At 31.0% G+C, this 72089-nt stretch overlaps 3 protein-coding genes across 3 annotated transcripts; 1 reads left to right on the plus strand and 2 right to left on the minus strand.

The window, feature by feature from the left end:
• Nucleotides 1-688: 688 nt before the first annotated feature.
• Nucleotides 689-21500, minus strand: LOC132756291 (exosome complex exonuclease RRP44-like). The gene is made up of 22 exons (XM_060747322.1): nt 21217-21500; nt 20278-20340; nt 19527-19621; nt 19027-19214; nt 18104-18177; nt 17303-17458; nt 15447-15599; nt 14997-15122; nt 14100-14237; nt 13132-13278; nt 12578-12694; nt 11902-12003; nt 11138-11202; nt 9913-9997; nt 8988-9115; nt 7952-8038; nt 7183-7339; nt 6380-6600; nt 5718-5886; nt 5078-5236; nt 2957-3091; nt 689-1217 (listed from the first exon to the last, which is right to left on the minus strand). The coding sequence occupies exons 1-22, from the start codon at nt 21439-21441 to the stop codon at nt 1137-1139; spliced, it is 2871 nt and encodes a 956-aa protein (XP_060603305.1). The 5' UTR covers nt 21442-21500; the 3' UTR covers nt 689-1136.
• Nucleotides 21501-27678: 6178 nt separating this feature from the next.
• On the minus strand, nt 27679-32655 carry LOC132756292 (large ribosomal subunit protein mL41-like). The gene is made up of 3 exons (XM_060747323.1): nt 32627-32655; nt 30572-30669; nt 27679-27933 (listed from the first exon to the last, which is right to left on the minus strand). Exons 2-3 carry the CDS (start codon nt 30611-30613, stop codon nt 27736-27738), a joined length of 240 nt encoding a protein of 79 aa, XP_060603306.1. The 5' UTR covers nt 30614-30669; nt 32627-32655; the 3' UTR covers nt 27679-27735.
• Nucleotides 32656-39823: 7168 nt separating this feature from the next.
• On the plus strand, nt 39824-42742 carry LOC132756293 (lysophosphatidic acid receptor 6-like). The gene is made up of 2 exons (XM_060747324.1): nt 39824-40068; nt 41275-42742. Exon 2 carries the CDS (start codon nt 41556-41558, stop codon nt 42678-42680), a length of 1125 nt encoding a protein of 374 aa, XP_060603307.1. The 5' UTR covers nt 39824-40068; nt 41275-41555; the 3' UTR covers nt 42681-42742.
• Nucleotides 42743-72089: the final 29347 nt, after the last annotated feature.

The raw sequence follows: 72089 nt of genomic DNA on the forward strand, positions 1-72089 counted from the left end.
TCAACATTTCAAATGTCATTAAAGAAGAGCGAACAGTATCACTTCAAATAAATATAACGTTTATATTCCCAGGCATACAAATACTATGAAGCTTCATTTAAAGTGATTTTATTCATTTGATGGGGGATTTCAATTCAACAAATTTGTTTACATTGCTTCCAGGACCAGACCTTGATCTTGCCCTTTTAAATCGAAAGGTGTTATCATTCCAATGAGCATGCCAACACAAATATTTTTCTATATGTTTACCTGTGTTGGGGTTTTCTTCTGCTGAATATAATTTATCATTAGTGAATTTTATAAGGTCTGAGGAATAGTGTCCTAGCAACAACCTTAAACTGCAACATAAATGTATATGCATTACATAAACTCTTAGGCGACTGACAGCCAGTGAATCTATCCATGTGACCAGTGCAGAGCAAGATCTGTGCCGTCTCATCATGGTCTGCATTGTTCACTGTTGAGTCAATACTACTTAATGATAAATGGTTTTGTCGGACAAGTCCATTTCAGATATTTAGCATGGTTAGGCTTAATATCGATGATATCATAGATAGTCAATTTTCTGCTTTGTATAAATTTTGCTTGTAATATAATACACCATTTAAAAGCCTTTGTACCTACTACCACTATCAAAACCAAGCCCTAAACAAAGTTTTATGTACCACTATCAAAACCAAGCACTGAACAAAGTTTTATTTGCCCTTTTTATTTACTCAAGTTTTATCCATTAACAGTATGATAGCTTATCAACAGAACTAGTTTTTCAAGGTCACCGCACTTCCGAAGTACTTTGTATCTATGTTACGATGTCACTAAAAGTGCTATCATTTCACACACAGGTCAAATAGGTAAATCTAAACCAAACAAAGTCATCTAGTTTGGGTCACAATTTTTACACTTCCTTGATATCCTTTTATCACTGATAATAGTGACACAGTCATTCAGTGCTTGTAAAATTCTACTTCCTGTTTCTATTTATGTCTTTACTCACATATCTAAAAGATGATAAAATCTAGTTCACAAAGGTAATTTTTGATAACAGTTCACTTTTACTTGACTTTTGATAACAATTTAAGGATATTTGGGACTCCACAACTTTGGGGCACCCAGTTTGGATGTCTTAATCCATCTTTTCAAGTTTTTATTTTCTTTGCAGGAGGCTCTTCTGACTTATCTTCTTCATTACTAGCAGCAGGAACACTGAATTCAGGAATCTGGAAAGAGATGTACAAATATGCATTAAAATTTCAAAAGCAGCAAATTGAATTCCTTTAGTAACTGTTAACAATGTTTATGCCAGCAATAAAGGACCAGGTCAGTCTGCACATCTGTGCAGATTATCTATCCTATGTAATGTAAATACCTATAGCTCAATTTTTGTGTATTTTGATAATGAAATCCCTTTAACTTTGAATAGATTGGTCCGAATTGAAAGTCGGACAAGTCTATTTCAAAAACACAGTAGGTTAAGAGTACATATATCGATACTGGCAATCTGCAATATTTCCAGTAAGCTATTATCTACCTTTACATTCTTGAGAACATGTCTAGATACATGTATATATATTTTTTAAAGCTTGTCTCTGAATAAAGTTTGGAGGTTTTTTTTACCCTACCTTAAGTCTACTTCCTAACCGGTGTCATAATACAAAACGTGGTTTAACCCATGATAGCCTACTGGTGGTGCATGCAACCATTGCAGACCAAGGTAAGTACGTACATCTGCACCATCTGATCATAGGTTGCAATGTCCTCTATTTAGTCAATACATATTTTAATTTTTTTCTTGAAAATGAATTCATTTAAAGATATTTAACATGGTAAGGGTTTAAACATAAGCAGGGCTCTAACCTGTCATCAGTCTTTAGGTGAGAGGCAGAGACCTTAACCACTAACATAAACTACAATGTCTTTGCCTCAGGTATATTGCTAGACCAGCTGACATTCTTTGGGTCATGATTTTTTGTTTGTTTTGGGTTTTACGTCACATCGACACAGTATAGGTCATTTGTGACGTTCCAGGTTTACTGGTGGACCACAGGTGCCCTTCTGTGCAAAATTCCAGGCACGAACGGGTACCTGAGTAGAAGCACCAAAGTTCTGTAAGCTAGCTGGATAGCTTCCTCACATGAAAGAATTCAAAGTTTTTGTCAGGATTCGTACACACAGAGGTGAGGGGAAGTAGTTTCCTTAGGTCATAAAAAGATCTATCATGCATTGGTTAAAGATCACGTAACATAATTTTTTTTATGGTTTCATGTCATAAATATGATGCTCAAATTAAGATTCATCAATTCTGTAAGTTCCAAAATGCATTATTTATAAAGATATTACCAAATTTAACAGTTCATGTAAATAAAGGGAGGTAATAAAAAACTTATTTTCTTTAAAGTTAAAGTCAATTTTTTCAATAAGAAATGAATGCATATATTTTAATGATTACATGTTAAATATGTTACAAATATTTGCCACGTTGATATTTTACATATTTCCTCCAATTTTGAATATTGTTTTAATAAATAAACATTGTAATATTCACCATATTATAAATTTCAACACTTAAGTGTGGTATACAATCTCACATCTCAGAAAAACATAAAGGATTTTTAAACATTGTTAAAGTTTTCCCTGAAACTTTTGTTTTGGAAATTTCAAGAATTTTCTTACTCCTTAAAAACTCTCTTTTTTCTATAGAAAGCTTAAGAAACAATGGTAATGAAAAATTTTGCTCTATTCCCCAGGGCTTTTCAGATGTTTTTAGACATTTTAAGTTTCACCCATGATTATAACTGTTAAACCCTACCTCCAAATTTTCTTATAAATACCCTGCTTAATAACAGGCCCTGTTCAAAACTGGAATTTGTGGAAACAAGTCCATTATGGGAAATTCCAGGAGGGTTAACGAGTGAAAAAAAAAGAAAGTTAGTATAGGATAATAATTGCTTTTACTTACGCTAGGCTCGACTAGTCTGATTTGAAGTTTTAAAAAATGGTTGGGACATCTAAGATCTATCTTAACTACTAATTTGGTATGACAACACGATCCAAACACGTGCAGTGTCACTGGCCCACAACTCTGTGTATTCTCCTACAATATAAAACACGTGTTATCATTATAACAAACAACACAATATTGCTACATAATGACAGTGTGTAAACCTTTTTGTGTATTCTTCTTCAGTACATAAATATATGCATGTTTATATACCTTGTGCTATCAGTACCCAAATCATACATGCATGCAAATGCATCAGCAAATGCATCTACAATTTTCAAACAAACACGCCCTTCATTAAAATGTCAAGCTATCAAAATGTAAAGGACTGAATTTTTTTTTATTATAATGATCAAACAAACAAGAACAAAGGATGCAGTGTTAACACTGGTCTGTTAAAAAATACAAAAATAACAAGCAATTATCATAGTATTGCAAGCAATCCATAAGTCCCCTACCCCCGGGAAGAGCCCCCCCAAACCCTTCTGAAGGGCCATTGGCCATTTTACTTTGGTTTCCTTTTTTTAACTAAATTTTTTTGAAAAAGGGCTTTAAAAAGGGGTCACAAGGAAAACCCGTTTTTTTTGTACAGACCAGACGGATCAAGGACCTCTAAAAAGGTTTATTTTTTAAAAATCCCGTATCAAAATATAACAAAAAAACCATCCCTATTAAAATTTGAGTAAAAAATTTCCAATTTCAAAAAAAACTAAGTTCACAAAGGGGCTAATTTTTAAAAATTTGCAGATTTTAAAACACAAAATGTTGAGTACAAAAAAACTTTTAATAAATTTTTGAAATAGATACTTTCAGAAAAAGAATTTATTAAAAAAAAAAAATTTTTTTTCATAAAATTTTTAAGTTAAGGGGAAACGAAAATTTTTGTGCTAGAAAAACCTTGTCACATATGATGTGGGATGCCAAACTTATATTTAAAGTTGAAGAAAATACCTTAAGAAATAAAGAACTTATAGTGAAAAAACTTAAAAACTAGAATCAGAAATCTTTGAAATTCAGTCTATTTGTTGCCATAGCAACCAGAATTTTTCAACATAGGAAAGATAAAAAAAGGATGTGCATAATTTCCAAAATACTGCCATCTACCCCCTTATCAAGTTTCATAAACATATTTTCAAGTATATTTTGTGTTAACACCTGGATCCAGGTTTGTGTAAAATTTCCATATTTTCAGTCTATTTTGTTGCCATAGCAACCAGAATTTTTTTCAACATAGGGAAGAAAGAAAAAGACGGTGCATAATCTCCATACTGCCATCTATCCATATATCAAGTTTTCATAAAAATTTTTCAGTACTTTTTGCCCGTTATCGCGGGAAAATCCAGGTTATGGGTAAAATTTTGCCATATTTTCAGTCTATTTGTTGCCATAGCAACCAGAATTTTCAACATAGGAAGAAAAGAAAAATACGTGCATAATCTCCATACTGCCATCTATCCATATATCAAGTTTCATTAAAATATTTTCAGTACTTTTTGCGTTATCGCGGGATCCAGTTTTGTGGACGGACGGACTGACGGACGGACAGACGGACGGACTGACGGACAGACGGACGGAGGGTAAACCTAAAGTCCCCTCCGGTAAACCGGTAGGGGACTAAAAAGGGGAGTAACTCCAATAATATTGCTTTTAGAATTATGCCCAATGCTTAACAACTGCATCTTGTCAAAGCAAGTATTCCAAGTTTTATGCATGTTGATAACTTTTAAAATGACTTTTTCTTCCAAACAGACAAGCTAAAATACCAAACACATTGTAAACTACATGTACATGCTTATACACTATTCAATTGTAACAAAAGCCCTTCCACTCCCATAGAATAGCAGCGACTTTTTTTATCTTATTTCCAATCCCCTAAAAAAACCTCGAGCTAAAAGCATGGCTCTAGGATTTTGACATATCCCTGGATATTTTGGTGCTTAAACAAATCCAGCGCATTGAACCAGTGAAGCAGGGATGCTTGAAACGTAAACATTTGACTTTCCCTGTCATTCCATTGGGGTGAGTGGACTGTGCCTGAGAATTATTGACAAAATACAAATATTCCTAATATATACATACATCTTCATTGAACACAAACGTGGGTCCTTTCTTACGGCCATCTACGTTAAGATATAGTGTCGCTTCCAGGCCGTACTTGGGTATTAGGACCTGTACAGCATTCTTCCTCACAAATAAAATGTATCCCTCCTCATCCACGACCCTCTTCTTGAAGAATAACTGCAAAAATACAAATAAATTAATCTATTATACACTTTCTTCTTTCTGACCAAGCTGTTTAAATATTAAAAAAATCATTTTTTTTTTTTAAATTTCTTCAGTTATGGGACAACTTGGGCAAAAAGGACATTTGAATTTATCAGCTCCTGCCAACAAAAATGATGCTCACAATAAGTATGTATACTGTATCAATTTTTTCATACGTCAATGTCCATTTCACTTTACTTAAATGACTACCATCCAACCAATATTTAGAAGGAACTGTCCAGATTACCAATATTTTCAAATGAACTGCCATATAGACAACACTGCCGTTAAATAACTTATATAACTTATATATATTTATATGTGTAACATGTTTGTGTTTTCCTAACATACATTTATACATATACTTATATATACACATTATCAAACGGGAACCAATAGCATCTGTTTGTAAAGATGATAATAATTTTCATGTTGTATTTCAAATATTACTCACATGTGTATGTAAATTGACGGAAGATCGACCTGCATACTGCGCCATCTTGTGTCTATAGTTAAGATTATTACATACAGACTGTGTCTTGTGCTTATCTAGAAGCTCTGGGTACGATGCGTCTGCTGCTATACACACAGCTAACAGTCTGTGAACCAGTATATCAGAGTACCTAGAAGATAAAGTATATTGATACTAAAAGCAACAAATTATTTATAAAGCAAACCATGATTTAAATGCAACACTCAACATAATGAATTCATCATAAATAATGTTTGGTGGTGGTCCAAGAATTTATTCTTGAAAAGAAGTCGTTTTAAAACCTTCTTACTCCGGTGGCCTCTTCCTTGACATTCATTTAACTTAGTGTGCTAGTGCACCAGTAAAATTCTATGGCCCATCACCATGTGGAATATAATAGTGGAAATGAATCAAATTGAATATTGAGTCTGTCGCTGCATTGCCCACACAGAGTAATTTGTACATTCTCTATTTTATTAAATATGCATGATTGTATTCATATTACATCAAGCATGAAATGTTGGACAGGTAGTATTTAGCAGTCAGTAGTCCATTCAGGACAGGTGGTTCTGGTACAAATTTTCAAATCATTACAATTTATTAAACAAATAAGTGTCAGAAAGGAGAAAGATATTATAACATACCTTCTTATAGGAGAAGTGAAATGTGTGTAGATTTCGGACGCCAGACCGTAGTGAAGAAACTCTGACTCAGGAAGCATTCCACTACAGAAATATACAGCCTGCATCATACATCTTGTAGTCATTATACGCAACATTGTATTAAAATATTTGTCATCCTCAAGAACGGCTGCATTCAGACTGTCAGCAAGTTCTTTACCTGATGATACATTCATTTTGAAGCCCTGAAAATAAAATTCAATTCAGCATAAGGTATCTTTTTGTCCTGGCATATTTGATATTGTACAACATCTGATATCCCTCAATGTTCTCTTCTTTTCCCCTTAACTAACATAATACACCAATAGTCTGAAATTACCCTTTAACCTGATGGAACTGACATCAATATGGAACAACAATTCCGTTGGTACCTTAATTTTCCTGATTTTCATATTAAAATATCTGATACTTGGAATAAACTGTTTGTTTAAAATTAAAACTACATGTAGGCAAATTCATTACACAATATGAGAAGGTTATTGGATAATTAAGTAAAACTAGAAATATATCCACAGGACACAGATTTTCCCACATTTCACTGTAGTGCCAGCCTACAGACAAAGGAATACTAAATTACTAATTATATTTTTATCTTCTTTTAAAAATAAATATTTTAGTACTTTAAACTGGCTTGCACATATTATAAGAAGATCTAATCGTTTTCTCTAATTTTGAGCTCTTTTTACACTACCTTTCTTTGGGCATCAAAGCAATTACTGAAGATTCTGCAGCTTTTATGAGTGAACAAAATATAATATGTTTTTTACCTTCGATTGGGCAGCTTTTATGAGAGGATCAAAATTAGATGCTGGTGGTGAGGGATGTCTTCTCAACACTGCACAGTTAGGGAACTCCTCGTGTATCTTCTGAGCTGTGGAAATGTTGGCTAACAACATAAACTCTTCAACCATCGAGTTTGTATCTCTGTATGTATAATAATAAAAATCTTAGCTTAATTTGGTTTATATAGAATTTATTTTAGATTGATTGTGTAGGAAGCTTTAAGCTTATAGAACCACTTTCGAGTCCGTTCCTGGAACCAACCAGTGCTGAGCAATCAGTGTAGAGTTTCTTCCTCAAGGAAACAACAACTTGCTGATGGATTGATTGGTTTTGGAACCATGTGGCTAGCTAGCTTAGACTACTAGTCAGATACATTATTCTTTCGTCCATGTCGCCTTATTTATATAACGATATTCAGTCAGCTTAGTCGTTAGTTTAAATTTTAACTTTATCTTCTTAAACCAGGTAGGAGATGTATAAAATCTGCTAGAATTGTGTCTGTCGTACATGACTGCTCGTACATATCATTGTTTTATCATTCTACAGACAAACGGTGACAGCAGGACAGTGTGAGTAATGGAAAAGGACAAATCTATATCCCCACACCTATGGAGTGAAGGCACTAAAAGGATTACTTTGATTTTTGAACATATGCAGACTCAAAAGTTATTGCAGGTCAAAAATATAGAGAAGGGCCAAGTGATTCAACTTATATACAAATAACCTTTGAAAAGCAAAAGTAGTTATACTTACAATAATTGTTTAGCTTGTACATCAATGGGGTCATGTGTCTCACTGTCTATATTAAACCTAATCTCTGGTGAGGCAAGTGTTAATGCCCTGAAACAGATACACATGTAAGAAAAAGATACACATGTAAGTTTCATTATACTGTTTAAACTTATCCATCCAAATCTAAATGTACTGCTTCTTCTATAAGGCTCCCCTTCAAAGTGATATATTCTGTTTTGGTCTCCCATTAAATAGTTTTGTTGGATTTTAACTGACATCAGCTTCCAGCTTTACCTGTGGAAGAAGACACCAGGTGCCCCTCTGTGCATTCTAATTGTTTCAGTGCTATACTTCATAGAACTAGCAATATTACTCTAGCAAGATTAATAGCAACCACACATGTAAGAATCTAAGTCCATAGCACATCATTTAAACCCAGTGAGGTGATTGGCAATTGATACCAAGGCAATGACTAAACATGTGGCCACGAAGGCCCTTTATGTTACATAAATGAAAAATATAACATCCGTAAATAAGTTGTTAATGATAAATCATCAGTATTTCATTATTTCTATAGGGACATAAAGACAATATGTCATCTTAGTGCAATAACTGGTTTACTCCTATTACATTTAGAAGGACTTAACCTATTACTGCAATAAGGTGATGAATAATCCTTTCCAAAGCTACTCAACTTATTTTAGAATCCTTGGAAGATAAAAATCTACCTATGTAATAATATTCATACAAATATTCTCAGAAATGTGTATAAAAATCAAGAATGAAAACTGATACTGTGAAATCACTTAATTTCATGGGCATGATCATTGTGGTTTTGTCAAAAAGGACATTTTTGAGGGTTCTTAAATTGTCTGTTAGATTGTCTTTTCTCGCAAAAAAGAATTTTTAAATATTATTTGCAAATAATGTTATAAAATAATTGTACAGCAAAAGAAAGAAAATTATAAATTTGTGGGTTGACCTATCCAAGAAAACCACAAAATTTAGTGTCCCGTGAAAAATAATAATTCTGCACTATCTTACAAAATGTACAAACCCTTTATCAGTCCTCCTTTGTTTTAGTATTTTAGCAAGTTTATTTAGCCCTCGTAGACTCTTGGCAATATCATCATTGCGAGCAGGGTCGTCTATAATCATCTGTGCTTCTCCATATGTTAGTGATGCCTTACAAAATATGATTATAAATTTACAGTAACTCAAAACAAAGTTGCAGAACTGAGAATGTCTAATTGGACAATGAACAAATATGAGCCGCGTCACGACAAAACCAACATAGTGGGTTTGCGACCAGCATGGATCCAGACCAGCCTGCGCATCCGCGCAGTCTGATCAGGATCCATGCTGTTCGCTTACCAACTCTATTACAAGTGGAGAAACTGACAGCGAACAGCATGGATCCTGATCAGACTGCGCGGATGCGCAGGCTGGTCTGGATCCATGCTGGTCGCAAACCCACTATGTTGGTTTTGTCGTGACTCGGCTCATATGTTTATACTCTGGTATACATGTGAATGTGCCACTTACAGGGTTAGCAGAGTTTTTCCTGTATTGAGTCAGAAATGTTTTTGAATTGTTTTTGTTTTCAAAGTATATCCTTTTAGTAACAGTAAATAAAAGCTAATTTGAGTTGAAGTGAAATGACCATTAAACTGTTAAGTAGCTACTGTTTAAATGTGATGCAGCCATTTTTGAACTGATAAGAACAATACTAGTAATGTTTTAAGCTGTGCCCATGTTTCAAATACAGTAGTAGTCTTTTTTAAATTGTGAAGTAACAATTTTTGAATTGAGGAAAATACATTCAGCATCTGTTTAGAATAAAGATGTAGCAATTGTGAAATTGCAAACATATCCATTTTTTATTTGAAGCAGTTATTCTTGAATTGTGAAGAAGCAATTTATGAATTTTTAATTAGAAAAAGTTGAGTTGAGAAGTAGCCAATTTCTAAGGTATTACTCACCCTTGATTCTATAACACTCTTCATAAATGTTGTTTTCACAATTTCAGCTTTGTGTGTCATTTCCCATATCACAGTGAAAGCAAATCTGGCAAAGAAAATACACAGGTACACATGTTGCTGATACACGTAGTTTCAATTTTTGCATTCTTCTTCCTATTTTTTGTTTCCAGTCATACCAGCGCTGTTATAGTTTATGACAAGTTTCCTGCTATAACTGTTGCCTTAAAAAAAGTTCATCATTTGTAGTGGGATAAAAACTCACAGCTGCTGAGTCACATGCAAGCAGCTGCCAGTAATGACCAAATATCTACATGTATGATAGATTTCTGGGGCCTGACTGGCTGAATTGATAATGTCACTAACTGCATTTATTGTTAGCTAATCATTTGACAGAGAAGTTATATTTTGATATTTTCACAGTGAAATCGTCAAAATATACTTTTCAAAGTTGCCTGACTATATTTGAACGCAGATAAAAAATATGTTATAGATTATTGTAAATATCATGGGAAATACACTACGCTGTATGAAATGTGTGCTTGATTACAAACAACACATACCAATTTGCACATATCATGTTAGAACTGAAACAAATTTCGTAAAAAAAAAATTCTCAAGTTTTTTTTTAACATGACTATTTTGACGTCATGAAGGTGGATGCACGAGGTTACAATGTCAAAAATAGTCAAAATGACTTAAAACCACTGTAAAGCATGAAATAGAAAATTTGTTTGTTTTGAATGACAGATTAAATTATACTTTTACTTGTGAACACCACTTGTTATAGTTTCACTTCGAGGCTATGGCACTCATGAAAATATGGACCTAGTGTTTACTCTGTTAAATATATTTCGATCTTGCATACAAAACGGGCATATATCTTTCATACCTCTAGCCAGTTACTTAAAACAGTACTTCCTTTTTTGTATATTTCATACAAAACAAAACTGTATTGTGGTATATATGTCAAATTTATTTCTATCTTCATCACTCTGTCTCTTTATCACTTTGACAGCCAAACCCAGATGTCACTCAGCACAGTAGAAGCAGATATCTGGGCAAAAGCACCTAGACCAATTAGCTTTCTTAAATGAAAACTAAACAGCTTCTTAAGTAGTTCCAAAGCAAAGAAAGACAGTGCCTCATTAAGCAACAACAAATACATAAAGGTATATAAGCAAAGTTTCTAAGAAATGAATCACTATTTAATGAATCAAATATTTACCTATCTACGTCACATCTTAGAGAACATAAATTTGAACTCAGCAATTCTGGTACCATGTCTATTCTCTGAGGAAAAAGAAACAAAAGGAAAGTAAATAATAACAATTTGTTACATTTACTATTGCAAAAAGACACGTTTGATATTAAATATGCTTACAGCAGTGTTATGTTATCCCAAACATTTCTAATCACAGACATTTCGTTTTTCCGTAACTGCCCATATTTAGTTGGGAACATTAAAGTGTCCATACGTAAATTTGGAAAATAAACCTATCAACATATTCATCTTTTATCTAAATAACAATACACATCTATGAATAGGGTTTTTCATAAAATACCAAATATACCCTTAAGCTAAGCAAATTTGGGAGATAGCATTGACATCATTTTTCTTTAAAATTTTCAAAATCAAATAATATGACCCATTCCACAAATTTTTACATATTTTTAAATCCACCTAACTGGTTTTACTGGATAAATAACCAGTAATTAACCATATTTTCACCAATGACAGACTACTCATTCCATATTATTTCTAAATCAGAAGTGTGAGACAAATAACCCTTATACTCAATTTTAAAGACTAATTGTCATGGAGAAATTATGCCTAGCCAAAGGATTGAACCAGTTACCCATTGATCAATGTGACCTGAACTATGAAATATTGAATATTAAATTAGCATTTATGCCTATCGCCCTTAGGCCAATACAACAGTTCATGGCCAAACAACAAAGCCGTAATCCAATAATCAAAATTAAATATACCTTGTCTACAAGATATACTGTAGTACCACGATTGGCAGCCTCCTTATCTAGAGCATTGCCGGGTCGTATAAAATGACTTACATCAGCTATATGTACACCAACCTACAAGACAACAAACAATTATTACAAGTACATTGTATCTCATAGTTATTTGGTTTGGGTTGAAGCTACAACACCTTTGACGAGGTCATATGGCCACTCACCAGCCACAATGGTGGAACACATGCTCTTCTAAATTATTTCTAAACCATAGAGGCATCTGCATAGATCCTAGACATATTTTTAACATATGTACAATGTATTAAAAATTTTAATAGATTTTGAAGTAACATACTGGTGGACAAAGACCCCAAAAATTATGTTACAGATGCAATAGTGGACCACTGACCTCCTATGATCTCTGACATGTACAGTTAACCTGTAGCAACTTCGACAAGTCATCTGTCACAAAAGCCTCAAAGTCATGGCATAGTCACTTTTTTATTGTGTAGTGTACAAGCAGTCACTTGGATAAAACAACTGACATCCTCTTTTTCTAGCCTCATGATTAAACTTCAGTAAAATCCAGTACATTCCTGTATCTAAATTTTTCTAATTTATTTTGTTCATTAATTGTTAAACATACACATTCAAAAATGACCAAAGATTAAAAAAATAGTAAAAATACTCTATGCACCTCAAGGTTACCGTTGTCAAGATCTCGGCAATGGAGAGCATCATCAATATCTGTACAGCCTGGTGGATCTACACTACAAACTGTTATATGTCTCAAATCTGTACGATGTTTCATATCCTGAAACAAAGTCAACAATTCAAGTCATTTTTTCTTTCCTTTAAAAGGTTGTCTCAAAATTTAACAAAGGTAGCTTCCTTTTACATGTATATAAAACTTTCTCCATTCTAATACTGCAAGTCTGAGCTTGAAATTTGTAGTGTTGAAGGACAACAGTTTAACCCTCACCCTGCCAATGGCAACAAATTCTACTCATGTGACCAGTGCAGACCAAGATCAGTCGGCACTTCCATGCTGAATGATCATCGTCTGCACTGTTTGCTAGTCAATACAAATTTTTAAAATTTCACCTAAAATTTATTAAATGGTTTTGTCCCGATTTAAAAATGGACAAGCCAATTTAAGATATTAAGTGTGGTAATGGTTAAAGTCAGCACTAAACAAATACATGTAGCTCCTTAAATATATAGTATATACAAAATACACATTTTACTCACCTCTTCTGTAATAACCCATGGCAGTTTTGGCAGGTAACTCAGCACTGCCTCGGAGAAGTTGTTGTGTGGAATATCATGTTCTAATAATAGCACCTCATTCTCTGTCTCCTTGTCTCCTACATTACCAAGCTTCCTCACAAAATGTCCCTGAAAAACAAGAGCTTTAAAAAATTGCCACAACCTACAAGGCCACTACTATAACATATTTACAAGCTAGTCCCAATCAAGATCTCTTTGCTAGGCAGCTGCATCCTTTCTACCATTTTTTACCCCTTTTTATCTCAGTCTTGTCAGTCTTGTAGTCTTTTTTTAACTTGCTTTTATTTTATGCCTATTAATTTGCACTTAACGCATTTGATTTAACAGCTATTCCCAGATGTAAACAAATTTGAAGCAGTAGGGTGTACATGTAACTGTATTTATCTGGGGACATAAAATTTAACACATATAGAGGATATTGAATGAGTTTGTTAAATACTGAATTTATTTCACGAGTTGAATCAAATTATATTATGCGAGCCTCTGGCGAGCATATTATTTTATTCAACGAGTTCAATAAATTCAGTAATGAACTTTCACAAATTAATATTCTATTTATCAGATACTCAAAATAAAGACAGTTTAAAGCGAAATAAGTCATTTTTCATTGACGCGCCTATAGTATAACCCTAACAATTAGGGCATCTTTACAGACGTGTTTGTATAACGCTAATGACGTCACGTCAAAATATATGCACGGCCGTGCAATATCATATTTACAGAGTCACAAAATCGGCATGGGTATGTGATAAATGAATGTATTACACCAACATAATCCTTAAATCAATCACATAACTATTGATCCATAAATTGATATCTAACCAAATCAAATCTGTTTATTTTTTCTATTAAATATTAGCATTATTTTGCAATCTCAACTTCAAGAGTAGGGGTACAATTAAAAGACAAAGCTATACAGACAAGCATACCTGTGGATAGCGTGAGTTTCTAGGCCAGCTGTCTATAGCCACAACTATTCTCTGTGTACACAAGTCTTTTGCCTGCCTTGTCTCTATGCGGATCTTTGGAATTCTTTTTTCTGCTGGTACAAAAAGATGCCTTGTTGCCTGAAATAAATAAAAACTTATAAAAGTTTTGTTGTGTTTTAATATCATTAGTTTATATAATAAAGGTCACATGTCAACTTTCCAGCATTTTTTGCTGGAGCAAGACATTGGGAGTCCCTCAGTATGCACAGGTGAGCCACCAATCGTTGGTAATACAGCAGGGTAGCTTCTTTATAGGAAGAATTAACATCCACAAGTATTCAAAAACCAGGGCAATACTGATTTAAGGTCTGTGACCTAATCACAAAAGTGGAGACTCAAGAGAGCAAAACAATCATTATAGGTCAGTGTAGATTCCACTACAGTTTGTCAAATTTTATGTTATTTGAAGAAATATTCAGTGAGATATAATTATGATCTCATTAATTCAGTATTTTTGTTGTTTTTCTTTGGGTTTTTTTTTGTTGAGTTTTATGTTGCACCAACACAGTATAGGCCATATGGTGACTTTCCAGCTGTTCTGGTTAAGGAAGGCCTCAGAAGCCCCGCTGTACATTATATCAAGCACAAACTGGTATCTGAGTGACTTTCTCATATGTCAAAATCTGAGGACACTTGTGCTGCTTGAACTTACAGCAATGAGAGGCAAGTGGCATGAAGATTCACATATTCTTGCTATAATAGTTGATAATACCCGTATAACATACCACATCATTATGCGTTCACTTCAATTTATCTTCATGTTCAGCTGTTTTTTTGTTAAGACAGAGACAAAAATAGTAGTTATATTGTTAGTAATTTTGATTGTTCATAAATTACCTCCGTTATAGCAGACTTCTGTAAAATGCCGCAGTATTGCCGCCAGTTTCTTTTTATTATTCCTACTACACGGCATGTAGGTTGTCGTAACTCCTTCGGTACTTTGTTCCGCTTAATCTGTTCATCCTAGAAATGAATAATTAAGAATCATACTTTAACCCTTATCCTGCAGGTAGCAACTGAATCTACCAATGTGGTCAGTGACGACCAAGACAGCTGGCACATGGTAGGGTTAACCAGTTTGTACTATAAAGTGATATATATACAAGATTTCAAAAGGCCATTTGAACTAGCTTGAGAAATATCAAAATAATTCATTTGCCTGTTTTTTTATGCCGCTTTCAAAACATTTTTGTTCATATCTCAGTGGCTGGTCAATAGAAAGCATTATACAAGTTGGAAATTCAGATTTTTTTGGCCGATACCAAAGGGTATGGTATGTTAATTCACCTCTTCATCTATATCTGCATCATCATTTTTCTCCTCCGTCTCCTCCAGTACTAGAGAGCTCGGACAGTTCCACTCCGACTCTGGTAACATCTCCACAGCAACAACATCACCATTTACAGCTCGGTTCAAATTCTTGTGACCTTGAACAAACAGCTGAAAATAGAAATCTGACAATTATACAATTATATATGCAATCATTTTAACCTGTTGACATTTTGCAGGTTGAAAATGCTTATTTTTATGGTTGCAAGGCACACTTTAATGTGTATATGAAATAAAGGTCACACAGCATATTTCAAACTTACTGGTTGTGAAAAAAACAACAACAAAACCCAGACAATAAAAATGCTGTTTCCAGTAAACCAATATTAAAAGTATGAAATCCGTCAAACTCCTCACAGTGATTACCTCCCTTGGCAGAATTGTAACCACTGCCTTCACAGACGTCACATGATGATGAAAGTCGCATGACATATCGTCGAAATTCAAATGTAATTTTGACCGTTACATAGAAAATCTAACATCATTCCTCTCTTTCTGTTTTATTTTTAACTTCAAGTACCCTCATTCGTTATAATTCATCAAAAAATTATTATAAGTACATGTGTATACATAATAATGAAAAATAATTTCAAAAGCTAAAAAATATAAAATAACAAAATATTGATAAAAATTTTTGTGATGGCAGAGATCTCTGTACTGATAAAGAGTCACGTGACATGAGATAGTGAAGCACAGTGAAATTTAGCTTGGTGAAAACTCGGTTATTTTTCCAATTCTAGTGATTATTTGGACCTTTATTCATATATACTGGTGCTTATATTATTTAATTTGGTAGTGACTAAACAGAAATGGAAAAACAGCTGAAGAATTCGACCTCTAAGAGTGATTTTGCACAGGGTTCAGCAAAAACACGCGGTAATAATGGCGGTAATCGTGAAGGTCATTATCATTGGAATACATGCAATCAAGGCAAGATTCGAATTACTGCTTTCTTTGCAAAATGTACTTAGAAAATGAACTTCCTCACCTGAAACCACGTGCTAAGTAAATCCATTCCTACTTCAATAATATTCCATTGAATAACAATTTATTTTTGTTCACCCTCAACATCCATCGTTAATTTAATTATTATTGAATTTTCAATACTATGTACAGTAGAATTTAAACTGTACACTATCATTCAATAACAACTTCCATTTTGTGTATTGATTGACCTAATTTGTGCACAAACTTTTTTTAACGGGACCTCGCAACAGGGCCCGTATGTAAACAATGACGTATTATTTACCACCTTCGCATTTCTATAGTTCGTTTCAAACTGGCATCGAGAAACGAATACTTTTTTCTGCGCATGTGTATCTACCCCCCTTCAGGCGGTAGCTGTTTGTTGTTTTTTTCTCTTTTTTTCATCTCTCATTCTCCCATGATAATGATAATCATTAATTTTCCTCTTACAAATACCTTAAAAATATTATTGAACTGTATTGAATAAAGCCATGTCATGTGTTAAATTAACAAATATTCACTACTGTTATGTATACTCATGTGTAATATTGTATGTAACTTGAGTTAATAAAGATATGTTCTGTTCTGTTCTGTTCTGATAAAGGGAGATCACTGTGTAGGATATTGAAAATCTGTGTGTAAATACATATATGACCTTGACCTTTGACCTCTTAGTTAATCTGGTGGATGAAGTCTTGAAAACTGTGTGTTATGGTCAAGGTTAAAGTTTTGTGACAAACAGACAGACAAACAGACAATCCAAAACAATATGCCATCCTGATCTATCAACCCAGGGGCATAAATAAGACTGTGGGGACATAATTTCATACAAAAACATTCAAATTTACCATCTCATCAGCTGTTTGTAGACTTATATTAGCTTCGAGGTAGTTCTCACGACTGGATACAAAGTTTCCCTGTAAGTATTTGCCCGACTTGATGCCTCGCTGTATCTCTACCATTGGTAAATGTTCCGGAAATTGTACTTTATCCCTCTCATATACCTGTAACAATTATCACAACACTGGGATAAAGTAAGCTAACAAATTATAGATTAATTCTTTAATAATTATTTTCTGTACAAAGATTTTGGGCAACAACAAAAAAAATAATACTTAAGTATTGCCTTCCCATGGCAAAGAAATTCAGCACCTTCTTGTTCTATACTACTGGTAGCTCTATTTTCATACTTTATAACTGAAAAGTCTCAAAAAATTGTTCCAAATTTTAAGCTGGAATAATCCATTTTATCACATAAACCGCGGCTAAGGAGTGTAATAAAGCCATTTAATAAAAACCATATTACACTATTGTAATAACACTTTGACGTGACCTCATTTGCGCTATATAGAAACATAGCGTTAAAGCGCGCTAATGTCAGCGTTACACTTTAAACCCGTCATTGAAAGATTACTCATTCTTACAGTTTACTGTTCTTATTTTATATATGTGACAAAAAGAATATCATATTCGTGTAGATTCAATGCTAAATTTATTGAACTTGTTGAATAAAACAATATTATGCTCACCAGAGGCTCGCATAATATGATTTTATTCAACTCATTCAATAAATTTTGTATTAAACTACACTCATTCAATATCCTCTATATTCAAATTAAGCAGGTGAAGAGTTTTACTGTAAATCTTACCAAGCCTGTTCCCACATGTGCCAGTTTGTCAAGCAAGGAACCATTATCTTTCAAACCTTTAATGTACTCCTGAACTGAAATAAAAATTTATAACATTATAATTTACATTAGATATTTAAATTTAATGCTTCTTAATTTTTACAGTTACCATACTTTCCTGAGTTAAGAAAAGTTGTCATAATTTATTACAAAAATTCACCCAAGTAGAACCACTAACCATTACCTGCAAGCTAGCTGGATGTATTTATCACAGATTAATCCAGTTTTTGGTATGATATAAACGTAGATGTGAGGGCCAGAGGATATAATTAACAAACATAGTCGCTTGGAAAACAATCTTAAAGGTCCATTATGCCTCAGAAATGCTTTCATTTTTATCACAAAAGCTGTTTTGGTGTCATGTTATAATTTCAAAACAGTTACTCATTGGCCAATTACCTTAGCCTCCTCTTGCTTCTATAGCATTTTGGCCATTAATACAGTTCAAGTGATTTAGTATTTTGTATGAAAGTCAAAATACTACTTTGTTTACATTTGCTACTTGTATGACAAATAATTCCACATTCAACGCTACTTTCTCCAGTGTCTAACATGGTACTAAAACCATTATTTAAACATTATAGAACTTAAGTTTTCTCTTTCTAAAGAATGAAATATTTATACATTTCTGAGGCATAATGTGATTTTCATGTCAGATTAGGAAACAGACATCCCTTAATGTGAATATTTGATGCTATTAAGTAAATAATAGTGCCATAACCTACAAGTCTATAAAAACTTATTAAATAACAGTCATGAAAATGCATTTTTAGGCAAAAAATGTTTCAATTCAAAAATACATCATGTACTCATTTTCTTAATGCAATATTTTAAGGGTTGAAAAAAAACACCCTCATACCATCAATTACAGCATTACAACTAACCTGTGAAAGCTATCAATCCCTTCTGTTTAGCTTTTGCTCTATTATCAGCATCATTAGTAATAAGGACAATTTGTACATCACTGTTCTGTCCACTCAGGTGATCCCTATACCATATCCCTGCCTCGCGTATAGCTCGATCATTACGATCATTGGCTGTCTCACCACGCTCTCTCTCTACATATGTTTCTCTAGTTAAATAAAAATTCCAAACATATTTCAACAATTAAACACATTTATCAACAAATTTCTGGCAAAACGTTGGGTAATGTTCGTAAAACTAAAAGCAAGTAACATACATGTAGTTCCTATGTAAAATAATCAATTTTAAAATGACACACCCAAACTTACACTAATACATGAAGTCACAACTTGTTTAGTCTCATAATATACAGAAAAGAAAAAAAAATATGATCGAGCAATTAAAATAATAATATTCATTAAAATTTTTTAAACCACAACTAATGATTTATTTCCTATCTCCTATTTCTAACAAAACTTACTTGTTGAATTCATTTGCAAATGAGTAAAAATGTTTTCCCGGATTGGCCAAGATATCTTTTAACCTTTTGTAGGCTGGTGCACTTCTGTGACGGACCTGAAATATATGGTAATATTGTACCAAGACTTTTTAATTGATTTCTTAAATGGCAAATAATTTATGATTACCGTAAGATTTTCTAGGATTCAACTTGAACTACAAAAAAACAAAAGCTGTCCAAGGGACAGTGTACTGGACTATTCTCAGCGCTTGTAAAACAAGAGCCTGGATAATGTAGAAGTTTCTATGCTCAAAAAGGGCTATAATTCTGACAACATCCATTTTAGAGTTATGGGCCTTGGACAATCACCTCCTATTGTGCTCTCAATTAAGGGTGCCATGAGGAGTTTAAACCCATTCCCTTTAGTAGCATGCAAAAACTTAGACAAAGTGTGATGCCAACGACAGACACCTGGTTGAGTACTACTTATTTTTGAATAGTTTAGCTAAAAATTAATGAAGTTAACTGAAAAGCTACACTGAATCCTAGATTTCTATCATTTCAGGATTAACAACAAACACAAAGTGGAATTCTGACAAATTTGTGGTAATTTGCCTTGATTGCCAATTTGGAAATCTTAGATTAAGTTCACCTGCTAAAAATTAATTGATAAGAGGAACTTAGACGGGACATTGTTATGATTTTCTTAAGTATACATTTCTGAACAGGATATATATAAAGTATTACAAAAATATACATGTCATACATGTACCTCTTCAGAAACTGTTTGCAAGATAATGACGTTCTGTAGCACTGTATCCTCTAGGACATCAATCTAAAAGAAAAATATTTCATACATAAAATTTCATATCATCAAAATTCTGATAAAAATATATATATGTAAAGTTGCAAATTTGTCAATTGCAAAAAATACCCAATAACCAAAAAGAAAGAGAAAAATAAGCCAAGTTTATACCAGGAATGATTGTTGTTCTTGATAGTTGAAGATCAATTATAATTTCACTGGAACTGATTAATCATTCAAGCTAAAAAGTATTCTGCTAAAAAAAAGGAAATAATTTAAGCTACATGTAGGATTTATAATGCTTTAACTGTATAAAGAGCAATATATTACTTAACTAAGTTCTAAGATGAAATAACAAAACCTTTAATTTAATAATATGCAGCAAAATGCAAGAAGTACATGTACTGCAAATTAAGAAGTAAATCTTGATGTTATTGAACTGTACAATGTGCATGGTCGATTATTATAGTAGATTCAAGTTCTGGTTGCACAATTGTTCTCACCCTGTGGCATATGGTTACCAACGAAGACCATAACATAATCTTTGCCATGTAACCATGAGAAATTCAAGGACGAATTTCAATATAGTCACGCATTTTTATAAATCCGTGGTGATATAGTGGGGGAGTAATATTGTCACGGAACTGAACTGTTTGCTAATTTGAGATGCTGTAGTGTGTAAGATGCCGGATAGCTCAGTTGGTATGACGAGAGTCCGGTCTGGCTTATGAGCTATAACTATTAGATATCAGGCTTGACCGACATTGACTATAACAAACCTGTAACGTCTGATATATTGGACTATGTCAGCAATTGTCAGGGAGATTGCTTACAACATTTCATACGCCCGACTAGCACATAATTTTTGCAAGATTATTTTCAGCATTTATCAATGTAAACATATACCTGATGAAGTACAACATTCGTATCCGGAATTATATAATGTTCTTTATCAAACTGACAGCTCGGATTTTCTGGTTTTTCTTTCAAAACTGGTCCTTTTTCGTCATGAACACAACTTTCGCAACATTCCGATCCGCATGAAATGTCATCTCGTAAATAATGCTCCCTTACAATCTTCAATATGCTTCCTTTCTTTGTTTTCTTTAAAAATATTTTGTTCGTAAGCATTTTGCTAAAAAACAATTAATGTTTATATTTTTATAAAACACGTGAAATTGAATCTCAGTGTAACAGACGCTTGGAATTTTTAGGTATCACTAAAACACTTACAAAAACACTTCTTCGTCGTTGTCGTCCAGACTGTTATGATCAATAACTTTCAACTCTCAAGATGTTCCTAAAAATTAAAAACATATAAAGAAAAAAAACATAAAATGAGATGTTAACTCGTAAATAAAAAACATTTAACTGTGAAATTATATCTTATATTAGCGAAACAAATCACTAAGATATGGAGCTTAATTTGTAATAAAAGCTTCTGTCACAATTTACAACTCGGGTCGTTGTAAACTGGTCTGCCTTTTCGTCAACTGTAGCCGAGATCAAATCGTCCCTTGGTTAGATTATTCCCTAATTCGTCACCTATTTCCTTTCATTTCAAAAAAGTTTATCTTTTATAACAAAAATCTTAGTAACAGCAAGTGTACATGTACGTGGGTTACCAGAAAATTCCTAAATTTGACACCAGGCCGAGATACTTACTATTTATAAGTTAATTACGGTAAAGTTTTATTAATTTAGGAGAAAGATGTCAAGTAAAAAAAGTGGAATACAATATGAATTTGTCAACATATTATTTTGTTATGGGAAGTAAAAAGGTGAACAAAATAAATTTAAAGCAATATCTAGCTAATGTATATTTCCCGTTATCATTATTGATCTGTACTTTATTGGATGTTTACAAATTAAATTACATGTTTTTGAAACATCATTATATCAAACCTATTCACGTGCACTTTGATGATCAGTTAACATGCTTGTCACCTAAAAATTCAAAATGTAATATTAATCTTTTTAACTTTCTTGCCATTTTTGACGCGCAGATACGTCTACGTCCCCGCGAGGGGTTTGACATTATCGGGAGGGAGGTAGGCAGAAAGGGAGGCAGGCAGGCAGAAAGATAGATAGACAGACAGACAAACAAAGTCAGCACTATATACATGTATATATCAAATCTATATACACATGTTACTTTATTAATAACCATATTTAATTCGATAACACATACTTTATTTCAGTTTAAATTTTGATTTAAACCATTTTCTTATATATAAAAGCGATTTAAAACCATTTAATTCCACCTACTATATACCTATTTATAAAAAAATGTGAGGAGTTGACCATTTAAGGTGAGAATCTGATCACAGGATGAGTTGACCTGACATCTTTTAGCCCCGATACTGAAGAATAAAGATATATTTACCAATAACAAGTCAGAATATATTTTACCTATGTATCTCCAAGCCTGTTTCTTTGCCATGGACAGGCAAATATTATCTTTTTTGTTGTTGCCCAAACTCTTCGATCAGTTATAGAGGTTGAGCTTTTACGATAAAAGATATAGAAATTGTATGCTTTATCTGGGACATAGTTTTAACATATCTTTTGTATGTCCCAGGCTTTATAATGATATTGTGTGCTCCAAAAAGTTTTTATCCTTTTTAAGTCTGCTTACCCAAACGTAATATACAATGCACCTATTATTGTTTTACTTAATACAGTACTTACCGCCAGGTAAGTTGATATTCTTACATTTGATGAAACTATCTAGCTAGTTTATTGATTTTCCAATGCTCACTTCGTCTGAAAATGCATTAATGGGCAGGTAAAATGGGGATAAGGTTTACGACATGTCACAGCCATTCTCCTATAATTGAAGCACTTTTTAATAATTCCTGTCTCCTCTTTTCAAATCGTAGTGAAATGTACAGACGAGCTTAATCATTTGTGACAAACATTGAAATAAGTACACTGGGATGTTCTCAGCAGCTTAACTTAATTTTGTAGCGTAGAAGCTCCTCGTTTTTCATTTATGTTAAACTGAAAAGCTATAGTATCTGCAAAAAATAGCTGTCGCTTGACCAATTAACGTTTAAGATTGGTGAAAAAAATAATCCATTTCCATGTTTTCCAACAAGTTTTTGCCTAAAATCAATACAGTATTGATAATAGATTCAGAATAACATAAGAAGTTCGAGAAAGAGACCCTTATTTTCCATGATTTTCTTTAAATGTTGCTGTCGCCGAAATGCAACTATGGTACCGTAACGATTTTAAACTGGAATGAAAATGATCTTGAGATGTGTTATATTCTTTCAAATTTGTACCCAAAACAATATCAAAAGACTATATTTGGAATAAAATTGATAAATTAGACTCCTGCGATGATACATTTTAACTCAAACCGTTTTTTTGCAAATAATTCAAATGTCGCGTTTAAAATGCTATGCCTCCGTAACGGGTGTATACTTTTAAATATACAATATACCAATCAAATAAAAAATTTGAAATATTGTTTTGTATTTCTTTAAATGAAAAACACCAAAATGAGATGTCGTTTGCACAAAAATGTGATAACTCTGACCCGTAGAAGTCTAATTTCACTATGTTTCCATAACGACTATTTTCCGTAACAAAACGATCATCCGAATTTCGGTACAGTATACGGTTCAACTGACGGTGTGACATTTTTGCCTATCACCGCTCCCAATGATACGTCACTAAGAGGTATGAATGCAACATCTTAATTGACTTTTATGATACAATTGGGCAAATGGAGGTAATTGGCAGTCACTGTACTTTATTTTGGCAACCAGTGGTTTTGATTTGATAACGATATTTTCACAATTATGTTACTTACATGAGAAATTTTACTGATTAAAATCGATTGCAAGCTCTTTTTTCAGCAAACCACAAAGTCAAAAGTAGCAAGTTGATGCTATTTAATTTTTTTTACCTGTTTAAAAGATTTGTTACGGAACATAGTTAATTATTTTGAGATCATAATCTGATGTCATATATGTACTTTATCCTTAGTTATTTAACAATTTGAAATGAATGATTGGTTTCAAACATGGAACACATATTTCGATGAAAAAGAAGTGCACAGTTTATCAAATAGTCAAAGGCAATTTCTTACGGAAGCATAGTCTTCTATCATCTTTTTTCAGCACCATAATACAAATATTCAGTTTGTTTATAAAAACTGTTCCAGTTAGTTTTTTCATTATAAAGATATACGAAAATGGTGTCCAATATTAACTGGAAGTCTTAGACATGATTTGTATTGTGTTGTAAGGAATGCAGCTTTCCGTTACAGAACATATCAAATTTGTTACGAAACATAGCATTTATAAATGTTTGAATATGATTTTTTATGTTTTTTACTATCTATAAAATACCAAAATGTATCATTATGTCACTTACATTATCTAAAAGTTTTAGAATTACAATTATCTATCAATAAAGATATTAATGTAATAAGGATAAAAATGATGATTATTATTTAATTGTTATATTAATAATTAAATCATGATAAAAATAATATTTTTAATGATGTTCATGTATCAAGGTTAATAAATTTATAATATAAAACGATTTTCTATTTTAGAATGGTGCTTTTAAATACAGAAATACAAAAGACAAAAGCAGAGAGGGGAAAACAACAAATCATTCAAAAGAGAAAGAAAGGAGAAAAAAGTATGTTCCCATTCAAAAAAGAAAAAGCACTGGAGAAGAAAATGTAGAGAGAACTACATGAAACATTATAACATCAAAACAAATTTGTGTAAATTAGGCAGAAATAAAGCAAATGAAAGTGACAGAAAAGAATGCTTGTTCATTTTAAGAAAAAAACATAAAATTTTATTTTCCATAACATATGTTCCGTAACATATATCTTTTCCTGCACTACTCACTAAATTAAACTGTTGATGTTATTTTTAATTGATACAGTGTTTTATGATTATTGTTGTTTGTGAAGATACCACATTTAAATTGTTAAAGTAATTTTAAAGAGTAAAAATATTGAGTTATAAATCCTATGTTTTATAATTTTTCACCTATGTTCCGTAACAGATCATAAGGACTGTTTGATGAACATTTGTGCAGCGAAGTTTTTTTGGGAACGTTACACCGATTAAAAGTTATGTTTGATTTGTTTTCTGCTTCTGTTTTAGATATAATTCGAGAACTTTTATGACAGTATTTGTTTGTGCATTGTATCGAAATAATGTCAATCTTTAGTTACGAAAATATTTGCTTATACAAGCTTTTCAAATACGAAGTATACAAGTTTCAGAATAAGATATGACATGAAATATTTTTGCTTAAGGTAACCATTGGTCTTCAACTTTACAATGCATATTCTTTCGGATTGTTTAATTTAAAATGTTAGTTAAACAATAATTCCAAAGTAATTCCTATGGTATATATATGTTCCGTAACAATGTAATTCAGTAACTCACTTCAAACGCTTTCAGTATACAAACGGAGCGAATGGTGTGTGTTCAACTTCCACACAATCTGTCCAAGGTATTGAACATTAAAAGCAAATCATAGAAAACGTTGTTTATGAAAGTCAGATTTTTCATTTTTTGTGAACCAAAAGTGCTTCAATTATGGGAGAATGGCTGCACAACATTATCATATCTCCCGCTTGTAGGCCTCTTACTCTAGCTGTCATGTCAAGAACTTCAAAGACATCGGTGCACAAACAGCGTTTGTAAAGATTGACATTTTGTTGAATTGTGCTTAAGCCGGTCGGTAGTTTCCACTTGACGGTACCGTCCATGAACAGGCTCAAACAAAGCGAGCATGAAACATTTTAAATTTTGTTGTTAAATTGGACTTTCTTTAGGAATTCTTATTTTCTCTAGTTTTTTTCTAAGTCCTTCCCTGATAATTGACGTGGTTGAACCGTTCATAATTTTATCTCAAATGTATTGATGGTCGCATATTCCATTCCTGTAGATGACCCTTATTGAATTCGGGGTTACCAGGTCAAGGTTACAGGTCCTTGAATGGTAATATTTCAGCTCATTATCTTGAAAGATAACTATCACAAAGTCTTCATATTTCACATAGTGATTGGTCATAACCTAAACCAGCAGATGACCCCTATTGATTATGGGGTCACTAGGTCAAGGTCACAGGGGCCTTAAATGTCAGAATGATTTCCGCTTATTATCTTGAAAAGTATTTATCTCAAAGTATTCATATTTCACATATTGATTGGCCATAACTAGTAGATGACCCCTATTGATTTTGTGGTCACTAGGTCAAAGCCACAGGGGCCTTGAATGGTAGTATGATTTCTGCTTATAATCTTGGTTACTATTTATCACAAAGTATTCATATTTCACATATTGATTGGTCATAACTAGTAGATGACCCCTATTGAATTTTGAGGTTACCAGGTCAAAGGTCACAGGTCCTTGAATGGTAGTATGATTTCAGCTCGTTATCTTGAAAGATAATTATCACAGTCTTCATATTTCACATATTGATTGGTCATAACCTAACCCAGCAGACGAACCATATTGCTTTTGGGGTCACCAGTTCAAAGGTCAAGGTCACAGGGGCCTTAAATGTCAGAATGGTTTCCGCTTATTATCTTGAAAACTATTTACCACAGTCATCATATTTCACATACTGATTGGTCATAACTAGTAAGTGACCCCTATTGATTTTGGGGTAGCTATTACAAAGGTCAAGGTCACAGAGTTCTTGAATGTTAGTATGGTTTCCGCTCATTATCTTGAAAGCTATTTAATTTATCACAAAGTCTTCATATTTCTAATATTGATTGGTCATATCTATTAGATGACCCCTATTGATTTTGGGTCATTAGTTCAAAGGTCAAGGTCATAGGGGCCTTAAATGTCAAAATGGTTTCTGCTCATTATCTTGAAAACATTTTGTCACAAAGTCTTCATTATTCTATTTTTTTCCATAATTGTTTTTATTGAACACTTCCATGTACCCATTTATGGCAAGTTTCTATAACAAAATTACCAATTATGCGAGTCAAGGGCTAGAAAGGGGGCATATGTGTTGTTCCACATTTCTTGTTTAATATGTTTTAAGTCTATATAAACTAAGTGACACTCGCAGCAAAATCAATTTTGACTACTGTAGCATAAGGTGATACTAAGTCTAAATATGACCAAAGGTCGGGAATGATATTGACTAAAGGGGCATGATTTATGTAACTTTTATAGAGGTCCACTTGAAGTCAAAACACTAAACCACATGGCCTCAGTTGCCAGAAATTTGTTTGTACATGTGACACAGAAGACCATAGCTGAAGCTGGGACCCCAAGCATCTTCACTGTATATATACATGACAAAGTTCACCCTTATTTTGCCATTCTGATAAGCTAAATAACATAACAGCAAAGAAAGTAAACAGTTGATTACTTTATTTATTATTTATCTTATTAATCTATCACTACAAAAGCATTATTTTTTCTTCACTTCATCTTTTTGTGTTAACATGTCTTTTAAGAATGATTCAGTGTCAATATTTTCTTGATCTGTTTCTTCAGCATAAAATTTTTGTTTAATTCTGTCAGCATACACAGCATCAAAATATTCTCGTGCAGTATGTTGACCTTTTGTTATATTGGCTACTTTATCATAGGGCACATATGGCTGCAGCTGAAATATGAGAAAAACAAGGAAAATTATTTTACAATGTATTTGCAATGGTACATTGTAAAATTATAACTTTTGTCATATTACATGTATACTTATCAACATTTGCTAGTTTCTCAATAGATTAAGAAGAATATAAACAAGAGGGCCATAATGGCCCTGAAATCGCTCAACTGTATATGGGCCCCCCAGGGCGGGGCCAATTTTAACCCAGGGGCTTTTATTTGAACAAACTTGGTAGACACCCATTTGAAGATGTTTCATGATAAATATCTAAGCTCTAGCTCTAAGAAGATTTTTTAAGTTTTTACTATACACATATAGGGAAAAACAATGACCCCCCCTCTGGGCGGGGCCAATTTTGTCCCCAGGGATTTTATTTGAACACACTTGATAGACACTCACTAGTTGATAATTCATGCTTAATATCTAAACTCTAGCTCTTTGGGTTTTTTAACAGAAGATTTTTTAAGTTTTTACTATATACATATAAGGAAAATCAATGATCCCCGGGGCTGGGCCAATTTTAACCCCAGGGCCCTTATTTGAACAAAAATGGTAGACACCTATTAGAAAATGTTTCATGCTAAATATGTTAGCTCTAGCTCTAAAAGTTTTTTTAAAGAAGATTTTTTCAAGTTTTTACTATATATGTATAAATTAAAGGGAAAAATAATGACCCCCTAGGGTGTGGCCAATTTTGACCCCAGGGCATTTATTTGAACAAACTTGGTAGACACTGACTAGATGATGTTTCATGCCAAATATATAAGCTCTAGCTCTAACGGTTCTCTAAAAGAAGATATTTTAAGTTTGTTCTTTCGGTTGTAATGGCAACCAGAAATCTGCTTGGGAACAATTTTTAAAGTTGACTACCAAAGGAACATTCCTGTGAAGTTTGGATATAATTGGGTTAGTGGTTTATGAGGATATCGTTTAAAGTAAAAATTTACGGACGCCGCACGAAAAGCGATCACAAAAGCGCACCATTACACTTTGTGACAGGTGAGCTAAAAATATTCATTTAGTACTTATTTTTCAAAGTTTGATTCTGTGATGTTTTGAGATGGCCCCCAACATAATTGCAAGATTTTTGTATTTTACCATAACCTAATGAGTTTGGCAAACCTATGACTCCTGTTATTGATATCATAAGCCTAAGGTCACTGTATAACCTAATGACCTCAATATCAAAATGGTAGGCTTTTTTCTACCAAGTTTGCAAAACCACAATTTACATAGTCATCAAAAAAAATTTTTTTTAATTAATAAGGCTGTCGGCCACAGTAGGGTTGTAGCATGTGGGATGGTGGGAGAGGGGAAGGGTGGTCATTATGGTCTTTGACACACGCCGAATACCTGTTCGTTAAACCGGTGCTTTTTTCCAAGTAAATGATCAGGCAAAGATTTTACACAGTATCAAAATCTTTTTGCCTTGGAAAGGTCCCAACCAAGTTACATAAGCACTGGCCTGTCATTAGGGCCTGATATTGATTTGACAAGGTTAAATGGATGTACATATAGAGGGATCACCCCATCACAGTATTTTTAAGTGGGGGTTTAATAGGCAAAGCATTGATTTCTTGCCCAAGTGACCTTAAACCCCAGCTGAAGCTAGAACACCAGTGAAATGGAAGAACTAAAGGGTGGAAAAAAGTCATTGTGAAAAAGGACAAACCAGGCATAGTAACTATGCTAATTGCTATCTTAAAATTTTACTGTACATCAGAACTGATGTTAACAAGAGCCACCGCTGGGCCTGGGCAACACTCAAGGTTCCACTTTTTATTTTTCTAAAAGCAAACAAATAAAAGGTTTAAACAAATTATTTTTTTGAAAATAAGGAAAACAATTAGTTTTTCTTTTATTATAAATTTTAATTGGTAGGTCTAGCCACACTTGTTGTTTTGTCCCAGTACCAATCATTTTCCATTATGTTCAATGTTCAGTTTTACACATGGTCCAAATTATATAGCTGTACATCAAGGACAAGAAAGCATGTCAATTCATCAAATTATCTGGGTCAGCTGATATCAAAGTTTAATTTACAAACGAAATAGCTTTCAACTGAAGCCCATTCAAATACAAACAACTTCCAAGGTTATACAAAGTGTTTTATAAAAAGGCTCATATACTGATGGAGATCCAATATTCTGTGGTAAGCTTATATTATATTATGAAGTAATACATTCTTTAATAACACAGTTATCGCTAGTTACAGCAAAAGAGAGAAAATTTCATAAGTTTGACCTTAAGGTCAAGGTCATTTATAAGTGAAGGGTAAAGTCTGCCTGATTAACTTGAATGCTTATCCTAAAAGATTGTTGTCTTCAAGTTTGAAGACAATCTATTCAAAAATAACCACTTTCATAATTAAGTTATACCCACCAATAGCAGAAATCAGCAAATATCAAGGAAAATTTAGACATTTGTCCTTGAAGGTCTAGATCACATATGAATGAAAGTCAAGTTTAGTCTTGTCTACTAGGTCTTGTCCCAAAGGATGTTGGGGCCAAGTATGATTGAACACCAATAATTATCAAGGCTAAAGCTTACAGATTGTAATGGGAATGCTGCCATGACTTTAACAATACCTCTATTTTTTTCTTTGAAAAAAAAAAGAGCTTAAAATGATTCTTACCTCAAAATCTTTGAGGTCAGGTACTATAAATTCAGTTTGCATTTCAGGAACCCTTTTAAACACACCACTTCTATTGACAAAACCAACGGCTGGAACTCCTGTAGATATAAAACAAGAAATACATATGAGCAGTACTGGTGAATTTATAATGATAGCTTATTTAATTGTACTTTCTATTGTTTATACCTCTTACCTAGTATCAACAGCTGTAACGTTCTGACCACCTTTTACCTGTATTCAAATCTCTAAATGAGTCTGTGAAGAAGAAAACTGTATTCTGGAATCCCCTTCAATTCAGATGTCCAGATAATAGTTTTAAGTGTACCCAAAACATAATTTCTACAAAGTATAATTAAAAGATGTGACAAATGTGTTATCTTTGTCTGCCAGCTACATAGTCCATTTAATTGTACTGCACGACAAGATATTGTGCTATTTTCGTGTCTGGGCAATATCTCGCCTCTAAAAGCAAGATTCTGCCCCACAACAAAAATATCTCAGAACCAAGGTTTGGCACGTCAATATATAGCTACATAAAAGAGACATGCCGGCAATCATACATTTGGGAGGCTGGGATTCTTTCTTATTTCCACATCAGCTGGTGTGAACAATAAACAATTGTTACAAGATTAATTAATTAATACATGTATAGAATGATAGTTAAAATGGAAATATGCAATGTTTTTGTTGCTTATTGATCAAAAGTAAAATATCACAAATACTTCAATAACTGACAAATATGGGCAATTCTTCAAAACATGAACAATTTTTTACAGTAGGCAATTGACTGATTTGTGCTTACATCAATACATGAAAGGGATTGGCTAGACTAGTGATATTTTACATTATATTTCCCTATAATGTATGTACAGTAACAATGCCGTATTGCTTTCAGTGCGTCTATAAATACAGGTTATTCGCATGAGACCTGCTTATCGATGGTGTCTGCAAAAACAACCATCTGACGGTCTCTGCAAGTCTGTAACGACTGTCAACCTGAGTAGATTATGAATATAATTTATAAATTAACGGTCTCGTGCTAAAGCCTTAACTGATTTGACTTTGGCAGTATATATATATTCAGCTTTCATCTTTCATACCTGCATGTAGAATTTTGTGCGTGACTTACGCATAATTGTACTTTGTAGAGCGTGAATGGGCATGCTGATAATTTTGTTGCCTCAAGTATAAATTGATACTTACTTACTGGCGTTCACAGTGTATAAATTGATGATTTGTGTATATTTTTTGACCAAAATCATCATTTTAGGTATATTTACATAAAGGACAAACTTAAAAGTATTGAATAATTTATAAAATTATGTAGAAATGGTTAGTATACTGTGCTCCTCTTAGCTCACGGTACTTAACACTTTAAAACAGTAAAGAACACAAACAATAAATTTACACTACAAAAACTGTCATAAACTGTATCATTTAGTCATTTTTCCGCTATATGGCACAAGGAAACAACAATATATTCAATCAAAATTAGTTTTAATTTGTCAGATGTAGACCGTGTGTCGGCCATTTTGAAAAAAGTATGTCATCATTAAACTCGCGGTAATGGTGTTTTATTTCAGTTTTTTCATGTTTCAGTTAAAATTTTTTAACGTTATTTGGCATAATTTTAAATATTAAAAGTATCTTTACATTGTAACTCAAAATTTATTTTTTCAACAAACAAGAACATTTAGAAAATGATGATTGTTTCAGACGTATGCACAAATTTAATGGACAATTGTTGTTTTTAGCAGAAGTTTGTACAAAGTTGTTCAGTTTTACGTAAAAATCTATAGATTTAGATTATTTTGCACAAAAACTTTGTTGTTAAGGTGTTTGAATAAAATATGTCAATTCTGACCAATTTTATCGTACGCTAACACTGGTCACATGATTTGCCATTACCGTGAGATAAGTGATGACGCGGAATTAGTGATGTTGAGTATCTAGTTACTATTCAAATTATAAATATTAACAAAAAAAAGGAGCAAACTCCGATATGTCAAAGCCTAGAAAATGTGGTTGGATTACTATAAAAATATAACAACTTACTGTGTTTTGCTGCTAAACGCTGAGCTAGGTCGCATGTCTTCTCTCCTTCTAATTCTCTTTCCTAGATCCTTGTATGTTGCCTGGTCATTCAGGATACATATTTGTTTGATTGTGCTTATGAATGTTGTTCGATCCTGTATTCATTAAGCCGTTTGCAATGGACTTTCGTACCTGATCGTGGGTGCTCTTCGTAGATGTTAGTATATCTGACATAGTCATTTCCGTACTTTTTATTTCTATTAAGCTGTTTTGTGCATGAAAAATTCCGATTTAGGGTCAGTAAGACTTGTTTTCCCGTCATTTCCAATTTTTTTAACATCAGTATCATACAGGCGCTTGGAATTGTATATTGAAGCCAAAGGAAACTTATTTAGCTACAAGGCAACAGAAATACAGGAAAGATGTAATGTATAATGAGACAAAGACTGCATACTCTGTATATGTTAGATATTAGGCTTTCTTTTGTTAAGGATACTTTGGACGAACTTGGTTTACCTAATTATTAAGTTAATCTGTACCTAGTCCGCTTAATTTCAAAAGTCTTGTTAAAGGGACTCCACTGATGTTTTTTAATTGAATTCGAAGATTATTTTAACATTATTTCCTTGGCAAGCCGCAACATTCTTCAGCTTTGTTATAATTTAGATGTATGAATGCCAATTGAGAAAGGTAGATTCCTATATATAGAGAGAAATTTACGTACATGTACTTTACATGTTTATGCGAGTCAAACCAACTTGGTGACGAATTTCACTATCTCTTTTGTTGTTCACATTTTGTTAATATTAGACGTTTTATTAAACCGTATTATTATAGGTATCCTAATGCATTGAAATTTGAAGATCTTATGAATAGCAAAAGCAAATCATATTTAAAAAACCTTGCTTTATTTTATAAAGAAATAATTACAACATGCACATAATAAGTATAATGTTGTATCATTAGTCTCATAGAAATTTTGTTAATGAAGAATAGATTTCGGTTATTATTAAGAATCTAGTCATAACTTTATATTCTATTTTATGGGTACAATATAATTGTCACACATTCTCCTGTTTTTATGTATAGTTTTATGTATATTTTTATGTATATTTTTTGTGTTCCGGATGTTACATTTTACAATAACCGCGACAGTATATACATCAGGAAAATAAAGCCTTGTATATAGATATACAATGTGTTTTTAGGACATATCTACGGTGGCACAAAGGTGCATGTGTGTGTTTTTATTTATCTCGTGCGCACGAGATACTATGTCGTGGCCACGAGTTACTAAGTCGTGGCCACGAGATAGCTAAGTCGTGGCCACAAAAAAACTATGTCGCGGCCACGAGTTACTAAGTCGTGGGAACGAGATAACTAAGTCGTGCGCACGAGATAATTAACCAATCAGAATACACTATATATATATAATGATTTTTTAAAACTTTACAACTTACTTTTACATGCAACATTAATCTTTGAAATTACTGAAGATATTCACTTTGAACTTGCCTTTAGGATCATATTAGAAAGTCACCTTCCAAGGCCCATCAGACATTAATTTTGACTATAGCCCTTTGTTGGGTCGAATTGGTCAGTTTGTACGTACTACGGCCTGTTAACCTTGTTTATACGATAACATGAGAAGGAATAAGTCCTGGTTTATTTTATTTGGAAGGGACATTGCCCATGGACAGTAGATAGCCTGTAAGGATGTTTCAGGTCAAGGTAACCATGGCACTTCATGTAAAATTCTTGTCTGATGAATAATTTAGAAGAGATAAGATGGTTTATATAACCCAGAAAGATCATTGCACCTGATCAGTAGATGACATCTAATAATTTCGAGGTCATTGGGTAAAAAATCAGGGTCACAGTGACGCTAAATGTAAAATTATTGACCAGTCAAAAAGTTGTATAAACGGCACTTTTACAGACTGGTGAAGTAAAGGCATTCTTGTACCAGAGCACATGTCTAGTTAATCAGGGAAATTCATATAAATGGTGTTATCTGATTGGTTATTTATCTCGTGGCCACGACTTAGTAACTCGTGGCCACGACATAGTATCTCGTGGCCACGACTTAGATATCTCGTGGCCACGACTTAGTAATTCGTGGCCAAGACATAGTATCTCGTGACCACGACTCAGCTATCTCGTAGCCACGACATAGTAACTCGTGGCCACGACATAGTATCTCGTGACCACGACTTAGCTATCTCGTGGTCACGACTTAATAACTCGTGGCCACGACATAGTATCTCGTGGCCACGACTTAATAACTCGTGACCATGACATAGTATCTCGTGCGCACGAGATAAATAAAAACACACACACATGTCACCTTAATTTGTGCCACCATACATATCTACTAAGACGTTTTTATCCATTGATTTCTTCCAATGATTTTGGTTTAAAACACGTTTGTGCTGACGTTTTGGGGATTTGAACTAATGAAAAAAAGGGGCCGATTTGGTAAAGGGCCAATATGAAAAATAAGAGACTAAGAATAAACGATAAAATCAATACTGACTTAAATTGTAGAAAGGATATAGTAAAAGCTCTAAGATAAATATTTATGTGTCGACATAGCCCATATATGTTTTGTAACACATGCACAATTAAATATCTAGTTTTTCCGATTTCTAGTCAACTCGTCCCTTAGAACTTATTTCATTTTATTTCAAATATATAATATATTGTGTTATCAGAAAATTTCACCTTATTAGTTGAGACGTGTAGCAAATGGGTTACTTGAAAATTGGCAAAATTGACACCGACCAAGATACAATAGACTTCAATGCCTTATAAATCTTTTCTAAGGTATGTATTTAAAAATAATTACTGCGTGATAAATGAATCTATAAGTTAAAACATTTAAGCCAAAATGATATAGTTTGTCATAATATTATAGTATTATGCTATGTCATTTAAGGCTACATTGTATGCATTTTTACATAAAATGTCACGTGGTAGAGCTACTTTCAATCCGTATTATCTCCTAGATGATTATGAATAATCGGAAAAAAGCGGCGCGGTTTAGGGGATCATTGGTTCTAAAGACGATATCTATATATTTGAATATCATAAGACCGCTTCAACCAATGAAACTTCGGGAACATTTTTGCGTTGTAATAAAAAAAAATTAAACCTATAAATTGTTAATTCGTTTATATTTTTATCGTTTCGAATAATAATTTACTTACCAGCTCTATTAAAATCTATTTTTTGGTACAAAGTGATACCTAGAAGTGTGGGAGTAAAATCAACGAAGAATAAAGCATCGTTTTATTCACATTTTATTCCAACTTAATTCTTTCTTCCCATTGTCAGAAAACGCCAATTTTATGATAGAATGTAGCTTTTGAAAAAAAGACATATCTAGTTATTGTTTCGCGGACTCAAGTTTTTAAGGATATATTTGTATATTTAGTGAGATATACTATCAGCAAGGGCCTACATTTCATATAATTATACATTACATAATTTTCAAAATCCGACAATAAATAAAAAAGTTATGCAATGCTAAATCTTTACATGTTTTTTTCCTCAAAAACAACAAATTGGCACTTAGAACAAAACGTTTTTCAAGCGACGATATGCAAAATGAAATGCGATAGCGGATTTCTCAATTATGTTTCTCCATTTTTAATATATTTAAATTGTAGATTTTATTTACTTGCAAAGTGGATTGCAATAATGGATTTTTCAATAATTGTGTTCTACTTACTCCAACAAGTTTAAATATTGATCTTTTTCTGTTTGATTCTTAAATATCATGCAAAAAAGAGAATATTCTTAAATATCATGCAAAAAATATGCATTGATGGAGAGTGGCTTTGTTGTAGCACTTTTTTGCGCGAGTGACAAGACTTCTTTAATTTTGTCAAGATTGGAAAAAATAACCATTGTATACTACATTCAATTTGGTATTCATGTTCTGAATTCATTTAGGCCTCGTGAGCATGTATTGGAGTATGCCTACAGATACTCATCAGTCAAACTTTTCTTTCCGTGGCGCCTTTTTATGATTCTTTTGAAAGGTCATAATTTTTTTTCTGCCGAATTCTGAATATTTTCTTTTACGTATAGTGGCTAGTTAGTGCCATGTCATATGAAAGGTTTTAAGGGCGACATGACGTTGATTATTTGTGTACTTTTATATTTTTTACGTTTTATCCGGCAAAACAAAAATGTAGCATATAATGCACACAGTGAAAAGTGTACCATATAATCTAATTTTTGCATTTTAGACTTTTATTTGTCCTGTCTACGAGTTGTTTGCCCTTATGTGACATGATGTTCAAAACACGAACAAAAACGGATGGTTTGTCGGTTGTTGCGTGTTTTGACGTCTCTGTGTTTTGCAACATTTTAAAAAAGAACTCACAGACTCCCCTATCGCAATTTTGACCCGCAAAAGAAAACGAGAAAGTGTCACCCTTTTTTGTTAGCGTGGCGAAAAAGCCGAAAACTGCAAGAGTACGAAAACACAACAGTAAGACTTTGTCATTATTTATCCTTTTTTATGTTGTCCAGTTTTTCACCGAAGGCATACTTTAAGGACATGGTATTATCCAGCCACCATAGTTTGATATATACAAGTCAAACACATTTAAATGTCACATGACTCGAGTTTTTTATTAATTTGGTTTACTAGTAACTTTGATTAACATATTTTTTTTAATCACAAAAGCAGATGTTAAGTGGTGTATAGCAGCAGCTGTAAAAATTTGCATCGTACTGTAATTCATCTTTGTGTCGTAATATTTCCTTGTCCTTTGGGACCATTTATTGGATTAAATAACGAATACCACTTAGGTCGGTGCTACGGGGCGTAAAGTACATTGTAAGAGCTCTCGGAATAGTTTGAATGTAACGATTTTAGCAACATGTTAAGATTACAGTGAAATATAGTTTAATTACAATTTTGTGTAGAGGAACCATCTCCATCTAAAATAAACTGTATAAGATTATTAATCAATGACCAGTAAACATTTCAATAACTTCCATTTAAAATCAACTGCGTCTCGACATTTTGATATTGTTTTTGTACATTTTGGTTACGAAAAGCTTCTTTTAAAACATACAAATAGAAAACCAAAATGCATAAGCAAAACAAATAAAAACACAAAACAAAAACCATAATGAAAAAATGAAAATAAAGAAAAACAGAAGCAACACAAAAGGAAACTCGGTGAACTGCTTTAAAAGGCATATGCTTGAAAACGAGGTCGGTGACCCACAATTATTATTTCGCTTAAAGTGTTTCTTTTATCGTATTCTTAGATGATATACGAAATTTAAATTAATTCATTTATGTAGCATTCATTTTGCTACATGTAACTCAAGCGTACACCTTTAAATGACCGATAACAGAAAATCTTTGTAATATATGCCAATATGTTTCGAATAGCAACAGAATATGAGCATATGAACACACCCAAAAACATGATATTTATCTTCTATATCTTTCTAACAAATTTGACAAATATGTCTTACACTAAATAAATAATGATGCTATTGAAACATTATATATCATATAATATCGTGTGATATCACTGTCACCAAATATATAATAATACCAGATATCAAATCAACAGTCCCATTTCTCAGCTTCCAACAAAAAAAAAGCATTTTATACGAGTGATAAATTGTAAAAATCCAACAAAAAGGGCAAAACACCAGAGCAATCAGTGTAATTGGCAGGGTTTGTTTGATGAAGTGAAAATTCATTTATTATTCAATATCTTGTTCAAATTTATTCACAAAACTAATTGAAGACATAAAACTAGTATGATTACAATATTGAAGAATTAGGATAAGGTTTGATAAATGTCTGTAGTTCATTATGACGAACATTGAACTATTTTGTAAACTAATGGACCGCCAACATTATATATTTATGATTTTTTTACTCCGGTACAAAACATCTGTTTAATACTGATTTGGATTTCTTTTATTTAAAAAAAGTGATGATGATAATATTGGTGATATTTACAGTAATGATGACAATGATGATGGCGATAATAACAATCACAATATGATGACGAAAAAGAATATGATGATGATACAAAATAAAAACAAAGAGAATTTACAAATATTTTTTCACAGGAGAATATACAAATGAATAAAATGAAAATGGAAGAGTCACATTGCACATTCCATGATAATCATCGTTTTTCAAGTATACAATAGCCTTTACGACCTATTTGTATTTGTTAGTTGAACAAACAACCCCTGGATCCCCAAGTTTGCCCCCAAAACAAAACATTAAAAATAAAGTAAAGCCAATTATTTCCGAAAAGAAAAAAATAGCAAAAAATATCTAGACTAGACTTCATTGAAATTTTACAGTTACAGAAAATAATAGCTTTTATGCAGGGCTTTATGCACTTTCTTTGAAGAAAATTCATTCAGTAAAATAATATCAGAATCGGGGTTATTTTTAGAATTTTTCCTCTTGCTCTTCGCAAAAAGTCAAATTAAGATAAACATTCTAGTTCGAATGAAAAACATAAAATTAACCGACAAACTGTTCGGTCTATTGAATTAAACAGTATACATATGTTTACCCACAAAACGTTCCGCTGAACCATTCCATAAGGAGTAAGAAATAAGGCTTTTTGCTTTAGTAAGACAATTTTGACATTTACCGGCAAATAACGTGGCATACTTTTAGGGGTATTATATTTGATCTCGCACGAGGGTTGCTTTTCATATAATATTTACATAAATAAAGCCATAGCAATGGTTTTGAAGTAATTTCCATGCATAAAAATTTGCTTAACAATGGAAATCTGATTGATATGCGACCAGCTACAATATGTTACCAGTATCTGAACGATCTGTATGATTTCCTTTGCAGCATACATTTATTGTGGCTCTTTGAATAAATTCCTTTCTAAGACATGTGTTAAAAAACTTGTGATGGAAGTAGAACAAATGACAAATTAAGAGGTGGAGTTTACTTGATGTTAATGTTTCAGGTATAATTTGTTTTCTATAGGAAAAGTGCTTAATTTGTACTCTTTGATTTAGATCTCTCTAATCTTTTAGGCGTTCATGTTTTAACACACTTGCTTGTACCAACTAACGTTTCATTGTAAATATTAGAATATTTATAGTTCAGTTTTACTATGTCAATATAAATGCAAAACATATTCATTCTTCTTCACTTTATCTATAATATGAAAAACGAATTTGTATGAACATGGGATATGATGACTTAGTATTTCATTGGCTTAATTTTTCCGATAGAAAAACCAAGTGAATGAATGAGCCGAAAAAAGTCGAGTTTACGCGCCTGTAGCCAGAAACCGATTCTGAAGTGGCATACAGATATATAACTGGTAATCGAAGCGCTTTCAGTTGCAATCTGTAGTAATGAAAATTTATTAGTACAGACACGCTACGATTTTGGCATGAACTGGTTCTACTCTGATAAAAGTTTGCATCAGGTAAGCGTTTATAATTATAGATATTGTATTTTGTTAAAGCTGCACTATTTTTCTACAGTATGTGACTTTTAAAATTAAAATTAAATTATTTCAAATTTAAAATCACTGACTATATGTGTGTAATAAGTCATCGACTATTTTTCTTCCAAATGAATTTTGAATGCAATTTATTTAATGATTTGCTTTGTTTATTTCAATGAATATCATTTTGTTTTGCTACGTAATTTCAATATATGTCATTTTGCTTTGTTTATTTTAATATATGCCTTGTTTTGTTTATTTCAATGTTTGTCGTTTTTTTGGTTTTCTTTCAATGTATGTTTTTTAATTATTTCAAAATATGTCACTTTATTTTTTTCTTTCAAAGTATGTTAAATTTCTCAAAATTATATATGATTGCTACTGTTAATCAATTTCGTCTACCATGCTGATTTAATCGTATTGCAATAAAGCCTATATAAAGAAAAATCTTGTGTAATCAAAGTCATATTGTTCCTATCATTTTAATAGGTACATTTGCTTTGATGTTTATTTTTACAAATGTAAATTGATTTCCATTTTCTAAAACTATTACCGTTTATAGTCATCGAATCCCTACCTACTTTCAGATGAACTATCATAAAATAATATTTTTTTATCTTACTTTTTATTGCATTAAACGAGTTCGAAATATTGCAACGTTAACATAGAAACAAAATTGTAAAAAAAGAAGAAGAAAAAAAACAAGAAAGAAGCAATCATACTTTAAATCAGTTAAATAATTAAATTTTCAGAATTGAGAAGAGTCGAAAAATATTGGTTCTACAACATTCTGATCTGATTTGACTTTCTAAGATTGCAAGCTTCTGATATTATATTTTTCTGTCAACTATTTCGTGGATGTAAAGTACTGCATTCGAAAATTTATCGAATAGTACTTTAATATTCATAGTCGTAGTGATAGACTTCGGATAAATACAATTTAATTTCAAATAAAGAGATATTTTGATTAAGAAGAAGGTCTAGTTGTTTCATTCGATCATTAAATATACAAATTAGGTATTGTTATTTTTCATCTTTTCAGCAATAAACTTTATTTTATTGCTCTTCTGTGAAAAATTTGTAACGTTAAATTGTAATGTTTGGTGATATTTAAAACAGTATACATTTCTGTAGGTATATATTCTTTTGTAATAATTTCATAACACGTGTTTAATTTATTTTCAGACAGGATTACGTGTCAACGGGTTGTGATGTGACCAAGAATGACAGCGTTTGTACAGAAAATAAGGGCTTAATAGATGCATATATACACTAAATGATAGTTGTTAACGAAATAAGAATACCTTAATGAGGGTAAAGGACTGTAATGAAATTATTAAGCAACAAAAACCATATTTGTGATCAAAACGCAAATGTTTACTTAATCTACCTGTGTTTAAGGCTGTGTATAAATTTTAACATATTAACTATTTGGAATAAATTAAACAGTAATTTAGATAACAAAGATGTATATGCGCCCATATGAAGAATTTTTAATGGAGTATGACGAGTATGTGGCGCATAGATACATATTACTCATAATACCACCAATTATACTTACGGTTGGTAGCATAGGAAACATACTTTCATTTGGTATACTATTTACAAATACAAACAAAGCATCAACGTACAGTTATCTCAGTGCTTTGGCATTGGCTGATTTGTTAGTGTTATATGTTGGATTATTAAGAATTTGGATAGGACAGTTTATGACCGATTTACTAGATACAAACAATATATTGTGTAAAGTTGGAATATTTATTGGTTACGTGTGCAGTGATATTTCTGTATGGCTTATTGTAGCAGTGACTGTAGAAAGATTTATAGTTGTTATGTTTCCACTGAAAGCACCAAGACTTTGTAACAAAAAGACCGCTCGGATTACAATTATAACTATCATATTCCTTTTTATAGCAGTCAATAGCCACTTTTTATGGACTGTGGAATTACATCATTATAATTTTGATATGGTTGTGATTTCTAAATGCCATGCTAAAGCATTATTTACAAATTTAGTGGAAGAGGTTTGGCCCTTGGTAGATGCAGGAATTTATTCTTTTGTGCCTTTTGTTGTGATAATAGTATTCAATGGTTTTATAATCAGGAATATCACGTCGGCTCGCCAAGCCCGCCTTGTTCTCAGACAAGAATCTTCGTTACAGAAAAGAAAAAGTGGCCCTGGCCAAAGCAGAAAACAAACTGAGTCTAGCAAAAGAATATCAGTTACTTTACTGGTTGTGTCATTTTCTTTTCTTATAACAACTTTGCCTATGAATTTAGTTCTGATCATCACGTCTCTGGCAGATGAAGTTGATAATGAAGACGATGCAGAATTTGCTAAACGCAAATTGACAAGTTCAATCGTTGAAATGTTAATGTATACAAATCATAGCATTAATTTCTTTTTATATTGTATAACCGGTAAAAAATTCAGAGACCAGTTTAGGAGGTTGATATTCCGTGTATGTAAATCACACTTTACACAAACTGTCGGAGGAAACTCGCAAATATTTTCTTCTAGTAGTATGAAAACGACAAGGTCTGATATAGCTGATAGAGATAACTTGCAAATTGACAACACTCGTGTTTGAGCTACAGTAGACAGCTTTTTTGTATCATACACAACATACAAGTATATGTGAAAATGACATTAAAAAAGTTTGGATTAATACTACATTCTGTATTAAATCTTAAAACTTTAAAGGTATGTTTTGCACGAAATTAGCCGAATTGTTTTGTTAAGATGGTCATGTACATGTACTGTAGGCAATAAACAAAATCATATGTCAATCATTCTATAATTATTGTTTAACATAGAACCGTTCTCATTGTTTGAGGATTTTCACATTCGACATATATACCTGATAGATTATATTCATAATCCTTCAAAATCAATGATACATTAACATACAACAACACCATCACAACAACAACAACAAAAACATCATCATCGGCATCAGCAGCAGCAATAACAACAATTATCTAAAACAGCAACAATTCTTCCCAAAACAAATAAAGAAAATTACAACAAAGCAAACGCTAAACAAAAACGATAACAACATAACACACATAAAATCAACAGCAACAAATCCCCAAACCATAGACAACAAACTATAAAAATATTATGTGTGTCTACTTTTGTTCGTGAGAACTAATGTCGGTTACGTCAATGAGATAATTCACATATGCTTTTCAGATGCAATTGCCTTCTTTTCTGGCTTATATCTGCATAGTTTAATAGTTTACAGACGGCCAGGATAGTTATGTGACCATGAATAATTTTCGGTACATGGCGTTTTATGTTTCTTCATAATCTGTGAATGAATTAGTTGAAACAATATACGACGACCAGAATTAGCTGAAACAATACACAACAAGACTTAGGAGTAACAACATACGATCAGAATTAGATGAAGCAATATATGATCAAAATAAAGTGAAAAAAAATGCACGGCAATAATTGGTGAAACAATATACGATCAGAATTAGGTGATACAATACACGACCAGAATTTTGTGAGACATTTCGAGACCAGAATAAGGTGAAACGACACCCGACTAGAATAAGTGAAGCAATACGCAACCAGAATTAGGTTAAACAATAGACAACAAGAATTAGGTGAAACAATATAAGATCAATTTAGGTGGAGGAATTTATGATCAGATTAAGGTGTGAAAATGCACATAAAAAGGTGTAAAACATTATACGTTCAAAATCAAGTGAAACATTATACGATCAGAATTAGGTGAAATAATATGCAATCAGAATAAGATGTAAGAATATACGATCAAAATTGTGTGAAATAAGTCATGATAAGAATCGAATGTAACAATATACGACCAGATGTAGGTGAAACAATATGCAATCAAAGCCAAAGGATTGTTCTCTAAGATGCCATTTATTTCTTATTTCAAAATAATATATTTTCATTATATTTTCCCAAAAGCCTTGATTAATAGATTGTATCTTCTCGTAATCAATCATTGTTATACTTTTCCATATTACATAAAAATAATATGATGCAAATATCTGATAAGAAATCATTCAGAAATAATAATACAATAGCTTGACACAAATAGCAAAATAAGTGAAACTATGTGGTTAAATTGTGGTCAAACAATTCGAGACGTTTACATACGATTTCTTTTGTCTGCTTTATGTGTCTGTTGGGAATATCCAACATCTAGAGCAATTGTATATTTATTTAACTTATATATAACTTTTAGGAAGTAAGTCAGAAATTATTTTACATGCCACGAATTCGCTAAAGTTGGTATAGACCATGGTACAATATGTCTGACAATACAAATGTTCTTTCCGTTTTCTAAAATAAGATAACAGGTTTTGGCAACTAACTTCACAATAGTTTTCTCTGACATGAAGTTTTTTTATATTAGCTTATTCTCCGTCTTAAAATAATGAAATCAATGATACTGAGTTTGTACACCGGGCAAAAGCTCTTGTCTCACTTCATAATACAAGGACGTTTTGTTGTTGTTTGTTTTACTAGGGGGCCATATGCCGCTTTTCATGGAATGGCACTTAGTGTCACATTGAAGGTTCCATGATAACCGCCATACGATCACATCTACGGATGTTTCAAAATTCAAAATTGTACCAGTTCATGTTAAATGTTGAATTCTGCTTAAGTCGGTGATAGGGGCGCGGGCAGTAGTTTACGGTACCGTCCATGAACAGGCTCAATCAAACCGAGCCTGCAACATTTTCAATCTTTCTTTATTAGGGATTCTTATTTTCTCTATTCTCGCAGTACATGTTTTACATTTTTTTAATAACATTTGCATAAACGATTATAATAGTAACATTTTCTTTACTCAAGAGGCCTAGCTGTTAATCTCCCTATTTCAATGTTGATAAATATGAAATGCCATATAAATTACAAACGAGAAGCGTAATTGTAACAGGTAACCTTTAACATATTTATGATTATGCACATCGTTTAACATTACCATTAAAATTACAAAATATGAGTATAAAATGATGAACGTCAAGTGAAATGTATATTTCCTCCTCATTCATTTATCTATTTGTTCAGTAGAAAAAATTCAGTTTTCGTTTAAATGAATTTAAAGAATCTTGACACATTTACAAAGTTGAATCAGCTTTTCAGGAACTCCACTGAGGTTTATAAGCACAAAAATCACAAAATTTTAATGTCTTACATAGCTCAGCCGGTGTATTTTAATTAGAAAGATATTATATATTAGATATTACGAGTAAAGATAATGGATGTACTAAGAAATGAGTTGAACATTATATTTTTGTGCTATTCTATCTAAGTAGCCCGAATTGAGTGAAAAGCGTTGCAACAACTATCTGGAAAAAACGGAGTACGACCATTTTTTAATTTTTTTTTAACTAATTGAATGTCATATTTCTAATTAAACGTCATATTTTTTATTTTTTGGAAGATGAGATTTAACCACTTAATTTCATTTCTCCTCTTTCGTCATAAATTCTTGAATAGCGAAATTACAATTATACGAAAATAGACCGTTTCAATAGTATGTGATAAAAATGCGTTAATAGCTACGAATATTTCTCAAATATCTTTTACATTAATAATCTCAACAATTTGTATTCTCTGACATATTTTTGTTCAAAGTATATTGTAGTGTAATGCAAACATTAAAATAAGAAATCTGTCAACAGATACCTTACTATGTTTTGCTTTTTGGTAAAAAAAAACGAGTAGATATTGTCAGTGTTTAAAAAGAATATAACTACTTTAACCAATTGGTTATTTAAGAGAACAGAAAATACAGACAACATTTAATACAAATAGATTAATGAAACGACAATTTATACAGAATGGATATATAGATGACATATATTTGTCATATTTGAATTAACTAATCATCCAATTAATATCTCATTTATGTAATATTTCTTACAAATTAGGCAAATAGGAATATGTCGTCTGTTTGCAATATGTAATGTCCAATGTAAATTCCAATATATTGTAACTAATGTTCTGAAAACAGCATTCTGGTGATCCTTAAATTATCCGTGATTGGTTTCTATCAAAAAGGATACTGTGAAATATAATAGAAGTGAATAATTGCAGCAGATTTGTGCCTTAGTTGGTGTTGCATATAGACATATAACTGATTGAAAAATACAAAATATTATACACATTTACATACTTTTTGCATGACAGAGAAAGATAATTATGTACAATTTTTCTCCATGTGCTAAACATTTTACAAAATGTAGAACCTCCCTTTACTTTCAAAGTTATCGTTTATTTAAATAGATGTTAAGTTGTATTCAATAATTTTTATCAAACATTAAAAACTGTTCCCTCCTTTAAGACACCTATCGGATACCTTTCATTAAGATAAATTTATCCAATATTTTCAAACTGTTTGGATTTATGAACAATAAAAGACAGTTTAATGACCGACAAATAATAAGAATGTACAAAAATGTATAAACTTTTATTGTTATTATCTTTATTATTACCAACGTAGAAACATTTAATAGCCGTTTTTGTTGAGTATACGCTATTGACGCAAGGTAAACAAACTGAACATATAAATAAAAAGAAAGTATCAAATAGACATTTTACTAAGAATAATCTGATATATTACTTGCAAAGCAATATACCAGATAAAACAAACATAAAAAAATACTTGCTGTCAGATATTATTACACTATATGCTTCACGTTTTATTATTTTTTTGCTCGAGAATAGGGAATGTTTCAGTTATGTAAAGATGTATAACATTAAAAGAAATTATTTATTATGATAAACAAAGAATCATAACTTATTATGTATTTAGAAAAATAATATTATATACATTACCTACATAATAACATTTATACAAATAAATGAAAATGTAAACAAAGTTCTTCATTACAAGATAAAAAATTGGAACATGTTGAATTTGCAGAGATAGTTCAATATCTCAGTTTGAATATATGTAACTTCATTTTAAGGTAGATGAATAACATATCACGAAAGCAATCTTTACGGTGAAAAAAAATTATTTGAAAAGATGTTGGGAATAAGAATACGAAATGACGAAATAAAGAACTGATTGATATTTCGTTGAAAAACCTTTCTGATACGTTTTAGTTGCTTCTATCAAGGCGGACTCAAAACCAGAATGGCCCCGTTCAATTGTTTATAATTTGATATCATTATGAAACAATTTGTATATCTTCCTCGCAGTGTAAAGTTTGTGTATATATTTCTTTTAAATGCTAGTTTTTCATATATATTTTTTACAAGATAGTTGTTTATTTTTTAGTATTTTGTTAAAAAAACAATCATGGCAGGCAAATGTATGTCATTTCCCACTTTTCGTCTCAAATAGTTCAGACATTAATTCATAAAATGTACTGTTTATCGGTATCAAATTATATATGTTTAAATGTTTTGTGATGTTTGCGCTAAAAGGCAATACTTAAATTCAATGGATATATTGTTGTTGTGCCTGTTTTGCATGTAAAACCGAAATATATCATTCAGAGTGAACATCAAATACAAGATTATCTTGGATGAAAGATTAATTTGTGATTATATACAATATTTGCCTAATCATTTTGTAATATTGCTTTATGCTTTTAAAATCAATCTTATTCAGGCATCGTTTTTATGATAGAAACGACTTCAATATTTAAAAATGACAGTTTCATTGTTTTAGACTTTCTCAAAAAATGTTATATTGAAAAATTGTTAATTTTGTATATTAATCACGACCATTTTATCGACATAAATTACTGAAGATGTGAATGAATTACCAATTGCATGAACTTTCCTTCAAATTGTTAGTGAACGGAACGCAAACCTCAGGTCAGCCGATTTATAGATCAAGCATTCAAGTATACAATTGCAGCAAATTGTCTATGCATTGACAAATAAAAAGATATTATTGTCAAACATGAAATAAACAAACACAAAACAAATAGATGTGTGCGTCAATCTAGAGAAACGAAACGGGGTATGATTTTTAACAGCACGTAAAGCTGAGCATAAAATATGATGAATTAATTAGTCGTATGTTGAACTTATGAATGCAGATAGACCCTTTTAAAATACTGGTTTATTGACAAGACATATAACAACGAATTAAACAGGAGCAGCCCTAAAATCAAGAAAACCCAAACCAACAAATAATTAATAAAACAAACAAAACGACGAAAAGAAATAAATAAACAAACAAAACGACGAAAAGAAACAAACAACAAAAGAATCCCTGCAACAAAATTTATTTAGCGAAAATATTTATGTTTGCTTTTAGATACATGCATTGTCATTTTGTTAAGCCGGCATAACAATTTTCTTGTTCTTCTTTGTCAAATACTTGGATATGAGAAATTGTTAAGCCGGCGTAACATTTCTCTTCATGTAATGAAAATGAATATAATTTTGTTTAGCCGGCATAACAATTGATCTGAATAGATACATTTAATCTGGCATAACAATTTACTTGATAGTTTTAAATTTTCTTTGTCAAATACTTGGATATGAGAAATTGTTTAGCCGGCGTAGCATTTCTCTTCACATAATGTAAGTGTGAATTTCAAATTTGTTAAGCCAGCATAACAATTGATCTGATAGTTTGAAATTTTCTTTGTCAATAGTTGGATATAAGAAATTGTAAAGCCGGCATAACATTATTCTTCATGTAATGAAAATGAATTTTAATTTTGTTAAGCTGACATAACAACTTATTTGAAATTTTCTTTGTCAAATACTGGGATATGAGAAATTGTTAAGCCGGCGTAACATTTTTCTTCATGTAATGTAAGTGAATTTCAAATTTGTTAAGCCGGCATAACAGTTGAACTGATAGTTTGAAATTTTTTTTGTCAAATACTTGGATATAAGAAATTGTTTAGCCCGCATAACATTTTTCTTTATGTAATGAAAATGAATTTTAATTTTATTAAGCTGGCATAACAATTTATTTGATAGTTTGAAATTTTCTTTGTCAAATACTTGGATATGAGAATTCGTTAAGCCTGCATAACATTTTTCTTCATGTTATGAAAGTGAATTTTAGTTTTGTTAAGCCGGCATAACATTTTTCTTGATCTTCTTTATCAAAAACTTGGATATGAGAAATTGTTAAGCCGGCGTAACATTTCTTCATACTAATATTGCTTGGGTCACGCTAAAATCGTGTTTGATTTTTGTTAAGCTGGCTTAACACAGCGTTATATCAATAAAATCACTGTTAGATAAAAGATTCAAATACATTCATATAGATTTTTTGCTTGTCTTTGTTGTTTTCTCAACAATGGAAAAAGGGCATCCTTTTTGTAGTGTAATTTGGCCATAATTTGTACGTGAATTGGGAATGAGTGTTCATTCCCTTTTTAAAATAGACATGGTTATTATTAATGACACCAAGAAACTTACATCTATCTAGTACCATAAAACAAATCTCTAAAAAGTCAAAATTAATGATGCGATGCCAAACAACAACAAAAAATAGATACTCATTTTTATACCTAATATGTAAAGAAAAATAATTTGTTTTTGTCTGATTTCTTAAAACACTTTTTTTTCTCAATAAATGATCGAGTACTCTAACAATATTTGTAGCGTTGGATAAGACCTCGTTATAGATCTCATTCTATAATAACATTTACAGATGAACTATATACACACAAAAATAACTAAAGCATTAAAATGGTGTTAATGTTAAAAAGAAGTATTATTCCATAATTTGGTTCTCTCCATGATTTTTGAAAAGCAATTATGTACGAAAATAAAATGACGTGAAGTCATTACGTAAGGAAAGTATCAAATTTTGTTATGATTAATGTTAACAAGTTCTTGTCATAATTTTTGATTTTATCATATAATGTATGCGCATGTATTTAGCAATATTGTCTGTGTCATGAAATGTGGTTCACTATTAATCAAAACGAGCCCTATATTTTTAATTTTTGATATTTACCATAATTGACCTTTTATATCTTTTCTGGAATTTTATGTACGCCAAATACTGACTGTAAACTGTAAAACAACAAAACATACAAGACATCCCAAACAAACAAACAAACTCAACAAAGAAAATAAAGAAGGAAACAAACATAACGAAGGAAAGAAACAAGCAAACAACAAAACAATCCCAAAAGCAAACATATTTAGTTTTGCCTTTAGATAAATTCGTTTACAATTCCGGTCTTTGCCCTCTGAAATTGCAAAAATATTTGTTTTGATTCTTTATTCAAAATATTTATTTTTCTGAAGTTAAATTGAATTTCATTTTGATAGGATCGCATGTGATAATACATAATAATTGTTTTATTTTTGTGCATTGATCTTAAGCTAGCTAGTATTTAACACTGAAGATAAACAGAGATTTTATTGAAATTACATTATTAAAGACAGCAAGGAACTTACATCTATCTAGTATTATAAAACAAATGTCTGAAATCATATGTAATGATTAGATGCCAAATAGCAAAACTGCAGGATATTCTATATTTATATACATAATAATTATGTAATGCAGAACAATTATTTTGTCTGGTTTCAAAAAGCATTTTCAATAAATGATCCAACACTGTAAGAATATTTGTGAAGTTTGGTTTGACCTCGTTATAGATCTCATTATTTAATTATATTCGCAGATGAACTGTATACACACAAAAGTAACTAAAGAATTTTTTTACGAAAATAAAATGACGTAAACTCATTACTCCAGAAAAAGTAATAAATTTTGACATGATTTATGTTAATCTGTTCCTGTGATTATTTATGATTTTATCATGTTACGTTCGTATGCACACATATGTAGCAAAATTTACATATAAAACAAATGTACTTTTAACTGTGTCATAAAATTAACAGTGTTGATCAAACTTAACCATAAATGATTATTTTTTTTAACATTTTCCATTATTGACCTTATATCTACTTTGCAAGGATTTTAAACTTAGAGTATGCCAAATACTGATTGACAGCTGTACAATTCGTAAACTGTAATGCCTTCTTAAATGTTAATCAGTAGAATTGACTGAAATCTAGAAATAGTTTTGATTTATATGCTAGTTTGTTATCAATCACCAAAACTCATTTGTTTTCACTAGCTACTATGAAAGCAAAATAATATTTTTCTATAGAATAACATAACAAGCTACATTTTCCAAGGAATACCTGTAATTTCTGTTTTTCATATGATTATGGCAACTGTTTTGTCCAGAATCATCATTCCATTCACATTTTAGTGTTTTTAGATTGACTTTTAGCTTTTTATAGCCAATTTTAAAATAAAGTTACCGACCTTCCTCTGTGCTATAATAATATATATTTAATTTTGGTTTGATATATAAGTTAACCATTATATAAGATGGATTTTCCTTTTTTTGGTTTCAAGTCACTCTGGAAGAGTTCAGATCAAAAAGTGAACTTCCAGCTTTACAAATGAAAGAAGTCTTCATGTACCCCTGCATTATTTCAACCTTTAACAAACACTGAGTAGATAGATCAACCTGGTTATCATAAGCAAAAAAATCCAAAGTCCCTTTCGGGATTTGAACAAACAGCAGTAAGGAGTAAGAAAGTGGTATACAGGTTAAATTTTTATAGGGGTAATCTCACAATATTCCAGTTTAATATTGCATTGATTACGTTTCGGGTATACTTACCTTCGGATCATAAATAGATTTCCTTATATTGCGTTTTAAGAAGCCTTTTATGAAAATTAAGTTGTTTTATCCATTTGTTCCTTTGCTAATCTATGCTAGTTCATGTGTTATAACGTCAAAAACAACATGTAACATAACATTTACAAAATTGATATTTTTTCGCCCTCAGTAAATACAAAAATCCTATAATTTATTTTGTGATTAAAGCGCGATAATATATAATATTGATAAAATTAGTCAATCATCATTTCGAAGCATACATGCACTTCACCGCTTTGAGATGACTGCAATATCGTACCTATAGCATATTTTATATAAGATGCTGAACACCGATAAAATGTGTTAATCAATGTTTGTAAATCGGACAAGCTGTCTCATTATATCAGAACAGGAAAGTTGTAATATATGAAAATAATGCGTCTGTGATGATAGCGATGACAAGTTAGAAAAATGTTAAAAATAAATGCAAGCAATATTTGGTGCTAGTCGCTTTTCGAGATTAATAAGAAACATAACAATTAGTGAGTCGCAAGACGGAATCATTCAATGAATTAAATTAGCAAAACTTACAAACTAGGTATAAAACCAGTAAATGCTTATAAGATATGAATCCTCGCATTGTCACCAGGTTGTTTCTTTTTATGGTATTTTCTTAAAATAGCTTAGGGAAAATGTACATTAAGTCGTTTGAATTCCTAATGTGAAATATATCATAATGACAAACCAATAGACATTCGAAAATACATTTGCTGTATTTGGAGCAAGTAACCTCTGGGTGGAATATTCAAACAGAACTTTTTCTTACCAAATTAGCTCATAATTTGATAAAAAACAATCGTAAAATTCTTCTTTGCATCAAGTATCCCCCTCCTGGAAAATTAACATCACCATTCTAGTACGACTTTGAATGCAAATCATCAGACATGAACTTCGTAAATATTAATTATTAAAACTTCTTTTCAACATTAGAGTGTATCCACAGTTACAGTTACTTGCCTTTTCCCACTGTTGATAATTGTTTTCTTGCCCTTCGTGAAAACGATTTTAAAAAACACATTACACACTGCTTATCTGGACTCTAACAAAACAAACATTGATTGTTTTGTTATTCAAGAAACAGAACAAGGGCTCTTCACATTTTTCATTGGATTTGTAAAGAACTCTGGAGTATTTACATTTTCATTGCCTCGTACATTTATTAAAGCTTTATCTTATAACATGTTGGTCTTTTATGCTTTTAAGTTGTTTAGACTGAATTTCAACAAAAATCATAGCAGGGCCTGATTTGTGTTTACTGTTATTTTTCTTAAATGATAATATATCAATATAAATAGGGGGAAAATATTGCTAGTCAGGTATATTTTTAAAAATATTGATCTATAGATTGATTAAAAAATGTAATTATTTTTTATCAAAAAGTAAAATAAGGCCATAAGTCCGCCTTCCATACAATCCAACAAGACAATGTATTATAAATTGTATATCAAGTCAGGCGAATTGTTTTGAAATACACGTTTCGCTTCTTTGATGATAGACGAGTGCTCATATGAGTTGGTTTTGCTAAAAATATAAATATATTCATTGTATTTTTTTTTCAAACCAAAGATACCTGTGCAAAAGAACATTCATAATTTAAAACCTCTTTTTATATTTAACTATGTAGGGAAACTGAAAACAAACTTTAAATTTCAAGATGTAGCAAGTGGGCTCGTAAGAAAAAATCATAAAAATGAATCCTTTTCGCAAGAATTAGTTATTCGTAGTACAAATAAAATGACTCGTCGTTTTGATTTTAATCAATTGCTTTACACTTAAAGGAACTCCTCAGAGGTGTTTTTGATAATGTGATGAGCTTGAAACAACTTTTCGAGATTAAGTTTTCGATTTGAACTATATGTCCTTATAACTTTGTATGTTAAATTACCAGATCATTTGCTCATTCTGTTTTTTAAGACATAATAATTATCATATTTGCTTAAGAAGATGACATAAATTTTAAAAAACGCGCCCTGCTAACGCGTTTGTTACTAAAATCGATCGGTCATGAAATACCATAAGCGAGTATACCGGTTTACAATTTATTACGCTCACACACCACACTCAATTAGCACGACGTTTACAGAAAAATGGAAGAGTTATTATACAGCACATTAATTCTCCCATATATCACTAACATTTTTTGAATGCGTGCAATATAAGACTGCTAGACTGAAACAAATAATTAGTCTTGCGCGCAATAATAGTAATAGCGTGTATAGACTCTCACAATAATATAATATATATAACACACTCATCGACGGATCTCACGTCATCCATCACCCGAGCAGCGCAGCCTATATATTGCATCTCGTGTAACTCGTAACGATATCTTTGCACAGAATTTTAATCCACGACTACCACTTATGTACTGAATTCATAAAGAGTTATATATTAATCTCTATTAAGGGCACACACACACGTCTCACGATACACACACTCTCACTAAATGCATGAGCTAATACTCACTTATACTATATATATATATCTATCTATCACACTCGAAGAGTCTACATGTGTATACGTGAAAATGCGAGAATAGCACAACTCTACAATAGTGTACACTATCAGCAGAGATCACGAGTATTTTTTCAGCATAGTGTTATATGCTCATCAGTGGGTATTATTTGCAATAATAATAAGCAGTATGAAGCGACTATGATTACATCACAACTTTAAAATAAAATTAGATACTCACGATCAAAATTAAGAATCAAAGAATTTAATTTAAGTGTGTTAAACGGCCACCTAAATTAATAACTGTATATGGACACGATCATATCTAACCACATTACAAAGATACCTAAATAGCCCTCACACCATAACGCATCTACACATACGATATCTATATACGCGCCTACAGAACTCGATATCTGGCGTATTGAAATTTTATGATTATTAGCCGTATCTACACTCACTCACCACACACCATATATCATCTGGAGTCACGCAGATATCATGCACACTATTTCACATATCAGATTTCTGTATACTAACGTTTTTGCCACAAAAAATAAAAAAATTTTAATCTTCATTAGTGTTTCAAAGATATTTAATGTTCAACCCTCCACGATTTAGCTTTGTTTAGTAATTAATGCGTCTTGACAGTAAACTTCTATTATGAGCTATAAAAATAATTACTTTGTGGTGGTCTGGCAACTCAATATTAGAGAACAATAGCACTCACCTCCCCAGAAGGAATAACCTCATATTATATAACCAAACTAATTGTCACAGAACTATTTTCCTTGAATGGCAAATACTATAAATGAAACTAATAAAATCCGATCGAGCGTTCAATATATACGATAATAATAATAATAGCTATAACATTAATAATAATAAATAAGAGTACTATAAGAAAATCAAAGTAATTAAATTAATATGATCCATAAATTGTGATAATTTTAAAGAAGATAGCACAGATCGAATTTTAATTTAATATAATCGTTAGACGCGCACATATGAATCAAATATATCACACTAAGTCCTAGCGACCTTCCCAAACACATGATCGAAAAAAAAATGAGTAAAGTCAGAATCTAAAAACATCAATTAATACGACCAATTCTACAAATTGCTCGAGCTCTAAGGTGCTTTAACTGTGGGGCGTATTGTTAACAGTGCTTTTAACTCACTCACAGCTTACACACCGGCAACTGTAGGACAGAGTCGAAAATGATCCACATAAGTGAACTAAGGGAATTACGGTAATTGTCTTAAGTGTAACATTATCTAGTTATATCGAATCGACAAGACAATCGGCGCACAACACCGACTTTAAACAATACACGGACCATTGAGACATACCTTACAACAATATCTACAGCTACATCCATAGAAGCGTGAAGTACAATTAATTTCGTGTTGATGAGAGAATACACATCAGAATTGAAATAAAAAATATACGAGAGCACAATTAAGTGCAACAATATACGATCAAAACATTAGGCTTATCAAAACAAACACCATCATATACTTCTAAAATAGAGGTTTGGCAAGAATACGTCATGATCAGAATCGGATGTAACCATATACGACCAAAAGTAGGTTTAACCATATACGACCAGAAGTAGGTGAAACAAAATGCAATCAAAGCCAAGGGATTTTTTCTCCAAGATGCCATTTATTTCTTATTTCAAAATAAAATATTTTCGTTACATTTTCCCAAAAGCCTTGATTCATAGATTGTATCTTCTCGTAATCAATCATTGTTATACTTTTCCATATTACATAAAAATAATATGATGCAAATATCTGATAAGAAATCATTCAGAAATAATAATACAATAGCTTGACACAAATAGCAAAATAAGTGAAACTATGTGATTAAATTGTGGTCAAACAATTCGAGACGTTTACATACGATTTCTTTTGACTGCTCTTTGTGTCTGCTGGGAATATCCAACATCTAGAGCAATCGTATATTTATTTAACTTATATATAACTTTTAGGAAGAAAATCTTTTTCATGCCACGAATTCGCTAACGTTGGTACAGCACCATTGTAAAATATGTCTGACAATACAAATGTTCTTTTGTTTTCTAAAATAAGATAACTAATTTCACAATAGTTTTTTCTAACATAAAGTTTTCTTATATCAGCTTATTCTCAGTCTTAAAATAATGAAAGCCCTGATTTACGGAATGGCACTTAGTGTCACATTGAAGGTTCCATGATAACAGCCATATGAACACATCTGCGGTTGTTTCAAAATTCAAAATTGTACCAGTTCATGTTAAATGTTGAATTCTGCTTAAGGCGGTGCTAGGGTACGTGGACAGTATTTTGCACTTCTCAGTACCGTCCATGAACATGCTCAATCAAATCGAGCCTGCAACATTTTCAGTTTTGCCGTGTTGGGCTTTCTTTATTAGGGATTCTTATTTTCTCTATTCTTGCAGTACATTTTTTACATTTTTTAATAACATTTGCATAAACTATTATAGTAGTAACATTTTCTTTACTCAAGAGGCCTAGCTGTTAATCTCCCTATTTCAATGTTGATAAATATGAAATGCCATATAAATTACAAATGAGTAGCGTAATTGTAACTGGTAACTTTTAACATATTTATTCCTATATGATTATGCACATCGTTTAACATTACCATTAAAATTACAAAATATGAGTATATAATGATGAACGTCAAGTGAAATGTATATTTCCTCCTTAATCATTTATCTATTTGTTCAGTAGAAAAATTGCAGTTTCCGTTTTAATGAGTTTAAAGAATCTTGACACATTTACAAAGTTGAATCAGCTTTTCAGGAACTCCACTCAGGTTTAAAAGCACAAAAATCACAAAATTTTAATGTCTTACATAGATAAGCTGGTGTACTTAAATTAGAGAGATATTATATATTAGATATTACGAGTAAAGATAATGGATGTACTAAGAAATGAGTTGAAAATTATATTTTTGTGCTATTCTTAGCCCGATTTGAGTGAAAAGCGTTGCAACAATTATCTAAAAAAAACAACCCAAAACAAACGGAGTACCACCATATCTTAATAATTTTTTTAACTAATTGAATGTCATATTTCTAATTAAACGTCATATTTTTTATTTTTCGGAAGATGAGATTTAACCACTTCGTTTCATTTCTCCTCTTTCGTCATAAATTCTTGAATAGCGAAATTACAATTATACGAAAATAGACCGTTTCAATAGTATGTGATAAAAATGCGTTAATAACTACGAATACTTCTCAAGTATCTTTTCCATTAATAATCTCAACAATTTGTATTCTCTGACATATTTTTGTTCAAAGTATATTCTAGTGTAATGCAAACATTAAAATAAGAAATCTGTCAACAGATACCTTACTATGTAAAAAAAACGGAATAGATATTGTCAGTGTTTAAAAAGAATATAACTACTTTAACCAATTGGTTATTTAAGAGAACAGAAAATACAGACAATAATAAATACAGATAGATTAATAAAACGACAATTTATACAGATGGATATATAGATGACATACATCTGTCATATTTGAATTAACTAATCATCCAATTAATATCTCATTTATGTAATATTTCTTACAAATTAGGCAAATAGGAAAATGTCGTCTGCTTGCCATATGTAATGTCAATGTAAATTCCAATATATTGTAACTAATGTTCTGAAAACAGCATTCTGGTGATCCTTTAATTATCCGTGATTGGTTTCTATCAAAAAGGATAATGTGAAATATAATAGAAGTGAATAATTGCAGCAGATTTGTGCCTCAGTTGGTGTTGCATATAGACATATAACTGATTGAAAAATACAAAATATTATACAAATTTACATACTTTTTTCATGACGGGAAAGATAATTATGTACAATTTTTCTCCATATGCTAAACATTTTACAAAATGTAGAACTTCCCTTTACTTTCAATGTTATCGTTTATTTAAATGCATTTTCCTTATTCAATCATTTTTATCAAACATTAAAAACTGTTCCCTCCTTTAAGACACCTATCGGATACCTTTCATTAAGATAAATTTATCCGATATTTTCAAACTGTTTGTTTACATGCGTATGGATTTATGAACAATAAAAGACAGTTTAATGACCGACAAATAATAAGAATGTACAAAAATGTATAAACTTTTATTGTTATTATCTTTATTATTACCAACGTAGAACATTTAAAGCGTTTTGTTTATATACGCTATTGACGCAAGGTAAACAAAACTAACATATAAATAAAAAAGAAAGTATCAAATAGACATTTTACTAAGAATAATCTCATATATTACTTTCAAAGCAATATACCAGATAAAACAAACATAAAAAATACTTGCTGTCAGATATTATTACATTATATGCTTCACGTTTCGCGTTTTATTATTTTTTTGCTCGAGAATAGGGAATGTTTCAGTTATGTAAAGATGTATAACATTAAAAGAAATTATTTATTATGATAAACAAAGAATCATTACTTATTATGTATTTAGAAAAATAATATTATATACATTACCTACATAATAACATTTATACAAATAAATGAAAATGTAAACAAAGTTCTCCATTACAAGATAAAACAATTGGAACATGCTGAATTTGCAGAGATAGTTCAATATCTCAGTTTGATTATCTGTAACTTCATTTTAAGGTAGATGAATAACATATCACGAAAGCAATCTTTACTGTGAAAAAAAAAATATTTGAAAAGATGTTGGGATTAAGAATACGAAATGACGAAATAAAGAACTGATTGATATTTCGTTGAAAAACCTTTCTGATACGTTTTAGTTGCTTCTATCAAGGCGGACTCAAAACCAGAATGGCCCCGTTCAATTGTTTATAATTTGATATCATTATGAAACAATTTGTATATCTTCCTCGCAGTGTAAATGTTGTGTATATATTTCTTTTAAATGCTAGTTTTTCATATATTTTTTTACAAGATAGTTGTTTTATTTTTTAGCATTTTGTTAAAAAAACAATCATGGCAGGCAAATGTATGTCATTTCCCACTTTTCGTCTCAAATAGTTCAGACATTAATTCATAAACATGTATAATCTGCTGTTTATCGGTATCAAATTTATATATGTTTAAATGTTTTGTGATGTTTGCGCTAAAAGGCAATACTTAAATTCAATGGATATAGTGTTTTTGTGCCTGTTTTGCATGTAAAACCGAAATATATCATTCAGAGTGAACATCAAATACAAGATTATCTTGGATGAAAGTAAAATTTGTGATTATATACAATATTTGCCTAATCATTTTGTAATATTGCTTTATGCTTTTAAAATGAATCTTATTCAGGCATCATTGTTATGATAGAAACGACTTCAATATTTAAAATGACAGTTTCATTGTTTTAGACTTTTGCAAAAAATGTTATATTGCAAAATTGTTAATTTTGTATATTAATCACGACCATTTTATCGACATAAATTACTTAAGATGTGAATGAGTTACCAATTGCATGAACTTTCCTTCAAATTGTTAGTGAACGGAACGCAAACATAAGGTCAGCCGATTTATAGATCAAGCATTCAAGTATACAATTGCAGCAAATTGTCTATGCATTGACAAATAAAAAGATAGTATTGTCAAAAATGAAATAAACAAACACAAAACAAATTGATGTGTGTGTCAATCTAGAGAAACGAAACGGGGTATGATTTTTTAACAGCACGTAAAGCTGAGCATAAAATATGATGAATTAATTAGTCGTATGTTGTACTTATGAATGCAGATAGACCCTTTTAAAATACTGGTTTATTGACAAGACATATAACAACGAATTAAACAGGAGCAGCCCTAAAATCAAGAAAACCCAAACCAACAAATAATTAATAAAACAAACAAAACGACGAAAAGAAAGAAATAAACAAACAAAACGACGAAAAGAAACAAACAACAAAAGAATCCCTGCAGCAAAATTTATTTAGCGAAAATATTTATGTTTGCTTTTAGATACATGCATTTGCAAATTCGATCTTTACCCTCTGAAATTGCAAACTTATTTGGTTTTCATTCTTTTGTCAAAATATTCATGTGCATGTGGTTAAATTGAGCGTCAATAAAAATGGACGGAATGTTATAAATCATAATGATTGCTTTAGTTTTGTAAATTGATCTAACGCCAGCTAGTATTTAAGATTGTACATATAATACTATAGTTTAGTAACAGTTATGTTATTGAAATTACATTATTAAAGACATCAAGAAACTTACATCTATCTAGTACTATAAAACAAATCTCTAAAAGTCAAAATTAATGATGCGATGCCAAACAACAACAAAAAATAGATACTCATTTTTATACCTAATATGTAAAGCAAAATAATTTGTTTTTGTCTGATTTCTTAAAACCTTTTTTTCTCTCAATAAATGATCGAGTACTCTAACAATATTTGTAGCGTTGGATAAGACCTAGTTATAGATCTCATTCTATAATAACATTTACAGATGAACTATATACACACAAAAATAACTAAAGCATTAAAATGGTGTTAATGTTAAAAAGAAGTATTATGCCATAATTTGGTTCTCTCCATGATTTTTTAAAAGCAATTATGTACGAAAATAAAATGACGTGAAGTCATTACGTAAGGAAATTATCAAATTTTGTTATGATAAATGTTAACCAGTTCTTGTCATACTTTTTGATTTTATCATAAAATGTATGCGCATGTTTTAGCAACATTAATTTTTCTGTGTCATGAAATGTGGTTCACTATTAATCAAAACGAGCCCTATATTTTTAATTTTTGATATTTACCATAATTGACCTTTTATATCTTTTCTGGAATTTTATGTACGCCAAATACTGACTGTAAACTGTAAAACAACAAAACATACAAGACATCCCAAACAAACAAACAAACAAACTCAACAAAGAAAATGAAGAAGGAAACAAACATAACGAAGGGAAGAAACAAGCAAACAACAAAACAATCCCAAAAGCAAACATATTTAGTTTTGCCTTTAGATAAATTCGTTTACAATTCCGGTCTTTGCCCTCTGAAATTGCAAAAATATTTGTTTTGATTCTTTATTCAAAATATTTATTTTTCTGAAGTTAAATTGAATTTCATTTTGATAGGATCGCATGTGATAATACATAATGATTTTATTTATTATTTTTTTTATTTATTTATTTTTATGTTTTATTTTTATGTATTGATCTTAAGCTAGCTAGTATTTAACACTGAAGATAAACAGAGATTTTATTGAAATTACATTTTAAAGACAGCAAGGAACTTGTATTATAAAACAAATGTCTGAAATCATATGCAATGATTAGATGCCAAATAGCAAAACTGCAGGATTTTCTATATTTATCATCGTCGGATACCCACGGCCGAACCATTAACATTTATCAGCCGTGGGATTTTTTGCCGATATTCAGTCGATTAGAGGTGTGTCAAAGGCAGCTATTTCATTGGCTGCCTCACGATTTCATGAGGCGATTAAAACCAATCAAAACGCTCGTTCTGTACGACGTTCGGTTTCACAGACAATATTGCGACAACTATAGATGACGTGAAAAGTTCAACATCGAAAAATTAAACGATTTCCAGCAAGAAAGTATAAATAATTTACTTTTACAGCGTGATGTTTTCCTTTCTGATTGATATCTGCTTGCAGAAGAACTGATTTGGCGATAGTTTTTGCCATTGATTTTAGCAAGACACGTACAACAGTTTTTAACCATGGGCGCTGCCATTTTGTTACTTAGTGTTTTTTACCTCCGCTGTTGAAGAATATAGATTTGTTAAACGCGATGTCATTGGTAGATATTTTACGCACCTGTTGCTGTATATCGACGCAAACCGATTCATTTTACCCACGGTTGATTGCATGTTATGTGACATGTTTATCAATCGTGGGTATCCGACGATGTATTTTTATATACATAATATGTAAAGCAGAACACATATTTTGTCTGGTTTCAAAAAGCATTTTCAATAAATGATCCAACACTGTAACAACATTTATGAAGTTGGGTTTGACCTCGTTATAGATCTCATTATTTAATTACATTCACAGATGAACTGTATACACACAAAAATAACTAAAGCATTAAAGAAGAGTTAATGTAAAAGTTAAAAAAAGAAGTACTATTCCATTATTTTGTTCTCTGAGTCCATGAAATTTTGAAAAGAATTTTTTTACGAAAATAAAATGACGTAAACTCATTACTCCAGAAAAGTAATAATTTTGACATGATTTATGTTAATCTGTTCCTGTGATTATTTATGATTTTATCATGTAACGTTCGTATGCACACATATGTAGCAAAATTTACATATAAAACAAATGTACTTTTAACTGTGTCATAAAATTAACAGTGTTGATCAAACCTTACCATAAATGCTTATTTTTTTTAACATTTTCCATAATTGACCTTATATCTACTTTGCAAGGATTTTAAACTTAGAGTATGCCAAATACTGATTGACAGCTGTACAATTCGTAAACTGTAATGCCTTCCTAAATGTTAATCAGTAGAATTGACTGAAATCTAGAAATAGTTTTGATTTATATGCTAGTTTGTTATCAATCACCAAAACTCATTTGTTTTCACTAGCTACTATGAAAGCAATATAATATTTTTCTATAGAATAACATAACAAGCTACATTTTCGAAGGACTACCTGTAATTTCTGTTTTTCATATGATTATGGCAACTGTTTTGTCCAGAATCATCATTCCATTCACATTTTAGTTGGTTTTTAGATTGACTTTTAGCTTTTTATAGCCAATTTTAAAATAAAGTTACCGACCTTTCTCTGTGCTATAATAATATATATTTAATTTTGGTTTGATATATTAGTTAACCATTATATAAGATGGATTTTCCTTTTTTTGGTTTTAAGTCACCCTGGAAGAGTTCAGATCAAAAAGTGAACTTCCAGCTTTACAAATGAAAGAAGACTTCATGTACACTGAGTAGATAGATCAACCTGGTTATCATAAGCAAAAAAAATCCAAAGTCCCTTTCGGGATTTGAACAAACAGCAGTAAGGAGTAAGAAAGTGGTATACAGGTTAATTTTTTATAGGGATAATCTCACAATATTCCAGTTTAGTATTGCATTGATTACGTTTCGGGTATACTTACCTTCAGATCATAAATAGATTTCCTTATATTGCGTTTTAAGAAGCCTATTATGAAAATTAAGTTGTTTTATCCATTTGTTCCTTTACTAATCTATGCTAGTTCACGTGTTATAACGTCAAAAACAACATGTAACATAACATTTACAAAATTGATATTTTTTCGCCCTCAGTAAATACAAAAATCCTATAATTTATTTTGTGATTAAAGCGCGATAATATATAATATTGATAAAATTAGTCAATCATCATTTCGAAGCATACATGCACTTCACCGCTTTGAGATGACTGCAATATCGTACCTATAGCATATTTTATATAAGACGCTGAACACCGATAAAATGTGTTAATTAATGTTTGTAAATCGGACAAGCTGTCTCATTATATCAGAAAAGGAAAGTTGTAATATATGAAAATAATGCGTCTATGATGATAGCAATGACAAGTAGAAAATGTTAAAATAAATGCAAGCAATATTTGGTGCTAGTCGCTTTTCGAGATTAATAAGAAACATAACAATAGTGAGTCGTAGACGGAATCATTCAATTAATTAAATTAGCAAAACTTACAAACTAGGTATAAAACCAGTAAATGCTTATAAGACATGAATCCTCGCATGTCACCAGGTTGTTTCTTTTATGGTATTTCTTAAAATAGCTTAGGGAAAATGTACATTAAGTCGTTTGAATTCCTAATGTGAAATATATCATAATGACAAACCAATAGACATTCGAAAATACATTTGCTGTATTTGGAGCAAGTAACCTCTGGGTGGAATATTCAAAACAGAACTTTTCTTACCAAATTAGCTCATAATTTGATAAAAAAAACAATCGTAAAATTCTTCTTTGCATCAAGTATCCCCCTCTGGGAAATTAACATCACCATTCTAGTACGACTTTGAATGCAAATCATCAGAATGAACTTCGTAAATATTAATTAAACTTTTTTTCAACATTAGAGTGTATCCACAGTTACAGTTACTTGCCTTTTCCCACTGTTGATAATTGTTTTCTTGCCCTTCGTGAAAACGATTTTAAAAACCATTACACACTGCTTATCTGGACTCTAACAAACAAACATTGATTGTTTTGTTATTCAAGAAACAGAACAAGGGCTCTTCACTTTTCATTGGATTGTAAAGAACTCTGGAGTATTTACATTTCATTGCCTCGTACATTATTAAAGCTTTATCTTTATACATGTTTGGTCTTTTATGCTTTTAGTTGTTTAGACTGAATTTCACAAAAATCATAGCAAGGCCTGATTTGTGTTTACTGTTATTTTTCTTAAATGATAATATATCAATATAAATAGGGAAAAATATTGTAGTCAGTATATTTTTAAAAATATTGATCATAGATTGATAAAAATGTAATTATTTTATCAAAAGTAAAATAACGCATAAGTCCGTTCCATACAATCCAACAACAATGTATTATAAATTGTATATCAAGTCAGGCGAATTGTTTTGAATACACGTTTCGCTTCTTTGATGATAGACGAGTGCTCATATGAGTTGGTTTGCTAAAAATATAAATATATTCATTGTATTTTTTTTTCAAACCAAAGATACCTGTGCAAAAGAACATTCATAATTTGAAACCTCTTTTATATTTAATATGTAGGGAAACTGAAAACAAAACTTTAAATTTCAAGTCATTTAAAAATATTTGTAGCAAGTGGGCTCAGTAAGAAAAATCATAAAATGAATTTTTCGCAAGAATTAGTTATTCGTAGTACAAATAAAATGACTCGGGTTTGATTTTAATCAATTGCTTTACACTTAAAGGGACTCCTCAGAGGTTTTTTGATATGATGAGCTTGAAACAACTTTTCGAGATTAGTTTTCGATTTGATATATGTCTATAACTTGTATGCAAAATTACAGATCATTTGCTCATTCTGTTTTTAAGAATAATAATTATCATATTTGTAAGAAATGACATAAATTTAAAAAGCGCTGCAACGCGTTTTACTAAAATCGGGTCATGAATACCATAACATTACGGTTTACAATTTATTACTTAGTACATTTCTTAACTAATATAATATAATTAATAATTGTTTTCTACATGTAACGAATGACGAGACTTATAGTTGCCAATAAGAAGTAGCTGTGGAGACTTTCTTGATCCTTGTACTGTCATATCTTTTTGAAGAAAACCGACAAACTGACAATTCATAGTTGTTTTTTTTATTTATTTTTTAAATTATCAGTAGTTGCTGCTATCTAAAACACAGCAAATAGGAGAAAAGAATTTCTCGTGCAATTTTTTACCGTTTAAGCTTCATGATGCATTAGGCATGGCGTTCACAGAAAAATGATCTCATAAATAAGATTAAATTTATATGGAAACGCGGAAATATACAGTAACATTTGGACTGCTGCTTATAGCCATGTTTGTTTGATTTTCTATAGATGAACGAATAACCCGAAGGCGGAGTTTCTCATGCAAAAAGAAATTGTACCTCCGATTTAGCTAGAATAAGGTTGCAGAATTTTTTACGTATAAAATTCACTTTGGTTGTCTGGACCAATATAAGAACAAGATCCGGTATGGAACCCATTTTATTAACAAAATGTCGCTATTTTCTATTGCTAATAAATTTATAAAATGCAGCTTCAATAGCTTACTGATGCTTAAGAAAGTATATGACTATGGATAATTTAAGGTGCACGACGTTTATATATCGTGGCATAAACAAATCCACACCCCCCAAAAACAAAACAAAACATAAAACAACAACATCAAAACAACAATAGTGTGTTATGCTTTTGTTTCTTTACATCTTTACATGACAAAGATTTAGGCGAAACAATATAGAATAGAATTAGGTGAAACAGTACATGACCAACATCGGTTAAACAATACACGACCAGAATAACTTACAACAATACATAACATGAACTAAGTTAATTAATTTCGGTGATAAAATACACATCAGAATTGAATAAAAAATATACGAGAGCACAATTAAGTGCAACAATATACGATCAAAATTAGGTAAAACAACACACACTCAAAATAAGGTGTAAGAATACGTCATGATCAGAATCGGATGTACCCATATACGACCAAAAGTAGGTTTAATGATATACGACCAGAAGTAGGTGAAACAATATACAATCAAAGCCAAAGGAATAGATGCCATTTATTTCTTATTTCAAAATAATATATTTTCATTATATTTTCCCAAAAGCGTTGATTAATAGATTGTATCTTATCATAATCAATCATTGTTATACTTTTCCATATTACATAAAAATAATATGATGCAAATATCTGATTAGAAATCATTTAGAAATAATAATACAATAGCTTGACACAAATAGCAAAACAAGTGAAACTATGTAATTAAATTGTGGTCAAACAATTCATGACGTTTACTTACGATTTCTTTTGTCTGCTTTTTGTGACTTTTGGTAATATCTAACATCTAGAGCAATCGTATATTTAACTTTTATATGACATTTAGGATGTAGATCGATCAGAAAAACGTTTTCATGTTACGAATTCGATAAATTTGGTATAGCATTATGATACGATATGTCGGACAATACAAATGTTCTTTCCGTTTTCTAAAACAAGATGAAAGGTTTTGGCATCTAAATTCACAAAAGTTTTTTCTAACAAAAAGTTTTTTTTATATTTAGCTTATTCTCAATTTTAAAATCATGAAGCTCTGATATCGAGTTTGTACTTCGACCCATTAGTTCTTGTCCCACTTTATAGCACAAGGACGGTCTACCAGTACTTGTTTTACATTTTCAATAACATTTGCATAAACTATTTTAATTACTTTTCTTAATTCAAAGTAAATGAATATGAAATGCCATAGAAATTGCAAAATGAGTCGCGTAACAGTAACTGGTAATTTTAAACATATTCATTCCCATATGATTATACACTTTGTTTTACATTACAATCAAAATTACAAAATATGACAATATAAGTATGAAGACAAGTGAAATGAATATTTCCTCTATAATGTTGTTTTTTTTGTTCAGTAAAATTGCAGATTTTTTAATGAAGTTAATGAATCTTAAAATATTTACTGTGTTAAATCAGCTTTAATTAAATGTTTATAAAAGTATTAGTAAGTGAAAGTGGTTGACCAATTTAATTTTGTAAATGTTTACGTACTAATGAATACTAATATATACTAAACGGACAACATCAGTATTTTGTGTATGAAATTGGGCTTCAATTTCTAGACATTTGACGTTTGATTTATAATTTACGGAAATAACGATGCATCAATTCTAAATTGTATTATGATTAATTGAATGTCATATGTCTGATTTAACGTCATGTTTTTTAATTTTCGGAGGATAAGATCTAACCACTTCGTTCCACTTCTTTCAACTTCTCCTTTTCGTCATAATTTCTTGAATACTAAAAATACAATTATACGAAAATGAACAGTTTCAATAATTTGTGTTATATTGAAGCGCAAATGCATTTATAGCTACGAAAACTCGCAAATACATGTACCATTGGCGGTTATAATCTCAACGATTTGCATTTTTTCTGACATAATTTGTGTTCCAAGTATATTCTAGTGTAATTTAAAAAAAATCCGTCAAGAGATCCTTTACCATGCCACACACAGATAATTAATTGATTCATTGAATAATAAAAAGTACAATATAAGCCATTATTTTGACTTCTTGGACAAGAAAAAGAGTAGAGATTGTCAATGTTTAAAAAGGATATTACTTTAACCAATCGGTTATTCAGGAGAACAGAAAAATACAGTCAACAATAAATACAGGTGGATTAATAAAACGACAATTTATACAGATGGAATATATATCTGTCATATTTGAATTAACTAATCATCCAATTAATATCTCATTTATGAACTTTATTTCATACACATTAGGCAAACAGGAAAATATCGTCTGCTTGTCATACGTAATGCCAATGAATAATTCCAATATATTGTAACTAATGTGCTGTCTCAGTTTCCACCAAAACATCATTCTGATTACTTTTAAATTATCAAAACAATTTTGTGAAATGTAATAGAAATGGAATAATTGCAGCAGATGTGTGCCTTAGCTAGGGTTACATATAGAAAAATAGCAGATATAGTAAGATGCTATTATTTATGCATGATAGAAAAAGATAATCATGTACTTGCTTTTTTTTTACACATTTTACAAAATGTGAAAATTTCCTTTAGCTTCAATTGAAAGCAGTATTCTTGTCGAGGTTAATTTGTATTCAACAATAAAAACTGTTCACCCTCTTAGATAAACCTATCAGAAACCTATTATTAAGGTAAATTTTTCAGATCTTTTCAAACTATTTGCTTATATGCGTGTGGATTGGTGAATTATAAATTACAATTTTATGACTTTACAAATAATAAAAATGTACAGCATTTATTGTTATTATCATAATTATTGCAAAGACATAACATTTAAAGCGTTTTGTTAATATACACTATTGACACACGATAAAGAAAACTAAGATATAAATAAAAAAGAAAGTATCAAATAGAAATTTAACTAAGAATAATCTGATATATATCATTTGCAAAGCAATATACCAGATAAAACATACATAACATTTTACATTCCTTTAGATATTATTACATTATATGCTTAATGTTTCAGTTTTATTATTTCTTGCTTGAGTACAAGGAATGTTTCAGTTGTGTAAAGATGAAAGGATGTTTAACATTACAAGAAATTATTTGTTATGATTAACAAAAAATCATAGTTCATTACAAGATAAAAAATTGCTGAATTTGCAGAGATAGTTCAATATCTCAGTTTGAATAATTGTATATTAACAGTAAGGTAGTTGAATAACATATCACAAAAGCAATCTTTAATGTGAAAAAAATCATTATTGAAAAGATGTCGGGAGTAAGAATACGAAATGACGAAATAAAAAAACTGATATTTTGTAGAAAACAGTTTTGATGCGTTTCAGTTGTCAGTGACAGCTTCTATGAAGGCGAATTCAAAAACAGAATGGCCGCGTTCCAGTGTTAACAATTTGAGTTCATCATGAATCGGTTTTGTATATGTGTCTTGCAGTAAAAGTTCTGTGTATATATTCTTTTCAAAATGCTTGTTTTTCATATATTTTCGACAAGACACAATTGAGCACATTCTGTCGTTTATTTTAGCATTTTGTTAGATACATAATTATAGCAGGCAAATGTACGTCAAAGCCACCCTCCTACTTTTCGACTCAAATAGCTCAGACAATAATTGACATGTACATATAAAATCTACTGTTTATCGGTATCAGATTAAATTTTATCAAATGTTTTGTGATGTTTGTGCTAAAAAGGCAACACTTAAATTCAAGGGATATTGTGTCTTTGTGCCTGTTTTACATGTAAGACCGAAATATATTATTATGAGTGAATATCAAATACATGATTATCTTGGGTGAAAGTATAAGTTGTGATTATATACAATATTTGCCAAATCGGTTTGTAATATTGCTTTATGCATCTAAAATATATCTTTTTGAAGTATCCTTGTAAGGATAGAATGATTGTAATAACACAAAATCTGTTGTTTTAATAAGTCTTATGGTGTACTCATAGATGGAGACAAACGTTTCAAAGTACTGGTTTATTGGCAGAAATATAAAAAGGAATTAACCAGGAGCAACAAAAAAGAAGACAACCAAAACAAACAAACAAACAAACAAACAAACAACAAAAAGCAAACAAACAAAAATCAAAAAATAAACACACACTCTAAGACGACACAAAGAAAGAAACAACATCTACCTAGTATTATAAAAACAAATCTTGGTAAAGTGATGGATTAGATATCATAATTTAATTACATTTACAGATGAACTGTATACTGTATTTAAGTGGGGTTTATGCAAATAAGAAGTACTATTCCATAATTTGGTTCTCTCAATGATATTTTGAAAAGCAATTATGTAGGACGATAAATTACGTAAACTCATTACGCCAGAAAAGTAATAAATTTTGTCATGATTTATTTTAACCAGTGTTACGTAGCGGGTAAAGTAAAGTACTAAGCGTTGTGTTTTAAAACAGTTTATTTTTCAAGTTCACTCTAGACTTCTTAACCTTCTCTCAACCAATGACCGTTATGTCATGAATATATAAAGATAGCTTAATTGGTAACTAGAGAAATCACATTTTTCAGTTGTTTCATACACCTGCATTTTATTTGTGCCATACTTTAATAATGATACTAATAATAGATTGAAATTTACAGTTGTGATATATTCATAATGAAATATTCGAATCAATACAACAATTCAAATATTGAATGTAAATATTAAATAAATTACAATGTAAGCCAATTTATACATGAACATCAAATATCAATCAAGTGCAATTAACATCATTTGATGCTTAGATAGACAATTCAAATGTCAAAATTTGCTTCAATTATAATATAAACAACATTTACCTTATATGTATATACATGTATAACAACCCATAAAATAGATAGTACATGTATGTATCTACAGAAGATAAAATAATTGTAGCACATATGATAAAATGTATTAACTAGCTGATTAAAATAATTAATAAATTAACATAAAAGTGTGGTCCCCTAGTTGACTATGTTACACCAGTTTCTATGATTATTTAAGATTTTATCATGTATTGAACGCGCACGTATGTAGCAAAATTACCTGTGAAATGCAATGTTATACACTATTGATCAAAACGAACCTAACATTTTCAGTTTTTTTATTTTCCATAATTGACATGTTTATATCTCCACTTTTCTGCATTTTTGATATTCACAAAAAAGTATGTCAAAGTATGCTGGCTGTAAACTGTTTCAAAGCAGCAAAAGATACAAGACAATCACAAACAAACAAAAAACAAACAAACAAACAAATCGACTAACAGAAATAACTAAACAAACAAACACAACGACGAAAGAAAAAAAACAAGCAAACAACAAAACAATCCCTACAACAAAAAAATAATTCTGCAATTTTTTTTAGATTTGCCTTTAGATAAATGCATATACAAAACCGGCCTTTACCCTCTGAATTTGTAAAATTATTTGTTTTGATTCTTTTGTCAAAATATTCATGTGCCTGTGGTTAAATTGAATGTCTTTATGAATGTGTCTTATGTTATTAAACATAATGATTGTTTCAGTTTTGTGAATCGATCTTGTACATATAATACTACATTTTAGTTACTGAGGTTTCTTGCAATTACATTATTAAAGACAGCAAGGAATTTATATCTATCTAGTATAATTAAAAAAATACATAAAGTCAAAAGTTATGATGAGATGCCAAGCAACAAAACTGCATGATATGCTATTTTTACATAATATGTAAAGCAGAACAATTATTTTGTCTTATTTCAAAAAGCATTTTCAATAAATAATCCAACACTGTAACAATATTTGTAGAGTTGGGTTTGACCTCGTTATAGATCTCATTATCTAATTACATTCACAGATGAACAACACAGAAAAATAACTAAAGCAGTAAAGAAGAGTCAATGTTAAAAAGAAGTATTATTCAATAATTTGGTTCTCTCCATGATATTTTGAAAAGAAATTATTTACGAAAATAAAATGACGTAAACTCATTACGCCAGAACAATAATAAATTTTGACACGATTTATGCTAACCAGTTCCTGTGATAATTAATGATTTTATCATGTATATGCAATTATGTAGCAAACTTGACATATTAAACAAATGTACGTTTGTCTGTGTAATAAAATTAACAGTATTGATCAAACCGAACCCAAAAG

Source organism: Ruditapes philippinarum, unplaced genomic scaffold (assembly GCF_026571515.1).
Source record: "Ruditapes philippinarum isolate M1 unplaced genomic scaffold, ASM2657151v2 ctg8369_1_1_1_1, whole genome shotgun sequence".
NCBI classification, from domain to species: Eukaryota; Metazoa; Mollusca; class Bivalvia; order Venerida; family Veneridae; genus Ruditapes; species Ruditapes philippinarum.

What these genes read in the sequence shown, in the direction of transcription:
- LOC132756291 (XM_060747322.1), bottom strand. Translation starts at nt 21,441, where the DNA reads ATGCTTACGAACAAAATATTTTTAAAGAAAACAAAGAAAGGAAGCATA. An exon ending in TTTGCAAATGAATTCAACAA is followed by an intron (nt 19,215 to 19,526) that starts GTAAGTTTTGTT and finishes TTATTTAACTAG; the next exon opens with AGAAACATATGTAGAGAGAG. An exon ending in ATGCAGATATAGATGAAGAG is followed by an intron (nt 15,123 to 15,446) that starts GTGAATTAACAT and finishes ATTCATTTCTAG; the next exon opens with GATGAACAGATTAAGCGGAA.
- LOC132756292 (XM_060747323.1), bottom strand. Translation starts at nt 30,613, where the DNA reads ATGCAAACTGAATTTATAGTACCTGACCTCAAAGATTTTGAG. An exon ending in CTGACCTCAAAGATTTTGAG is followed by an intron (nt 27,934 to 30,571) that starts GTAAGAATCATT and finishes CTCATATTTCAG; the next exon opens with CTGCAGCCATATGTGCCCTA.
- LOC132756293 (XM_060747324.1), top strand. Translation starts at nt 41,556, where the DNA reads ATGTATATGCGCCCATATGAAGAATTTTTAATGGAGTATGACGAGTAT.